General features: G+C 39.1%; 1 long non-coding RNA gene and 1 pseudogene across 1 annotated transcript; both read left to right on the plus strand.

The window, feature by feature from the left end:
• On the plus strand, positions 12,268-32,813 carry ENPEPP1 (ENPEP pseudogene 1; annotated as a pseudogene).
• LOC124902811 (uncharacterized) lies at positions 26,629-51,681 on the plus strand. Its single transcript, XR_007062972.1, has 2 exons — positions 26,629-27,009; positions 50,123-51,681. It is a non-coding gene; the product is annotated as an uncharacterized LOC124902811 (long non-coding RNA).
• The last annotated feature ends 20,408 nt before the right edge of the window (positions 51,682-72,089 follow it).

A 72,089-nucleotide genomic window follows, 5' to 3' on the forward strand; every position in this document is an offset into this window, starting at 1 on the left:
ATCTGTAACAAAAATGTTGCTCATTGAAAAAAAAATTAAAAATAAAAATAAAATGATGGAGATTGACACCTATTCACATTGGATATTTCCATGGCAGAAGGCTCCAGGGATGGATTTGTAGAAGGCAAAATACATGAAACTTGACAGCTAATGGCTAGTCTGAACAGTCTTACCTAGATGATATGCTGTATTTCAGGTATTTCTGGGCCTTTCATTGTTGGGAGATTCAGATCTCCAGTAGGCTTTGAGGGATGAAAAGGAGATAGTTTCCAGCTAAGAATACAGTAGACATTGAGTATAATTAAGGTGAAACAGAGATGAATGGTACTATACATATGGTAAAATCATCTCAGGATGAAATATGGTGAAACACTCAGAAGCAGAAAAATGAGCAGAAATGGACAAATTATTCAGTAACACAGTCAATAAGGACTTGGCCAACAGGCATCAAAATATTAGAGGATCAAAAAAAAACCTTAAGGAATTAGAATATGTGTTTTGGTAATATCTATTCCTTATATTTTAGGGATAGATACATGGGTGTGTATGTATTCCATTAAGTATATGGGAAGTTATGACTGACAACACAACTGCAGGAGTTTTCATGTAAAGATAGATTAGATTTGATAGCTTCAAATTCATTTTTAATAATTGTTTTATTCATTAGTAAATAGAAGGACCCAATTTAAACTCCTTATTTGTAGTATTACAAGGAAAAAAGTAGCCCTCTCTAATATGACAACAAGGGTTTAAAGATCATGTATAGTAGGGTCAGTTGTAGGGAAAGGAATTATAAGTAATTGAAAATATTGTGCTAGAAAGGGCCTTTGATATTACAATGATGTAAAGTCTTAAGAGTTAAACTGGAATGTAGCAGTCACACAGTCATGTTTGGATGGGTAGTTTGGATAGTGTAGTTGTCATCGAATCCAATCTAATAGTCATCAAATGAAGTCCAATTCAGATTGATGAATACACGTATGATGCTCACTGTGTACCATGTACTGTGTTAGTTGTGGTGAAGTCAAAAATGAATGTTAGAGCACCTGTTTCTAAGAAACTTATAGTCCACTGAAGGCACAGGGTAGACGTGGAAGATATTATAAGTAGTAAACTGTGGAAAGTGACAGGGTAGAATGTATGTAAGGAGACATATGCATTTGTAGAACATGTATGAGGTACAGAAATAACATCATAAGAGAACAGTAACATTGTCTTCTGAGTATGACTTTTCTTAGGTTGAGGGGTTAGGGAAAATGGGAAATTTTAGGAAAGAATTTCCACCTGAGCTTTTTAAAGATGAAAAGGAGCAAGTCGGAGACATTCTAGCATGGTGATATGGTTTGGCTGTGTCCCCACCCAAATCTCATCTTGAATTGTAGCTCCCATAATTCCCACATGTCATGGGAGGGACCCAGTGGCAGGTAATTGAATAATGGGGGCGGGTCTTTCCTGTATTGTTCTTATGATTGTGAATTAGTCTCATGAGATCTGATGGTTTTATAAAGAGATCCCCTGCACAAGCTCTCTTGCTTGCTGCCATGTAAGATGTGCCTATGCTCCTCCTTTGCCTTCTACCATGATCGTGAGTCCTCTCCAGCCATGTGGAACTGTAAGTCCATTAAATCCCTTTCCTTTATAAATTACCCAGTCTCAGGTATGTCTTTATTAGCAATGTATGGACTAATACAGAAGGACAGCAGGAAAATAACTGGAGAATATTGATTTAAACATTTGCTTTCCTCAAGGAATGAAAATAGAACCAGATCATCCATTCATCTCTCTTTCAGATCCAGTATTAAGAATCTAGAATTTCATGGGTCTGGTGACAATTTTGGTTTTGGATATTCATTTTGTTCATTTTCACCATTTTTGATAGAATTGAACTGAAAAATGCATCTGATGCTAAAAGTTTGAAAGAACTTTTGAGATCATCTTTGACTACTTTATATCATTTATTCATTTATTTTGAAAAACATTATTGAGAATCTACTCTGTGCCATGCTGTTGGGCACTATTTTAAACACTTAGAATACATCGAGAAAGAGAAAGATGTCTTTGCTCTCATGAAGCTCATGCTCTAAGAGGGAGTGACAGACAATAACTAAAACACATTAGAAATATGTGAATATTACAGTTTGTCAAAAGGCAATAAATGCCAAGGGAGAAAAATCAGAGCATGTTATATTTAGGTGGATATATGTCCCAGTTTGACCAAGGCAGCCTTAGTTTATTCCTGTTGTGCCAGCATAACAATTAGCACCATCCCCTTTAACTCTAAAACTTATGCTGGTTTACTTTAGATAATATATAAATTCATAACTGTAGTTAGTGGGAATCAGGTGTGTACGTGTGCACATTCTGGGCCACAGAACAATTGAACGTGCTGATCCAGCTAAGTCTCATTGAGTAGGGTCTTGAGCAAAGACCTGAAGAAAGTGAGAGATTGAGCCACACATGTATCTCAGTGAAGATTGCTCCAGGCAGAGAAACAGAAAATCAATTAGGGCAAGGTTCTAAAGTTTTAAGGAATGCAGGGCTGGGAGTGTGTGGTGGGGGGTTCATGAATTAACAAGGGGCAAGCTGTAGGAGATGAGGCCAGAGAAGGTAGGGGTAGGGAGCAGAGAGTGTAGAACACTAGGTCATCAGAGGAGAGTTGAGTTTTTCTCTGAGTGATGGGAAGGCATTGGGGGTTTCTATATGGGAAGTGTATAATCTGACTTTATTTTAAAAGTATCACTTTGTGGAGTCTGTTCTTCGTGAAATATACACTTTAATGTGTAAAAGTTAAGGCAAATTGTATAAGTAGGAGACCCCACAGTACACTAAGGAAGAGATTCTCGTGGCTTGGAACAGGGTTGTGGCACTGGAAGAGGTGAGAAGCAGTCAGATTCTGGAGATGTTATCAGCCAATAGAATTTCCTACTGGACAGGATATGAGGTGATGAGCTCCTCATATCTTGCAGCAATAACAAAAGATTGCTTCCAGGACTAGTTCAACAAATAATTTGGTGTTTTGTTTTAACTGAGCACTTTAAAAAGAAGCACTTCTCCCACCTTGTTTCAAAGCCATGCCTCCTGTATTAGTCCATTTTCATGCCGCTGATAAAGACATACCCAAGTCTGGGCAATTTACAAAAGAAAGAAGTTTATTGGATTTACAGTTCCACGTGGCTGGGGAGGCCTCACAATCCTGGCAAAGGTGAAAGGCACGTCTCGCGTGGTGGCAGGCAAGAGAAGAGACCTTGTGCAAGGAAACTCCCGTTTTTAAAACCATAAGATCTTGTGAGACTCATTCACTATCATGACATCAGCACAGGAAAGACCTGCCCCCATAATTTAACTACTTCCCACCAGGTTCCTCCCATGACTCATGGGAATTCAAGATGAGATTTGAGTGGGGACACAGCCAAACCATATCGCCTCACCTTTCAAAGCATCTGCAAAATGATGAACCCCATTAAAATTTAGTTGCATACATAGCTGCTTCTGTCTGGTAAATAGTGAAAATATTTCCAATGTGGATAGTTTTGGTGAATTGCAATGTGCTGTATGTAAGAAAGAGAGCATTTTGCTAAACAAAGGACTTTCCAAACAGTAGCAAATACGTAACGAATGTGTTTAATGATATGTTTACATTTTGAAATGTTGGAAAGTGTTGATGGTGGGACATCCACACAGTAAGTAGAGGCCAGAGTCTGCAGCTCTGCCCTTGTGGCTAACTGTGCAACTGTCATCACATTCTTTGACCCTCTGAGATGAATACCTTTCATTGTAAATGGGGCATTTTATTGCGATTACAGTTCTATGTTTTTGTGTTTACTGTGCTTTCAGCTCTGACATTCTGTGACTCTGAACAGCTTAGGGGCTGTTAAGAGATACAGACTGACATTTAGTATCCTGAGCTCTCATAGCACTTTGTGAGATTGTTATGGTTATCTTAGTCCTCTTATTTGAATACTTTTGCAAATTGCAGTCTAGGACTGATATCTTTTCTAACAATGCATTATTCCCATGGGCCATAATTTAGAGGTGCCCTTATCATGCTGATTAAGAAGATAGGCATGTTTTTAAATTGGATAAAATAGTGCCTACATCCCAGGAATGTTGTGTCATTGTATAAAAAATAAGAGTGATAATTAGTAACAATTATTATAAGCAATGTTTGAATATTTACTATGAGGTGTCTTACGTGGAATCTTTTATTTAATTCTAAGCACAAAACAAACAAGACTCTATGGGTAGGTACTCTTCATATTCATTTTAGAGAGGAGAAAGCAGAGCTAGAGAACTGAATAACTTGCCCAAAGTAAGAAAATTTGCAAGTGGCAGTATCAGGATTAGAACACAGGCAGCTGGCCTCCAGACCATGCACCATCCCAACCACCATACTTTACCCCTCTCAGTGCACAGATGGGTTTAGCCCATCATCTGACAATAGTGAGAACTCAATAAATGGAAACTATTGTGATGCCATATATTATTGCAGTGGGAATTCAATACCTGCTGGGTAATCAATGAATCTGTGAGTCATCTACACTGAGGCATTGAGGTGATAATTTGAAATCAGGAAGAAATGAGCTCATGCAGGGGAGAGGGCAGAGAAGGGTTGAGGACTGAAATTTGGAGGATGAATAACCATGTGCCCTAATGCACACTTGGATGGTGTTCAACCTTGAAATGACTATTCTTAAAACCTGCAGCAGAAACAAATGTTTCCTTCCAGGTCTGCTTGAGTGACTCTTGGATTTTGGTTCCAGCTCTTTAAAACTGTTTCTCCCACTCTGCTTCAAAGTCATGTCTTCCCTTTCAAAACATTTGCAATACAATAAATCCTACGTCCAAAGAGTCTATTGAAGTTTAGTTGCAAACATAACCACTTCTGTCCGGTGAAGATTAACAATGTTTCTGATATGGATAGTCCTGATTAATTGCTGTTGAAACTCCTGAGCTGAGTGTCAAAGCTGGAAAATGAACTCTTAAATGCACTCAAAAGACAAGAGCCCCCTGTATCCTTGAACAAAATCCAATTAAAGAGATTGCAAAGGAAAACACAAGAGACAGTATTAAATTCATGGTGATATGAAAGTTTCTTCTTCCGTTTTTGAAAAACCACCAGGTCATTGTTCACTAACAGACCTCTTTGATATTGACCTGCCTGATAAGTAAAAAAAAACATCTTTCTAAAACATTACTCTTGACTTCTCTTGTTAAACATACATTAGTCCTACAAAATTCTGGTTTGCAAATCCTGATGCTCAAAGTCATCCTAAAAGAACTAAGGGGAAAGGAAAACTCAGTCAAGAAAATAGAAGTGCTTAATTGTTTGTAATGTAGATTTTTAGATAAGGGGAGTATTAGTTGGTAATGTCCATTGGTGAACTGGCATCCTACTGTGTCCGGAATTGGTGGGTTATTGGTCTCACTGACTTCAAGAATGAAGCCGCGGATGCTTGTGATGAGTGTTACAGTTCCTAAAGGCAGCTTGTCTGGAGTTTGTTCCTTCTGATGTTCGGATGTGTTCAGAGTTTCTTCCTTCTGGTGGGTTCGTGGTCTCGCTGGCTCAGGAGTGAAGCTGCAGACCTTTGCGGTGAGTGTTACAGCCTTAAGGTGGTACGTCTGGAGTTGTTCATTCCTCCCAGTGGGTTCATGGTCTCAATGGCTTCAGGAGTGAAGCTGCAGACCTTCGTGGTGTTACAGCTCATAAAAGCAGTGTGGACCCAAAGAGTGAGCAGCAGCAAGATTTATTACAAAGAGCGAAAGAACAAAGCTTGCACAGCGTGGAAGGAGACCCGAGCGGGTTGCCACTGCTGGCTGGGGCAGCCTGCTTTTATTCACTTATCTAGCCCCACCCAGATCCTGCTGATTGGTCCATTTTACAGAAAGCTGATTGGTCCATTTTGACAGGGTGTTGTTTGGTGCCTTTACAATCCCTGAGCTAGACACAAAAGTTCTCCACGTCCCCACTAGATTAGCTAGATGCAGAGTGTTGACACAAAGGTTCTCCAAGTTCCCACCAGAGTAGCTATATACAGAGTGTCCATTGGTGCATTCACAAACCCTGAGCTAGACACAGGGTGCTGATTGGTGTGTTTACAAACCTTGAGCTAGATACAGAGTGCCGATTGGTGTATTTACAATCCCTTAGCTAGACATAAAGGTTCTCCAAGTCCCCACTAGAGTAGCTAGATACAGAGTGTCAATTGGTGCATTTACAAACAGTGAGCTAGACACAGGGTGCTGATTGGTGTGTCCACAAACCTTGAGCTGGATACAGAATGCCAGTTGGTGTATTTACAATCCCTGAGCTAGACATAAAGGTTCTCCACATCCTCACCAGACTCAGGAGCCCAGCTGGCTTCACCCAGTGGATCCCGTACTGGGGCTGCAGGTGGAGCTGCCTGCCAGTCCCGCGCTGTGCACTCACAATCCTCAGCTCTTGGGTGGTCAATGGGAGGGGGCAACATGGAGCAGGGGGCGGCACTCATCGGGGAGACTTGGGCCATTCAGGAGTCCACGGTGGGGGGAGGTTCAGGCATGGCAGGCTGTAAGTCTCAAGCCCTGCCACACCGGGAGGCAGCTAAGGCCCTGCGAGAAGTTGAGCACAGCAGCTGCTGGGCCAGGTGCTAAGCCACTCACTGCCCGGGGCTTGCAGGCTGGGCCGGCGGCTCCGAGAGAAGGGCCTGCTGAGGCCACACCCACCCAGAACTCGCGCTGGCCTGCAAGCACCGAATGCAGCCCTGGTTCCTGCTCACGCCTCTCCCTCCACACCTCCCTGCAAGCTGAGGGAGCTGCCTCCAGCCTTGGTCAGCCCAGAAAGGGGCTCCCACAGTGCAGCAGTGGGCTGGAAGGCTCCTCAAGTGCGGCCAGAGTGGGTGCCACAGCCAAGGAGGCACTGAGAGCAAGCGAGGGCTGCGTGGGCTGCCAGCACGCTGTCACCTCTCACTACCAAGGCCTGGTGTTTGACCTTTTCAGAGCTGTCTCCAAGGAATGACAGGGCACAGGGCATTTCTACCATATGAGTTTTATTGGATGGTAATATTATATCTAAAAAGCTGGATGACCTTGGACAAGTCACTTAATATTTCCATTTTGTTTCATTCTTGAATAACATGAGGATAACACCACCAGTCCTGCTCACAACGAAGTTGTGTTCAAGATGAAATGAGGTAGACATGTAACTGCTTTGTGAACTACAGAGCATGGCGTATGTGTAAGATACCATTATTATTGTTTTTATACAGCTTCTCCATTCTTCCTCATCTGGTCTGGCTAGCTCCTGATGCCATGGGTAGCAATTTTATGGGAAACTTGGGGCACAAAATTACAGAGGTGTTTGATGTCTTCACTCTGGAAGTCTGTTTTAAGCTCATGATTGTTGATTACTAAAAGGGATGCATCTGTGTTCAACACTTTCAATAAATGTCAGCTATAAATTTTTTCTTTATGATACAGTCCATGTTTTGTGTCTACTCTATTCATCAACTATGTGGAAAATAAGTTATATGATTTCAGGTGAGAACACCTCTGCTCTCACACAGTCATGATAAATAACAGTCATGATAAATAGCTCTTGTGAAAATGAGAAAAAATGTCTGCTTCATGTTTACTTGAGTAGAATTGATACATAAAATGGATATTTTATTTAAGTTATTATTTATTTTACAGATGAGGTTTCACTACGTTGCCCAGACTGGTCTCAAACTACTGAGCTCAAGTGGTCCTCCCACCTCTGCCTCTCAAAGTGTTAGGTTTACAGGTGTAAGCCACCATGCCTGGCCTAAAATTGATACTTTAAAATAATATTGATTGATAAACACATTTAGTTCAAATATATCCCTTAGGAAAAAATATATACATGAAAAACTATACACACACACACACACACACACACTCATATATGTATACATACATACATGTTATATACAAACATCAAGTTTAGAAAAGAACAGAAGAATCTATAAGGAAAAAAGGCAATGGGAAACAATGTCATGTTAGCCTCAGCCTTAGAGAAGAAGCATTTTAATCAGACAATCTCATATGAACTGAAATAATTTCTAAATAATAGTTGAATGACGACATAACAAAAATATAATTGTTAGGAGATACTGCATATGCGGTAGATCATAGCATTTATTCAAAATAGTCACTGATCCTCTCTTTCAGACCCATTCCTCTCAGGCCACCAACAATAGTACCAAGAGAAGTGGGGCACTTCTATAAGACACCTGAACATGTGAATGTAACTTTGGATGACAGGAAGAGGTTAGAATGCTTTGGAGAGCTCAGAAGAAGAAAGGAGGATGTGGGAAAGTTTGGAACTTCTTAGAGACCTGTTGAATGGTTTTGACCAAAATCCTGATAGAGATATGGACAATGAAATCCAGGTGAAGGTGGTCTCAGATGGAAATGAGGAACTTACTTGGAACTGGAGTAAAGGTCACTCTTCCTATGCTTTAGCAAAGAGACTTGTGGCATTTTGCTTCTTCCCCACAGATCCCTAGAGATCTGTGGAACTTTGAACTTGAGAGAGATGATTTAGGGTATCTGGTGGAAGAAATTTCTAAGCAGCAAAGCCTTTGAGATGTGACCTGTCGGTTTCCAAAAGCATATATTCATATGTGTTCACAAAGAGATGGTCTGAAATTGGAACTTCTGTTTAAAAGGGAAACAGAACATAAAAGCCTGGAAAATTTGCAGCCTGACTATATGGTAGGAAAGAAAAACCCATTTCTCCCATTTTCTGAGGAGAAATTCAAGCCAGCTGCAGAAATTTGCATAAGTAAAGAGAAGACAAATGTTAATGGCCAAGACAATAGGGAAAATGTCTCCAGGACATGTCAGAGATTTTCAAGGCAGCTCTCCCTGTCACAGGCTTGGAAGCCTAGGAGGGAAAAGGGTTTTGTGGGTCCTGCTGCTCTGTGCAACCTCAAGACATGGCACCCTGTGTCCCAGCTGCTCCAGTTCCAGCCATGGCTAAAAGGGGCCAAGGTACAGGTTGAGCCATTGCTTCAGAGGGTGTAAGCCCCAAGCCTTCAAGGCTTTCACGTGGTGTTGGGCCTGTGGGTGTGCAGAAGGCAAGGGTTGAGCTTTGGGAGCCTCCGCCTAGATTTCAGAGAATGTATGGAAATTTAGAAGTCTGCTACAGGGGCAGAGCCCTCATGGAGAACCTCTACCAGGGCAATGCAGAGGGGAAGTTTGGGGTTGGAGACCCCACACAGAATCCCCACTGGGGCACTGCCTAGCGGAGCTATGAGAAGTGGGCCACCATCCTCCAGACCCCAGAATGGTAGATTCACTGGCAGCTTGTGTCATGTGCTTGGAAAAACCACAGGCAATCAATGCCAACCCATGAAATCAGCCATGGGGGATGTACCCTGCACAGCCACAGGGGCAGATCTGCCCCAGGCCTTAGGAGCCCACCACTTGCATCAGCATGACCTGGATGTGAGACATGGTGTCAAATGAGATCATTTTGAACCTTTAAGATTTAATGACTGCCCTGCTGGGTTTTGGACTTGAATGGGGCCTGTAGCCCCTTTATTTTAGTCAATTTCTCCAATTTGGAATGGGAACATTTACCCAATGCCTGTACCCCCATTGTATCTTGGAAGTAACTAACTTGTTCTTTATTTTCCAGGATCATAGGCAGAAGGGACTTGCCTTGTCCAATGTAGATTCATTCAACGTAAGCTTACCCAATATCAACTATTTAATCTAGGAGGGTGCTTGTGATGGTGCACATGCTGGCTCTTCTGCCTCTGCTCATCTGGCTGTATTAGGTAACCCTAATATGCTGATCCTCACAAGATGTGGTGCCCTTCATTGGATGCAGTCAGCTCACACAGGTTGGTACTAATAAGATACTGTGGCTAGAACTGGGCCATGGACTCAAAACTTACACACACACACACACACACACACACACACACACACACCATATGTGGACTTAGGGTATTTTATTTCTTCCAGCAAAAAAAAAAGCATTTAAATAATATATTCCTTATGGTAGAATTTCAGGCAAAGTAGTAGAGCTATTTTATAGCAGGTGGCCATTCTTAATCTTCCTTAAGTGTACCTAACCCAAGGGTCTATTATCTTCTTGTACATAAGACTTGGTGATAAGATTGTCATCTTTCTAAATAAGGTCAAGTTTAAGAGATTTCATACACGTTTGCTACAAAGTCAAGTTTAAGATATTTCATATATGTTTGCCACATCTGAGATTTTTAAAAATACTTCTAGTTTAACATAATTTTATGTACATTCTTCCAAATACTTTTTGCTTTGCCCTTCACTATGTTGAGGTAAACCTGAGCCACATTTTTACCTTTCATTCCTAAGAAACACATCAAAATATTAGACCCATCAAACATTTATTGAAGTGTCAGACGATATTTTCAATAAAAAGGGGGTTTCAAGGGCTAAAATTCAGGAAGTTAATGTGCCAGACTTAAACATACTATGATCTCAAAAAGTTTAGGTTTGCTTCAGAATGTAAAATTAATCAATACAAGATGGGTCTACAATTTAGAAAAACATATCCCTCTTTCCTTTAATTCTTTTTCTGTCACTACTATTTGTGAGAAAACAACAGAAATGTTACAGAGTGAAATGGACCTGTTTGCTTTTAAAGTTTTGTTTGTTTGTTTGTTTGTTTGTTTAGTTTGTAATTTAGAACGGTTTGAAACAACGTTTCTCAGAGTGTGCTCTGTGGAACATAAGGCCCTCAAAAAGTACCTCACCAGAAAAAGCTCTCTTGTCAACTAAATGGGGAGAGTGCTCCATCGCGTTTCCTCTCTGGGAGGCTCATAATGTGTGTTACCATCTGGAGGCTCTGCAAGAATGGAGAGTAGTAAAAGAAGATTTTTCACTTTAACCCAGCATTGTTTGCTTGGCGAGTATATCTGTTAATATCCATGGATTACATTTGGGGAAATACCAAGTTTTTCATAGTTACTTAACCCTTGAATATTTATCCTCTTCAGAGCATGGAAGCAGTGGAATGAACCCGTTAGATATATGGACTTCATTTTTAAAAATTTTATTTATTTATTTTTTTGAGATGGAGTCTCGCTCTGTCCTCCAGGCTGGAGTGCAGTGGCCCGATCTCTCCCCACTGCAACCTCTGCCTCCCAGGTTCAAGAGATTCTCCTGCATCAGCCTCCTGAGTAGCTGGTACTACAGATGTGCACCACCACACCTGGCTAATTTTTTTTTCATATTTTTGTATTTTGTATTTTTAGTTTCACCATGTTAGCCAGGCTGGTCTCAAACTCCTGACCTCAGGTGATCCACCTGCCTCAGCCTCCCACAGTGTTGAGATCACAGGCATGAGCCACCACACCTGGCCAGATATATGGCCTTTAGACTCAGACAACCTGAGTTCAAACCCCAATTCTGCTATTTGCCAGGTGTGTGACCTTGAGCAATAACTTAACATCTCTAAATGTCAGTCCATAGCTAAGCTGCCAGTAAATATGAAGTTCATTGCAATTTTTCTTTCTGACCTTGTCATTCAGAAACAAAATGATAGATTTGCATGGATGATGGATTTCCCAACAGGTCAATTTTCGCATCTGGAATCGACTTTAAACGTGCTCTACCACATTAAAGTCTAAGGACGTCAGTCTCACTTGGAGGCACACTGCAGACACAAGCAGGGCTTCTTCCTAGTCCCTTTGTCCTTTCAGACTTCTCCCCTTCTTGCTCCCTCTCTTCTTCTTAAGCTTTCCAGCTCCACTACTGCTTTGGCTAACTTATTTGGGTTCCCCCTCTCTCATTCATCTAGCACCAGCTGAACTGATTTAGGGTTACCTGGCTATGTTTTCCTAATCTAATTCGACAAATATTTACTGAGTACCAAGGTGGTCCTTCAATCACCCTGAGCACCCAATTCCAGGTTATGACTTCTCTAAAGGACAGAATTTGAACGTTTACATAATATGAGGGGGAAAAAAGAAAACGTTTAGCTTCTTTGGCAAGCTATCGATAAAATAGCTGAAATTCAAGAAGCCTTTTAGTTAGGAGGGAGAGATTGTGAACACAACAGGAAGAAGCCCCAGGCTGAGTGGCAAAGGTTGAGATTTTCTATCGTAAGCCTCACCCAAACCCTTCCTCCCTGAAAGCTGCTGAAGGAGCTTTGGCATGGGCTCATCCTCCCGTTGGCTGATAAGCGAAGCCCTGTTTCATATTTAACTCGCTGCAGTGCAGGCGGGGTAGGGGTGGAGATGCGTCGTTTATAAGGGGAGCTGTGACAATCTTCTCGCCAGCCCTCTTCCTGTCACTTGGCTCCTCTTACGGAGTCCTCAAGCCACCCCCCTTGTTTCCGCATTCATCCTGAGTGGCTGGTGGCAAAGTGAAAAAGGACAGGAAAAGGCACGAGAAGCCAGAGACGGGTGTGGGAAAAGCGAAAACAGGCTGCCAAATCAGGGGATTCCTTCCAATTTAAAAAAGAAGTCTGCTGGCTTTAGTCAAATTCAACATCTTTTTATGTGTAACACTTGACTTGGGAAGCAAAACTGAACTTTGCGGAGAGAGGGCTCTAAGAGATACTACATTCAAATGAAACATGGCCATTCTCTGTGCGATGGTGGTGGGTGTAGGATTAATAGCCGGACTCGCCGTGGGCTTGACCAGATCGTGTGACTCCAGTGGGGACGGCGGGCTGGGCACTGTGCCAGCTCCTTCCCACCTGCCTTCTTCCACGGCCAGCCCGTCGGGTCCTCCTGCCCAGGACCAGGACATCTGCCCGTCCAGTGAGGATGAGAGCGGACAGTGGAAAAACTTTTGACTGCTGAACTTCGTCAACCCGGTCCACTAAGACCTGCACGTGAAGCCCCTGTTGGAGGAGGACACCTACACAGGCACCGTGAGCATCTCCATCAACCTGAGTACGCCCACCCGGCACCTGTGGTTGCACCTCGGGGAGAGCAGGATCACCTGGCTCCCTGACACCCGGCACCTGTGGCTGCACCTCCAGGAGACCAGGATCACCTGGCTCCCCGAGATGAAGAGGCCCTCGGGGGACCAGGTGCAAATCCGGAGGTGTTTTGAGTACAAAAAGCAGGAGTACGTGGTGGTCGAGGCGGAGGAAGAGCAGTGGAGATGGCCTCTATCTCCTGACCATGGAGTTCGCCGGCTGGCTGAACAGCTCCCTCCTGGGGTTCACCTACACAGAGAACGGACAAGTCAAGTAAATATTAATTTTTGCTTTACCTCCCTTAAGCTCACATATCTGCTTTCTGTTTCTTTTCCTTTCCTTTTCACTCTCCACTTTTAATTATTTTGTTGGTCTGATCTTGATTGGCTCTTGGTTTCAACTCTGGCTGTCCATCTGGGAAGCCAAAATTGTTGCCCTGTTGTATTTCCAAACCCTGTCATAAAATTTGAAAGTAGTGAACGAGCTTCGTGGAGTCAAAAGTCAGTGTAAGACTTTTATTTCACAAGGAGAAATCATAATATACTGCACCGTATCTTGAAGATTTCCATAAATATCTCAGTTTTAAAAACTGCCTTTGGTAAATTTCACTAGTGATATTCCCAGGCTATATAGCAATATATATGAGCTTTTAAAGTGGTATTACACTAAATTTACATGAAACATCAGTAAATGTCAGTTATTATTTTGTCCATTTTTTTGTCCAGTATCTCTTTTTTTGGAGAAGAGAGACATTGAAAAATCACATGTGATCCACAGAATTGTCTTTGTGTCTTCATCTGGAAAGGAAGACAGGACTGTGTCTTTTTTGTCTCCTATAGCCAGAACCGTGCTTTACACATAGGCTTTCAGGAAATACTCATTGAGTCCACACATCAGTGGCAGAGATAAATTTGGGGGCTTTTTTCTCATCATGCAATATGCAAACATAATACTAAGACTTTTACAACATAAAAGATATATTAAGTAGTTAAATACATACAAATATTTGTTCCCCCCTCAGCCCTCCAAGCAGAGATGTTTACATGTTACCTATATCTATATCTATCTATCTATCTAGATAGATATTTATTCTACTTACCCACATATTTATCTAGCCTTTGTATCGATCAGTGGCTACTACCAGAACTATACTAAAGGCATAAACTCTCTCACTGAACTCCAAAAACCTTCCTTCACACTGTGGATGTAGCCCTTGCATCAGGGAGGAAGGCTACACTACACCTTGTGTTGTCTCTGGACTGCTTTGACCTTTGCTGACTTAGATTCTGAAGAGGTAAATGATTAATAAAGCTTCATGTCACAGTTTAGAGATGTGAGTCTTGGGCCAGTCCAGCCACAAATATCCCTTTTTTCTGTGGTTTTAAGCATCTTACAGAGCAAGTAAATTTTTTGGTCAAAATTCTTTCTATTGTTTATCAGACAGACCCATGGACTAAAACAAAACATTTAAATCTTCCTATATTCCTGTGTGGTAAACTGATAAATTGAGTAGAAGTGATTGGTTTGAAGAAAATATCTGGAGGAGTCATGCTTATATAGATCCTATATCTTAATATTGCTAGCAATAAAACATTCTTACCATTTACATATTTTTTTCTGTTCATAAAAATTACATCATTGAAAGCATAAAAATTATTTAAAAAAGATAATCAAAATAATCTGTAAGTAATTTCACTGCCCAGTGGCAATCCTTGCTAGCATATTAATGTATACTCTAATGTTTTTCCAGGCAATCAAACCTTTAATTGAATTATATCTGTCTATATGCCTTTTTTACTTAATGTCTTGAGAAGTTCCCCTTATTCTTACATGTTTTCAAGAATCTGTTTTTTGTTTTTTATTGAGACAGGGTATTGCTGTGTTGCCCAGGCTGGTCTTGAACTCCTGGGCTCAAGCAATACTCCTGCCTCCACTTCTCAAAGTGCTTGGATTATAGGCATGAGCCACTGCACACAGCCAAGAATTTGATTTTAAAATGTGAAATACTGGCCGGGCACAGTGGCTAATGCCTGTAATCCCAGCACTTTGGGAGGCTGAGGCGGGCAGATCACGAGGTCGGGAGATCGAGACCATCCTGGCTAACAGGGTGAAACCCTGTCTCTGCTAAAAAATACAAAAATTTAGCCAGGCGTGGTGGCGGGTGCCTGTAGTCCCAGCTACTCGGGAGGATGAGGCAGGAGAATGGCTTGAACCCAGGAGGCGGAGCTTGCAGTGAGCCAAGATCATGCCACTGCACTCCAGCCTGGGCAACAGAGCAAGACTCCATCTCAAAAAAAAAGGATGTGAAATATTTCATTGTTTGAATACATTGTAATTTTTTAAAACAAATCTATTGTTCTATTGTTGAGCATTTGATTTGTTTCTAATATTTTATTATTATAAACAAATCACCAAAGAACATAGTTCTAAATATCTCTTTGTGTGTACATCTGTTTATTTCCTTAGGTTAGGATATAGTCCTAAAAATGGAATTGCTGGGTCAAAGTGTACAAATATACCAAGATATTGTAATAGTTATTTTGTTTATTGATAACATAAATAATATACATTTATTGAAGAAAACTCAGAAAACAGAAAATGATAAGAAAAAAATAAACTCATCCATAAATTCTTTACCCAAGTATAGCCATTGTTAACATTTAGGCAGAAACTGTTTTAGTACTTTTCTGGACATAGATAGCTATGGCATAATTATATTATACATACTATTGTGTAACATGCTTTTTCAATATAGCATCAATGTTTTAATATGCCATTTGGTGTTCTTCCACAAATGATTTGATGGATACATGGTAGGCCATTGCATGACTACAATGTAGTTGATTCACTTTTCCATTAAATGTGGGTATTTAAGTTGCTCCTATTTTTTCACCTATAAGGATCTCGAAGAAGGCACATGCTTATATTGACTGTCCTTGTAAATAACAATTTATGAACATTTTCTAATATTTCTTTAAGAAAGTTCCTAGAAGATGGGCCAAAACTACCTGTGTATAAATGCATGTATGTCTGTGTATATATATGTACATGCATATACATATATAACATATATATACATGAACATGTGTATGCATGTGTATGTGTCTCCAAACTGACTTTCAAAAAATAGTCCCAAACTCGGTTTCCACCCACAATGTATGAAAGCACCTATGTCTCTGAGCCTAACAATACAATGATTTTTTAAAAGTATTTGCCAATGGTTGAGGGAAGGGCAATATTCTGAAGAATATCCACCTTAAAGAGATTCTAAAAATTCATTAAAGTGAAAGTGAGTCAAGATTTTTAAAACATTATTGCTAAAACTTTAAAACTGCTTCTTAGGTCATAAATACAAGAGACATTTTATGTGAGTAAAATCATCAAAATATTTATAAAATAAATGAAATAAAATTTTACACATATTAGGAAGGCTAAAAATTGGAACTATGTAGTTTCCATTAATAAGTTTTTATTATGTACTTCGTAAGTCTAATAAAGCATTATGTACACAAATACTCTCACTCTTTGAGTCATTTTACTGTACCAGTTAATTTTGCCATAAAATATATACCAGAGAGCTGCCCTTCTGAAGCTCAGTTGATTTAATTTTCATTGGAGAATATGAAATGACGGCAAAATCAGTGATGAAGGCTGATGCTTAGTTCAGTTCTCACTGAGAATTGCTGTTCCCAAGTTTGTATGTTTCACTGGGAGCAGTTTAAGCTCTCACATTACACAAGATGCTACCAGTTCTGTACTGCACACATGTGGTTTTGGAACAGATCTGGCATCATCTCAATAACCTCATTTAGGCTAAGTGGAATACTTTATGTTTTCCTTGTCTGAAATATTTCAAGCATTATGGGAAAAGTGCATCATGCTTTTTTTTCAAGCCTGTGAGTAATATTTTGGCAATGCAGCCTGTAGGAGTTATGATCCACAGGCTTTATGTAAGAGCCACCAGAGGGAGTTCACTGGGGCAGAGCCATTCTTTCATACTACAGAGTGAGCTTCATCATATATGATGTTTGTATCATTTAAGATGTCATCGTAGTAGTACAGAGTCAAAATTATATTTTTGACCTTAACGTAAAATGTAACTCCAGATTGAGTATTACCATTTAGGGATATTAATGTGACAACCACAATGCAAACGAAACAGGATTGCACTCAGTAGTAACCAAAATTACTTAATTTCTGTAAATACAATCAGGACTTTGAGCTTCACAAACTTCACAGCTACCAAAGATGCTTTCTCTCAAGATTGAGATATGGGGAAGAAAGGGGACACAATTTAGAATTCCACATTGTCTTTCTAGGGACAGATTTGTAGTGGGGTATGGGAGGAGAAAGTTTGAGAAACATCCAGTCACTTTTCCTTTATTGATCTACCTCTTCCTACTCTAGTCTATTCGTTAGGGTCTGAGGAAAATCATTTGGAAGGATTGGAGTCTTTGGAATGTTTCTCTGACCACACCCTCCTTCTTCCCATTTTCTCACTGTATTATGCAGGATTTCCAGCTGTTCCCTTCCCTAAAAGAATTTCCCTCTACTCAAACTCCAAAGTATATGTTTTCTTCTCTCCAAGATTTGGCTTTTCCTTGTCAGCATTTGAATTATGCTTACTTAGCATTTCCCAAAGTATGTACTGCAGAATTCTAGTTGCGTGGGGATCTTAGTAGATATTACCAGAAAAATGGCAGGGGAGAGATTCTGTGGCTAAATCACTTTATGCAATAATACCAAATACAAAATGATCTGTTTTGGATTTTGTTTTTTAATTATGGAAGTTTTTAGAGACTTTTTTTTTAAGAGATGAAGTCCAGGCTGGGATAGAACTCCTGGCTCAAACTCATGAGTTCATGAGTTCAAGTGATCCAACCACCTCAGCTTTCTGAGTTGCTGGGATTACAGGGTTTACAGAGGCTTTTATATGATAATGTCCACTATGTAGTTTCCCAAGTATCTGTGACTATGGATTCTTCTGTGGGGTTCCTAAGAGTAGGGATATATGTCTCTCATTTACTGTTTGGCACACAGTGAGCACTGAAATATTGTTAAATTGAATATATTGAAATATTTTCATATAAGCTCTCACATGATTAGTATCCTCTGGCAAATGCTGGGACACATTGCATTACCACAGCTCCTTTCCCATAAACGAGGCTAACTTCCACCAATAACATCTCTACAATCCCACTTAGGGTGAAAGTTTCCTTTTCTCCCTACCCTGTGGAAGGGAAGAGTTTATATGTGTATGTGTGTGTGTATGTGTATATATATAAAATATATGTTATATATAATATATATAGTATATTTTTACATATAATATATATTTATTATGTATTGTATATAATATATATTGTATATAATAGTTTATATATTACATATATTATATAATAAATATATTATATACTATATATATTATATAATATATATAATATATAATGTATATAATATATAATATATAATAAATATATTATGTATAATTATATATACTATCAATATATAATAGATAGTATTAATACATAATAGATAGTATTAATATATAATAGTATTAATATATAATAGATAGTATTAATATATAATATATATTATTAATATATAATAGTATTAATATATAATATATAGTATTAATATATAATAGTATTAATATATAATATATATTATTAATATATAATATATAGTATTAATATATAATATATATTATTAATATATAATATATAGTATTAATATATAATATATATTATTAATACATAATATATTAATATATAATATATTATGAATATATAGTATATTAATAATATATAATATATATTCATAATATATAACATATTATTAATATATAATATATATTAATAATATATAATATATTATTATATAATATATATTATTAATATATAATATATTATTATATAATATATAGTATTAATATATAATATATTATTAATATATAATATATAGTACTAATATATAATATATATTATTCATATATAATATATATTATTAATATATAATATATATTATTAATATATAATATAAAGTATTGATATATAATATATCTTATTAATATATAACATATAGTATTGATATATAATATATAGTATTAATATATACTATATATTAATAATACATAATATATAGTATTAATATATAATATATATTATTAATATATAATATAAAGTATTGATATGTAATATATAGTATTAATATATAATATAAAGTATTGATATGTAATATATGATATTAATATATACTATATATTAATAATATATAATATATAGTATTGATATATTATATATTACTAATATATTAATATATCATATATATTCATATATTACATATTATTATGCATTATATATAATATATCATATATTATACATTATATATAATATATATCATGTATTATACGTTATATATAATATATATCATGTATTATACGTTATATATAATATATATCATGTATTATACGTTATATATTATATATCATGTATTATAAGTTATATATAATATATATCATATTGTACGTTATATATAATATATATCATGTATTATACGTTATATATAATATATATCATATATTGTACGTTATATATAATATATATCATATATTATACGTTATATATAATATAAATCATATATTGTACGTTATATATAATATATATCATATATTGTACGTTATATATAATATATATCATATATTATACGTTATATATAATATATATCATATATTATACGTTATATATAACATATATCATATATTATACGTTCTATATAATATATATCATATATATCATATATTATACGTTCTATATAATATATATCATATATATCATATATTATACGTTATATATAATATATATCATATATATCATATATTATACGTTATATATAATATATATCATATATATCATATATGTTATATGTAATATATCATATATTACACGTTATATATAATATATATTATACGTTATATACGTTATATATAATATATATCATATATTATACGTTATATATAACGTATAATATATAATGTATATCATATATTACATATAACGTATAATATATAATATATATTATATATTACATATAACGTATAATATATATAAAATATATAATATATATTATATATAATTTACAATATATAATATATTAATAATATATATAATATATATATTATATATAAAATATATATTATATATATTATATATAATATAAAATATATATTATATATATTATATATTATATATTATATAAAATATATTATATATAATATATATTATATATAATATATAATATAAAGGATATATTTTATATTATATATAATATATCTAATATATATATTAGATATATTATATATAATATACAATATATTGCATATATTATATATTATATAAAATATATATTATATATATTATATATTACATATATGTAATATAAAATATATATTACATATATTATATAATATAAAATATATATTACATATATTATATATAATATAAAATATGTATTATATATATTATATATATACATATATACATATACATATATGTATATGTATACATACATATACATATAATATATATTACATATATAATATATATAAAATATATTAATTATATATATAATTATATATATAATATATTTAATATATTATATATAAAAATACATATATAAATATATATATATTTGTATTTAGGAATGCAATCTCCATAGTTTAAAGGCAAAGAAACAGTGGAATTGACCGGAAGTACAACCGGAATTTTAAAGAGATCATCTCTAGTTTGGGCTTCCAAGGTGTTCTTTGTAGCACTAGTAGGATTTAAGCTGAATTTTGATGTTATGGTGGGAGTTCAGCAGCAGAGACAAATGGGGAAGTAAAAGCAGGCAAAAAGGAAAGGCACCAAGTTAGAAAAGCATAGTGGGGACAAGAAAATTAGTTTGTAGGGGAAGTTTATATGAAAAGGCTAGCTAGGTATCACTGAGGAAAACCCATATGGAGGAAAAGGAAAAATAGCCATGATAGGCATTATGAAGGAGAAATTACCTGGTGACTTTTTGTATACAGATGGTGAAAGAAAGAGTTAACTATACACTTGGGTATATGAAAGCTATTGCAACAAGCCAGGAAAGAGAAGATAAAGATCAGATAGGAAAAGTGATTTCAGGATAGAGAAGAGATGGCACAATGGAGAAAATAGTTTGGAGGTAAAGTAAAGATTTGCCAACTGATTGACTATGAGGAAGAGTGAGTTAATGTTATGCATCTAGGATACACCAGCTAGCCTTCACTTCAGTTGATATTGGAAATAGGAGGGAAGTGGCCAGGTTAGAAGGGAGGGTCATAAGTTCAGTGTCAGATGTTTTGATGGCTTGTCAGACATCTAGGAAGAGATGACTAGTAGGCACTTGCATAAGTAAGTCTGAAGCACAGGTTAGAGCTTGTAATAAAGATTTAGAAGTTGAGTGGAGACATCAGTGAGACAATCATCATTAAGAGTGTGTGTGTGTTTGTGTGTGTGTGTGTGTGTGTGTAATGTATTTTTATGTGCATGGATGTGTATTTATACTCAAGCAAATGTAGTTTTGATCTTGAAATTTTTGTTGTATGTCTGTTTATTCATTATATTCTTAGATTGGTATGCTGAGATATTATCCCACTGTCAATAAAAATGTCAATAAAGAATAGATTTTCGGTTGGGCAAGGTGGCTTATGCCTGTAATCCCAGCACTTTGAGTGGCCAAGGCAGGCGGATCACCTGAGGTCAGGAGTTCGAGACCAGCCTGGCCAACATGGTGAAACCCCATCTCTACTAAAAATACAAAAATTAGCTGGGGGTAGTGGCACATGCCTGTAATCCCAGCTACTCTGGAGGCAGAGGTGGGAGAATCACTTGAACCCAGGAGGTGGAGGTTGCAGTGAGGCAACATTGTTCCACTGCACTCTAGCCTGGGTGACAGAGTGAGACTCCATTTCAAAAACAAAAAAAGACTTTAATCCATCTTTAATTGATTTTTGTATAGGTGTAAGGAAGGGATCCAGTTTCAGCTTTCTACATATGGCTAACCAGTTTTCCCAGCACCATTTATTAAATAGGGAATCCTTTCCCCATTGCTTGTTTTTCTCAGATTTGTCAAACGTTAGACCTAAAACCATAAAAACCCTAGAAGAAAACCTAGGCATTACCATTCAGGACATAGGCATGGGCAAGTACTTCATGTCTAAAACACCAAAAGCAATGGCAACAAAAGACAAAATTGACAAATGGGATCTAATTAAACTAAGGAGCTTCTGCACAGCAAAAGAAACTACCATCAGAGTGAACAGACAACCTACGAAATGGGAGAAAAATTTTGCAACCTACTCATCTGACAAAGGGCTAATATCCAGAATCTACAATGAACTCAAACAAATTTACAAGAAAAAATCAAACAACCCCATCAAAAAGTGGGCAAAGGACATGAACAGACACTTCTCAAAAGAAGACATTTATGCAGCTAAAAAACTCATGAAAAAATGCTCATCATCACTGGCCATCAGAGAAATGCAAATCAAAACCACAATGAGATACCATCTCACACCAGTTAGAATGGCAATCATTAAAAAGTCAGGAAACAACAGGTGCTGGAGAGGATGTGGAGAAATAGGAACACTTTTACACTGTTGGTGGGACTGTAAACTAGTTCAACCATTGTGGAAGTCAGTGTGGCGATTCCTCAGGGATCTAGAACTAGAAATACCATTTGACCCAGCCATCCCATTACTGGGTATATACCCAAAGGACTATAAATCATGCTGCTATAAAGACACATGCACACTTATGTTTATTGTGGCATTATTCACAATAGCAAAGACTTGGAACCAACCCAAATGTCCAACAATGATAGACTGGATTAAGAAAATGTGGCACATATACACCATGGAATACTATGCAGCCATAAAAATGGTGAGTTCATGTCCTTTTTAGGGACATGGATGAAATTGGAAATCATCATTCTCAGTAAACTATCGCAAGAACAAAAAACCAAACACCGCATATTCTCACTCATAGGTGGGAATTGAACAATGAGATCACATGGACACAGGAAGGGGAATATCACACTCTGGGGACTGTTGTGGGGTGGGGGGAGGGGGGAGGGATACCATTGGTAGATATACCTAATGCTAGATGACGAGATAGTGGGTGCAGCGCACCAGCATGGCACATGTATACATATGTAACTAACCTGCACAATGTGCACATGTACCCTAAAACTTAAAGTATAATAATAAAAAATAAATAAATGAGTAAAAGAATACATTTTCTTTTTGGTCTTGTTTACTTGATGCAGGAGGCTAAGTAAATTTCTTTTTTTTTGGAAGCAAGGAAACAAAAAGAAATTTTACCTGACCTTGAATATCTTCTACAAAGAAAAACCGCAATTGGTAAATAAAGTTAAATAACTAACTGATTCATTCAAACCACCATAAAAATACATAGAGGTCTTAACAATCTAGAGGGGTTGTTTTTTACCAATCTCCCCTATGTAATTCTGGAACACTTCATTTAGTCTATATAGACCCCTAGCAAATGTGACTACCTGTCCTGAATCAGAAGCTCTATATTTAAGGATTTCATCCAAAACTTGCTGTTTATTTTGCTGGTTCAACTTATTTGCTCAACACAGTCAGAGTCTTCACTGGAAACAGTGTACCAAAAGATTTATGAGATAATTAGGTACCTTTTTTTTTTTTTGAGTCGATTCAGAGTGATCCAAACCATAGCTTGTGCCATCGCCCCTTCTCCTTCAGTTTTCTCTAAAGTCACCTTGATCTGATCCACTCAGGTGCCAGAGAAATGCTCTTCCCTTTTGGAAATGACTAAATTGCATAGACTATCATTTTATTGTGCTAAGTCTAGTAAGTGACCTATTAATGTGGCATAGGGAGGCCCTTGTGGGAAAGTGGTTTACTCCAACACATTTGCCTGGTGTGATAATTATTCAGGACATACCCACGAGTCACTCCTGAACATGTGGTACTATTAGTCAGCCTTTTTCTCTTAATTTGCAATGCAAGTCATCTGATTTTAATCACTGAATAAAACCTTCCCAAAGAAGTTGTGATCTAGAATTGTTTTGTATTGTTATCTCTTACTCCTTATTTTCAACTTTGCATACACTTAGAAAGTTTAGGGCCGACTGATGGAATTCAGGATATATAAAAGCAGCTTTTGAGTTATTCTGAAGTTCATGAGAAAAAGAACAGGCTACCATTTTAAAAATGCTTATATTGCCCATAGTGTATATACACCAAGTAATTTTGTTCCAGTATATGTTGCAGTCAAATGAAAGAATTTGAAATATTTCAGATTGTGAAAGTGCTATGCCAGAAAGCACAGTTAGCATTCTAGATTTATAAGATGTAGAATGATGTATATCCTAACTGGATTATGTAAATTTTAAGGAGGTTTCAAATGTATTACTACATGTAATCTACCCCTGCTCACTTCCCCATAATGCTGTGAAGAAGCCATGCATGCTCTCGTGACCAGGTTTTACAGATGAGGACACTAAAAGTCTTAGGTTTTGTGACTTGGTCAAGATCACACTTAAGTGGCTGAAGTAGGATTAGGATGTAAGAATTTTTGCTCTTAGGAAAGGGTTTTCCCCATAAAATCATATTGGTTCTGAACTTTAAAAAAAGAAAAAGAAAATAAACATTATATAGCTCTTCTGATTGATGAATATCACTGTATCTATATCTGGGTCACTGTGATTGAGTTAGACTTGCTGTGATTGACATTTGCTGAGAGGACCACAGAGCTGGACCAAACACACTCCACGGAGAAATCTCCCACACTGTTCTGTTCCATGTCCATTGGCAAGCTCAGGAATACACTAATTTAGGAAGGTAGTTTTTGCCTACAATCAAGCAGAATGTCTTTTAAAGAGAGAAGGTGAGAAAAGGATTGAAAAATCTTTTCTTTCCTGGGTTCTTAGGATTTTATACATATATGTATTTTCTAGCATCCAGCCAAGAGTAAAATAGAATATTTGAAAACATTCTCATGGCTATAGCTTAGGAAAGTGTGATTCCACTCCCTCCTTCCTCACACCTCCCACACATGAAGATGTGTGTGGTGCGCATGCATGCGCACTCATCTTCTCAAATTAGTTAGCTGGCCTATTTCTGAGTTGTGACTCAGCTGAGACCTTCTTCTGGTGAGTGACTTTTCCTTTTCCTCTGCCTCTGGAAAACATCAGAAGCCAGAAGAATTCAGAAGAAAAAGGCAGCTGACTAAACATGGGGTTGGAGCTTGATGGAACTTATTATAAAACTTTCATACTCTGGGAAAGTGTACAGACTTTTTTAGAGTCTGATATATTTACCATTAACTACAATCTGCAAGATGTTTAGAAGCTTCAATTGACTAAAGTGTTAATGTCACAAAACTAATCAGTGAATGTTCTACTGCAGAATGAATTCTTAACTGAGGCTTTTCTTGGGTAACTTTATTGTGACATAATTTCAAACTCATAGGAGAGTTATAAGAATGGTACTAGTGAGAGGTGACAGCGTGCTGGCAGTCCTCACAGCCCTCGCTGGCTCTCCACACCTCCTCTGCCTGGGCTCCCACTTTGGAGGCACATGAGGAGCCCTTCAGCCCACCGCTGTACTGTGGGAGCCCCTTTCTGGGCTGGCCAAGGCCGGAGCCGGCTCCCTCAGCTTGCAGGGAGGTGTGTAGGGAGAGGAGCAAGCGGGAACCGGGGCTGCGTGCCACGCTTGCGGGCCAGCTGGAGTTCCGGGTGGGCATGGGCTTGGTGGGCCCCACACTCGGAGCAGCCAGCCGGCCCTGCCGGCCCTGGGCAATGAGGGGCTTAGCACCCAGGCCAGCGGCTGCAGAGGGTGTACAGGGTCCACCAGCAGTGCCGGCCCACTGGCACTGCACTTGATTTCTCGCCGGGCCTTAGCTGCCTTCCCACGGGGCAGGGCTCCGGACCTGCAGCCCACCATGCCTAAGCCTCCCCACCCACTCCGTGGGCTCCTGTGGGGCCCAAGCCTCCCCAACGAGCGCTGCACCCTGCTCCATGGCACCCAGTCCCATCGACCACCCAAGGGCTGAGGAGTGCGGGCACACTGCGCTGGACTGGCAGGCAGCTCCACCTGCAGCCCCAGGGCGGGATCCACTGGGTGAAGCCAGCTGGGCTCCTGAGTCTGGTGAGGATGTGGAGAACCTTTATGTCTAGCTCAGGGATTGTAAATACACCAATCGGCATTCTGTATCTAGCTCAAGGTTTGTAAACACACCAATCAGCATCCTGTGTCTAGCTCAGGGTTTGTGAATGCACCAATGGACACTCTGTATCTAGCTACTCTGGTGGGGCCTTGGAGAACCTTTATGTCTAGCTCAGGGATTGTAAATACACCAATTGGCACTCTGTATCTAGCTCAAGGTTTGTAAACACACCAATCAGCACCCTGTGTGTAGCTCAGGGTTTGTGAATGCACCAATCGACACTGTATCTGGCTACTCTGGTGGGGACTTGGAGACACTCTGTATCTAGCTAATCTAGTGGGGACTTGGAGAACCTTTGTGTCTAGCTCAGGGATTGTAAACGCACCAATCAGCACCCTGTCAAAACAGACCACTGGGCTGTACCAATCAGCAGGATGTGGGTGGGGCCAGATAAGAGAATAAAAGCAGACTGCCCCAGCCAGCAGTGCCAAGCCGCTGGCATCCCCTTCCACACTGTGGAAGCTTTGTTCTTTTTTGCTCTTTGCAATAAATCTTGCTGCTGCTCACTCTTTGGGTCCACACTGCTTTTACGAGCTGTAACACTTACCGCGAAGGTTTGCAGCTTCACTCCTTAAGCCAGCGAGACCAGGAGCCCACTGGGAGGAAGAACAACTCCAGACGCGCCTCCTTAAGAGCTGTAACACTCACCATGAAGGTCTGCAGCTTCACTCCTGAGCCAGGGAGACCACGAACCCACCGGAAGGAAGAAACTCCGAACACATCCGAACATCAGAAGGAACAAACTCCAGAGGCGCCACCTTAAGAGCTGTAACACTCACCGCAAGTGTCACCGGCTTCATTCTTGATGTAAGTGAGACCAAGAACCCACCAATTCCAGACACACTAGGAATTCCTAGAAATACTTAAACTAGATAAACCAGTTGTTTACATTTTAGCCTGTACCCCTTCCCCTTCCTTTCCAGAGCACATGGAAACATCCTCTCCCTTTACCCGTTAACATAAGAGCATATTTCTTAAGTATGGGGTCATTCTCTAAAATAACCATAGTACGGTCATCAAAATCATGAAATTTAACATTGATACAATTATCCAATTCACAGTCTGTAACAGAATTTTATCAACTAACCTAATGATGTCTTTTTGAATGATTTTTTTTTCCCAGTCCAGTACCCAGTCTGGAATTTAGCGTCATGCACTTTTAGACTCTTTTAAACTGAAACCAGTCCTTTAGTCCTTCTTCGTCTTTCTAAAGTTAATATTTTTTGAAGAATACAGGCAAGCTATTTTGAGAATGTCCCTCAGTTTTAATTTGTCTGATTTTCCTCATGATTTAAAAATGCAAGTTAAGCTTTTTGTTGTTGTTGTTGTTGCTGTCAGGACTATCACAGAAGTGATGTGTCTCTCTCAGGAAATCACATTAGAGACACACTGTGCTGATTTGAACTATTGTTAGTGATGCTTGCTTTGATAGCTTGCTTAAGGTAGTGTCCAACAAGTGTCTCCATTGTAAAGTTACGATGTTTCTCTTTAGGTAACTTTCAGGGAGTTGTTTTTGAAACCTTGCAAATATCCCTTCCTTACCAAAGTTTCATCCCCTTGTTTTGGCATCCACTGATGATTTTTTAAATATCAATTTTTTCTTCAAATATTATTAGTAGACAATCTACTGGAAGGAAGAAATTTCCCTTCTCACCCATTTATTTCTTCATTTAAAAAATCAGAGTAAGGACTCAAAGATTATTAATTTATTCAATGAGTTGTAATCCCATTGTTTATTTTGATGTTCCAATACTCCCATATTTGGCCAACGGCAGTCAAATCTTTGACTGTAATAAATCCTTGAACCAAAATAAAATGCATGCTCTTCTCATGATTGCTGATATTTTCCTGATCTGGCCTCTGCCGACCTCATGTCAAACTCATCTCTGGCTCCAGTCCCTCTGGTTCAGTGTTCTTTAGCCACACTGGACACCTTTCAATTCTTCAACCACATCAGGTTCTTTTTCATCTTAGGGACTTTGCACTTATGGTTCCTTCTGCTTGAACATATTTTCCTGAATCTCCACTTGCCTGGCTTTTTCTCATTATTCAGATCTCGGCAAACCAAGAGATTGTGACTACTCTACTTAATGTTGCTTACCACTTTTCCTAGTCATTCTCTATCTCTTCCAATGTTTTATTTTCTATATAGCTATCATCACTGTCCTAAATTATTTATTTGTGTGTCTCTTGTCTAACACCCTGTAAGCAGTACGGAATCTTATCTATACATGTAACTGCCCAATGGGTTCACCTTGCCCACTGCCTAGACAGAGCCGATTTATCAAGATGGGGGGAATTGAAATGGAGAAGGAGTAATTCACACAGAGCCAGCTGTGCAGGAGACCAGAATTTTATTATTACTCAACTTTGTCTCCCCCAGTATTTGGGGATCAGAGTTTTTAAGATAATTTGGCAGGTAGGGGCTTGGGAAGTGGGGACTGCTGACTGGTCAAGTTGGAGATGGAGTCATAGAGGGTCAAAGTGAGTTTTTCTTGCTGTTTTCTCTTCCTGGGTGGCATGGCAGAACTGGTTGAGCCAGATTACTGGCCTGGGTGGTGTTAGCTGATCCATCAAGTACGGAGTCTGCAAAATATCTCAAGGGCTAATCTTAGGTTTTACAGCAGTAATGTTATCCCCATGAGGAATTTGAGGAGGTTGAGACTCTTACAGCCAGAGGCTGCATGACCCCTAAACTGTAATTTCTAATCTTGTACCTAATTTGTTAGTTCTGCAAAGGCAGACTGGTCCCTAGGGAAGAAGGAGGTCTTTTCAGGAAAGGGCTATTATCAATTTAGTTTCAGAGTGAAACCATGAACCAAATTCCTTCCCAAAATTAGTTCAGCCTGTGCTCAGGACTGAACAAGTACAGCTTGAAGGTTAAAAGCAAGATGGAGTCGGTTAGGTCTGACTTTTTTCACTCTCATAATTTCCTCTGTTATAATTTTGCAAAGGCAGTTTCATACAGCAGCTAGACAAATGTCTGCACATGTGTGCATGCATGCATAGGTGCTTGTGTGTGCATGTGCGTGTGTGGAAGGGGATCAATTAATATTTCTTGGATGAATGGATGATGTAATAACTTAGCCTGATATTGTTTATGATATGTCTTCCTTAGTTTCAAGAATCCTGAAAGACAAAATTTTTCCTTACACAAATTATTAATGAATAGAAATTACCATTTCTTTTTTATACTTTTTACTTTGCTTCATTTTCTAATAAGCAAATATATAATATTCTCTTACTGTAATACATTTACATGTAAAAAGTGTATGTTTATTGTTTTTTTGAGCAATTACTCAGAAAATAATATTTTCACCTTGAAATTATGAAAATACTAAACATTAACATTTTAGTTTACACAAGTATAAGCCTAGTTAGAGCCATAAAAATAAAATGCTGTTTTCTCTTTTTAAGAGTGAGCTTTAAACTAAGACAAAGGTTACTTCATCTAAGAGATTACTCAGCACTGCCTTTACATGGAAATGAAACTAGGGTTTTGTCCCTGGTGTAACATAAATAACAAAGAATGTGTCATTAGGGACAGGGACTGGGGACTCTGGAATAAACATCACTCTGTGACAGAAGACAGCTGTTCACTTCCCATAAGGGCAGTTAGACACAAGCTTTTGAGTTTGGCTTTGTGTTTATCTACTTGTTGCTCAATGGCTTTGGGGTGGAGAGAGTACTAGCTCATAATTGGATTTATTTTTGCTTCTCCACAGATTTTTAGTTGTGGCACCAAAATAGCTGTTAGGTTGGTGCAAAAGTAACTGCGGTTTTTGACAAATAAATATGTGAATGAAATATCTGAAGCAATCTGTCTCAGGATTTTTTAAAAATTTGTTAACCTAAAAATTCCAGGAAAACCTTTGACAAATATTTGATCATTTTCTAGATGGTACCTCATTTTTAGAACTGTAATAGTTATAATTGCATAGCTGATTTATTTTTCCCTAGGAATAGAGACATAGGGGTTGTCAGAAGAGGCAGCATGCATTTTGTTTGTGTGTTTGTTTCTAAGGAGCATAGCGGCCACTGATCATGAACCAACAGATGCCAGGAAATTCTTTCCTTGTTTTGATAAGCCCAACAAAAAGGCAACTTATACAATATCTGTCACCCATCCCAAAGAATATGAAGCACTTTCACATATGCCAGTGGCAGTAAGTATTTTTTAAATGTTTTGTTTATGCAGAGAGTCTGTTGACAACATTAGGTCAATTACCTGATTTTTGGTGAAAGAAAACCCATTGAATTCTAAAACTAAATGTGCACTAATAGTTTATTTAGCCGAGTGAAATACATTTTGGCAATCTTTTTCTTTGAGTCCTGGAAGTTTTTAAGATATCACAGTCCAGTAAGAAAGCCACATTGGTGTTTCTACACAAGAGACAATGCCATAGACACATACATCAGCTTGAGCTCTGCTTAGCTGCCAGAATCCCTGAGTGAGTCATGATAAATTACAGTAATGGCAAACTAATGGAATTACAGACTTGAAAATATTTGAGGGCTACTCAGTACTTAGTTTTCAGGTGACTATAAACCCAGTTTTTTTCTTTTTAAAGATAAAGCTACTATAAAAAAATCACTTAAATACTGGGTTGTGGAAGCAAACTCCAGGAAATACTCTGCCCATAGACTCCTTTGGTGATAGGAAGTGCTTATTAAATGTCTGGAGAAAAAAATAACAGGCTGTAAAAAAGGATGAGTTCATGTCCTTTGCAAGGACATGAATGAAGCTGGAAACCATCATTCTCAGCAAACTAACACAGGAATAGAAAACCAAACACTGCATGTTCTCACTCATAAGTGGGAGTTGAACAATAAGAACACATGGACACAGGGAGGGGAACATCACACACCAAGTCCTATCAAGGGCTGGGGGGCTAGAGGAGGGGTAGCTTTAGGAGAAATACCTAATATAGATGACGGGTTGATGGGTGCAGCAAACCTCCATGTCATGTGTATACCTATGCAACAAACATGCACGTTCTGCACCTGTATCCCAGTATAATAAACAAATAAATTAATTTAATTAAATTTAAAAAAGAGAAAAAATAACAGGCTGATAATTTCTGCCTGTATTAATTATTCATTAACATAAAACACTTTTTTCTGCTATTGCCTCTTATCTCCATAATGGATAATGTTGTTACCTAGGGTACCTCAAAGTTGAGGTTTACATACTTTATAAATTTGACATGTAAAAGGGTCAGGCTCATCTTTAGGTATAATAATGAGAAGGACACCAGCCCCAAATTATGTCTCCCATCTTTCTGATCCACTATTTGAAATATTATCATTAAAATTTGTCTTTTTAAATGATAAAGTATTCCTTGAAAAAGCAACAACAAAATAAAGCAAATAAAAGCTTCAGAGGATTAAAATGTACTCTTAGCAGCCATCCCTGCCTCAATGAGAATTAATTATCAATGTGTTTTCTTCTAAGGTTTGATTGGAGAAGAAAGAGGAAAGGATAAACTTAAAGTATGACACACCAATCTAGATGAAGGTGGGGGGAAAAATGGCAAATTCACCCACTTCTGTTTAAGATCTTCCCTTATGGCCGTTTCACTGTGCAGAGTTACACTTCACCTTCTACTAGATCCAGATAGTAGTCCTGGAAGAAGGGGAATATTCTGGGTTCTTAGGAGATCAAAACTAACACTACTAGGTTTTTATGGTAGAGTAATGTAGCCTGGAGCCCCACCACAATTATACACCGGCACGCACACACATGCTTGAAGCATCAGCAGCACCCATTCTAGTCCAGCCTCCCTCACTTAATCTCTTTTGAAGCCATCTCAAATAGAGTGACTGCAGGAGATGTGGCAATGATTAAGTAATGGAAGCAGGAATTGGGCAAGTATTCATGGTAGAAGTCTTAGGATAGGTGATCGACAGTGAGGACAGCAGAGCAGACATGGACAAAACAAGCCAGATAGGTCAGTAGTTGTGTCAAGCAATAGAATTCGTCTCTCTGTCCATGGAGACCGAGGCACGGACTTTGGTGGCCATACCTTTAGTCTTTGATGTAGACAATGAAAGATGGAAAAGAGAAGCCAATGTTCCACGACACCGGGTACAGCAATTGCCCTCTGCACAGTCGAATCAGAAAATACTTGAGCACGAGCCTGTTTTTCATTAGGAGATCGCAGTATTCTCAAATATTATAGTCAGCATGATGTGTTTACTGTAGACAGATAAACTCCTATTCAACTGATAGTCCAGTCAAAATTTTATTTCTCCCTGAAAAACCTAATACAGTGTGTAATTCAGTCAGTTTTTCACAGTTCTAAAAACAAAGTTAATTTTCCTGTAGTCTTTTCAACATCACCACAAACAATGTGACCTCTAAGCTTTGACAAAGGACTTCTGACTAGAAAGCAAGGTTTGGGGCAATCGTTTATTTGTTTGTCTTGCATGTATATGATTGATCTTTTGATAGATAAAAGTTGATCTTTTCAATAGAAAGAAGAGTCAGTGGATGATAAATGGAATCAAACAACTTTCAAGAAGTCTGTCCCCATGAGCATGTACCTGGTGTGCTTTGCTGTACATCAATTTCATACTGTAAAGACAATATCAGATATTGGAAAACCTGTGAGTCTCATTATATTTTAAAAATTTACCACCAATGCATTTGTAATTAATTTTCTACTTTTTTTTTTTTTTTGAGACAGAGTCTTGCTCTGTCACCCAGGCTGGAGTGCAGTGGCACAATCTCGGCTCACTGCAAGCTCCGCCTACCAGATTCAGGCCATTCTCCTGCCTCAGCCTCCAGAGTAACTGGGACTACAGGCGCCCACCACTGCGCCTGGCTAATTTTTTGTGTTTTTAGTAGAGACAGGGTTTCACTGTGTTAGACAGGATGGTCTCAATCTCTTGTCCTCGTGATCCACACTCCTCGACCTCCCAAAGTGCTGGGATTACAGGCATGAGCCACTGCACCTGGCCAATTTTCTACTTTTTTTGAGTCGTGTTTTTGTTGTTTTTTTGTTTTTTTTTTCAAACAACATGCCAGAAAAGCCCAAAAGTCCTCAGGGTCTGTGAACTTGATAATACATAGAACAATATAGAAAAATGGCTGAAAGGACACAGATAAAAAATAAACCAACACAACAGACATAGATACTTATGGCCTTAAATTATTTCAAGGGAAAAATTTGCTATAAGTCAAAAGCTAGCTCCTACGTATATCAGCACAAATATATTAAAATGTTTGGGTATGCCCAATGTAATAAAATGGTTGAGTATATGTGTACCTCTCCCAGATATAGACTAGAGAGAGAAGAGGAAACCTGAGGTAAAGGAATATCCTTCGAATGATGAGGCAGTGAGAAGTTTATGGCTCCATTCCTATATGTAATCAAAATAGGATAGCAACAAAGTATCCAAAAGCATTTTTTAAAAGCATGATAAAATATAAATAAGCATTTTTTAAAATATTAAGATGACTAGTTCAATAGTTTTCTTTGTTTCTTTTTGTTGTTGTTGTTTGTTTGTTTGTCTGTTTTTTCAGACAGTCTCGCTCTGTCACCCAGGCTGGAGTGCAGTGGTGCGATCTCAGCTCACTGCAACCTCTGCCTCATAGGTTCAAGTGATTCTCTTGCCTCAGCCTCCTGAGTAGCTGGGATTAAAGGCACCTGCCACTGAGCCTGGCTAATTTTTCTATTTTTAGTAGAGACGGGGTTTCTCCATGTTGACTAGGCTGGTCTTGAACTCCTGACCTCAGGTGATCCACCTACCTTGGCCTCCCAAAGTGCTAGGATTACAGGCATCAGCCACCATGCCCAGCCTCATTAGGGGCTTCTTCTTAAAGTTGTCTTCTGTGCTTTTTTTTCCCCTGTGGTAATGGGAAAATTTTTTTTTTTGTATTTTGGGTAGAGAGAGGGTTTCACCATGTTGTCCAGCCTGGTCTCAAACTCCTGACCTCAAGTGATCCACCCACCTCAGCTTCCCAAAGTGCTCAGATCACAGGAGTAAACCACTGTGCCAGGCCTTAATCAGCAATTTTTATTTTATTTATTTTACTTTTTTTTTAAGAAGCAGAGTCTCATTTTGTTGCCCAGGCTTGAGTGCAGTGGCACAATGTTAGCTCATGCAGCCTCTAACTCCTGGGCTCAAGTGATGCTCCCACCTTAGCCTCTGGAGTAGCTGGGACTACAGATGCATGCCACCATTCTTGACTAATTTTTTAAAGTTTTCATACAGACAGGGTCTCCCTATGTTTCCCAGGCTGGTCTTGAATTCCTGGCTTCAAGTGATCCTCTTGCCTCAACCTCCCAAAGTGCTGGCATTACAGGCAGTGCGCCTAGCCTTTTGTACTCTGTTGAGGTGCTCTCTCATTCTACATTTTCTTGAACATTGCCTTACTTTCTGCCATCATAAAATGTTCCGGGCTCATATTATTACTTTTCTTGCCCCAGTCCTGGAATCAACCATTTTCCCAAGAAGCACTGGGTTTGTTTTGTTTTTGTTTTTGTTTTTGTTTTTTGGACAATGGCACATAGAAAACAAGATCTGAATGCTAGGTATATAAAAAGCATTTTGTAACACATTGTGGAAAATAGAGAAAAAAATCAGATGAGGGCAGTGTGTGCTCTAAGTTGAGCACAGTGTACTCACTAGACACCCAGTAAGTGTTTGATGTTAGTGTGGCTACACTTGTAACCAGATATAGTCAATGACAAAAATGCTTCGTCTAGACAGTATGGGTAAGGTGACCCACTAGCTCTGCTTACCAGGTATTGAGGAGTTTCTCGGGACACTGGACTTTCAGTATGAAAACCAGGAAAGTCCCAGGCAACCTGGGATGAGCTGGTCACCCTAATATGGAATAGGGTCGGCGAGGAAGGGAAGGAATCAATGTTGGCTGCAATCAGCAGAGGAGCCTTCTGGAGGGTGGGAAGCATAGCTTGTGTGGCTCTCTGAGACATCAGGAGTTGCTAAGAATCCCTTTCTCTGCTCCTTAGGCATCTCAGATGCTGTCATCCTCCATGAGTAGCATTTGCAGCATGGATCTCATCCATAGTTTCTGATTCTCTGCCCTATCCTCACTGAGCTGTAAATAATAACTTTGGACCATTCAACACTGCTCAGATAAGCTGTGATGGGAAACATGGTCTGTGTCAATGGAGCACGTGGTTCTGCCAGTGACTGCCTGTTGGAGCAGGCCGTGGGAAGTCCAGATGTACAATTACTACTGGGCTTCCAACAGCATCCCATCCGGGGTTTACAGAAATGCAACTAAATCAACAAAGGTTTTGTTTCAAGCATTACTGTCCACAGCTGCTGTGGCATCTCAGTTTTTTCTATCAAATATTTTCCACAAGGGCTGAGTGGGAGGCTGAAGGATCAGAGGAAGAAAGGTTTAGAGATGAATGCACCTTAGGCTTGAGCAGAAAGTCAGTCAAACACCTTGTTAAATCCCCTGCCTTTATACACAATTATATTATGGCCCCATTCTGAAGATTCAGAAACTGAGGCTTCAGAACCATTCATGGTTATGCCCAAGCTGCAGCATGATACGTGCTAGGGAAGAGAGGAGAGAACTATTTCCTCTAAGACTAGCGCTCATTTTCCAACACTAACGCTTCCTCAATTATGTTCCTAAAACTCACATAATGTGCATAATGAGAAAGTACTCATTAAAAAAATAGTTTACTGAATCTAGATTTCCCCATCTTATTTGCACATGAAGCTCTTTCTTCACCAAATTCCTATTATGAGACCACAGAGAGCTGAGTCTAAGAAAATCATCACGGGTGGGGAACTTGAGGTTTTTTTTAAAAAAAGAAGTGAAAAATCATGGACGTTGTAGAAGTACTATAATACTGTAACTGCTAATGAGGGGATTGTTTGGGTTGATAACTCTACTGGACTGATACAACGTAAAGGCATTTTGGTTTTTTTTTTCTTTTTTTATTATACTTTAAGTTTTAGGGTACTTGTTCACAACGTGTAGGTTAGTTACATATGTATACATGTGCCATGCTGGTGTGCTGCACAAAGTAACTCCTCATTTAACATTAGGTATATCTCCTAATGCTATCCCTCCCCCCTCCCCCAACCCCACAACAGACCCCAGAGTGTGATGTTCCCCTTCCTGTGTCCATGTGGTCTCATTTTTCAATTCCCACCTATGAGTGAGAACATGCGTTGTTTGGTTTTTTGTCCTTGGATAGTTTGCTGAGAATGATGGTTTCCAGCTTCATCCATGTCCCTACAAACGACATGAACTCATCATTTTTTATGGCTGCATAGTATTCCATGGTGTATATGTGCCACATTTTCTTAATCCAGTCTATCGTGGTTGGACATTTGGGTTGGTTCCAAGCCTTTGCTATTGTGAATAATGCCGCAATAAACATACGTGTGCATGTGTCTTTATAGCAGCATGATTTATAATCCTTTGGGTATATACCCAGTAATGAGATTGCTGGATCAAATGATATTTCTAGTTCTAGATCCCTGAGGAGTCACCACACTGACTTCCACAATGGTTGAACTAGTTTACAGTCCCACCAACAGTGTAAAAGTGTTCCCATTTCTCCACATCCTCTCCAGCACCGGTTGTTTCCTGACTTTTTAATGATTGCCACTCTAACTGGTGTGAGAAGGTATTTCACTGTGGTTTTGTATTGCATTTCTCTGATGGCCAGTGATGGTGAGCATTTTTTCATGTGTCTTTGGGCTGCATAAATGTCTTCTTTTGAGGAGTGTCTGTTCCTATCCTTCACCCACTTTTTGATGGGGTTGTTGGTTTTTTTCTTGTAAATTTGTTTGAGTTCATTGTAGATTCTGGATATTAGCCCTTTGTCAGATGGGTAGATTGCAAAAATTTTCTCCCATTCTGCAGGTTGCCTATTCACTCTGATGGTAGTTTCGTTTGCTGTGCAGAAGCTCTTTAGTTTAATTAGATCCCATTTGTCAATTTTGGCTTTGGTTGCTATTGCTTTTGGTGATTTAGACATGAAGTCCTTGCCTATGCCTATGTCCTGAATGGTATTGCCTAGGTTTTCTTCTAGGGTTTTTATGGTTTTAAATCTAACATGTAAGTCTTTAATCCATCTTAAATTAATTTTTGTATAAGGTGTAAGGAAGGGATCCAGTTTCAGCTTTCTACATATGGCTAGCCAGTTTTCCCAGCACCATTTATTAAATAGGGAATCCTTTCCCCATTTCTTGTTTTTGTCAGGTTTGTCAAAGTTCAGATGGTTGTAGATATGCAGCATTATTTCTGCGGTCTCTATTCTGTTCCATTGGTCTATATCTCTGTTTTGTTACCAGTACCATGCTGTTTTGGTTACTGTAGCCTTGTAGTATAGTTTGAAGTCAGGTAGCGTGATGTCTCCAGCTTTGTTCTTTTGGCTTAGGATTGACTTGGCAATGTGGGCTCTTTTTTGGTTCCATATGAACTTTAAAGTAGTTTTTCTCCAATTCTGTGAAGAAAGTCATTGGTAGCTTGATGGGGATGGCATTGAACCTATAAATTACCTTAGGCAGTATGGCCATTTTCATGATATTGATTCTTCCTACCCATGAGCATGGAATGATCTTCCAGTTGTTTCTATCCTCTTTTACTTCATTGAGCAGTGATTTGTGGTTCTCCTTGAAGAGGTCCTTCACGTCCCTTGTAAGTTGGATTCCTTGGTATTTTATTCTCTTTGAAGCAATTGTGAATGGGAGTTCACTCATGATTTGGCTCTCTGTCTGTTATTGGTGTATAAGAATGCTTGTGATTTTTGCACATTGATTTTGTATCTTGAGACTTTGCTGAAATTGCCTATCAGCTTAAGGAGATTTTGGGCTGTGATGATGGGGTTTTCTAGATATACAATCATGTCATCTGCAAACAGGAACAATTTGACTTCCTCTTTTCCTAATTGAATACCATTTATTTCCTTCTCCTTCCTGATTGCCCTGGCCAGAATTTCCAACACTCTGTTGAATAGGAGTGGAGAGAGAGGGCATCCCTGTCTTGTGCCAGTTTTCAAAGGGAATGCTTCCAGTTTTTGCCCATTCAGTATGATATTGGCTGTGGGTTTTTTATAGATAGCTCTTATTATTTTGAGATACGTCCCATCAATACTTAATTTATTGAGAGTTTTTAGCATGAAGTGTTGTTGAATTTTGTCAAAGGCCTTTTCTGCATCTATTGAGATAATCATGTGGTTTTTGTCATTGGTTCTGTTTATATGCTGGAGTACGTTTATTGATTTGGGTATGTTGAGCCAGCCTTGCATCTGAGGGATGAAGCCCACTTGATCATGCTGGATAAGCTGGATTCAGCTTATGTGCTGCTGAATTCAGTTTGCCAGTATTTTATTGAGGATTATTACATCGATCTTCATCAGGGATATTGGTCTAAAATTCTCTTTTTTTGTTGTGTCTCTGCTAGGCTTTGGTATCAGGATGATGCTGGCATCATAAAATGAGTTAGGGAGGATTCCCTCTTTTTCTATTGATTGGAATCATTTCAGAAGGAATGATACCAGCTCCTCCTTGTACTTCTGGTAGAATTTGGCTGTGAATCCAACTGGTCCTGGATGTTTTTTGGTTGGTAAGCTATTAATTATTGCCTCAATTTCAGAGCCTGTTATTGGTCTATTCAGAGATTCAACTTCTTCCTGGTTTAGTCTTGGGAGGGTGTATGCGTCCAGGAATTTATCCATTTCTTCTAGATTTTCTAGTTTATTTGCATAGAGGTGTTTATAGTATTCTCTGACGGTAGTTTGTATTTCTGTGGGATTGGTGGTGATATCCCTTTTATCATTTTTTATTGCATCTATTTGATTCTTCTCTCTCTTCTTCTTTATTAGTCATGCTGGTGGTCTATCGATTTTGTTGATCTTTTCAAAAAACCAGCTCCTGGATTCATTGATTTTTTGAAGGGTTTTTGTGTTGCTATTTCCTTCAGTTCTGCTCTGATCTTACTTATTTCTTGCCTTCTGCTAGCTTTTGAATGTGTTTGCTCTTGCTCCTCTAGTTCTTTTAATTGTGATGTTAGGGTGTCAATTTTTTATCTTTCCTGCTTTCTCTTGTGGGCCTTTAGTGCTATAAATTTTCCTCTACACACTGCTTTAAATGTGTCCCCCACATTTAAATATGTCCCAGAGATTCTGGTATGTTGTATCTTTGTTCTCGTTGGTGTCAAAGAACATCTTTATTTCTGCCTTCATTTCATTATGTATCCAGTAGTCATTCAGGAGCAGGTTGTTCAGTTTCCATGTACTTGAGTGGTTTTGAGTGAGTTTCTTAATCCTGAGTTCTAGTTTGATTCCACTATGGTCTGAGAGACAGTTTGTTATAATTTCTGTTCTTTCACATTTGCTGAGGAGTGCTTTACTTCCAACCATGTGGTCAATTTTGGAATAAGTGCGATGTGGTGCTGAGAAGAATGTCTATTCTGTTGATTTGCGGTGAAGAGTTCTGTAGATGTCTACTAGGTCCACTTGGTGCAGAGCTGAGTTCAATTCCTGGATTTCCTTGTTAACTTTCTGTTTCGTGGATCTGTCTAATGTTGACAGTGGGGTGTTATAGTCTCCCATTAATATTGTGTCAGAGTCTAAGTCTCTTTCTAGGTCTCTAAGGACTTGCTTTATGAATCTGGGTGCTCCTGTATTGGGTGCATATATATTTAGATAGTTACCTCTTCTTGTTGAATTGATTCCTTTGCCATTATGTAATGGCCTTCTTTGTCTCTTTTGATATTTGTTGGTTTAAAGTCTGTTTTATCAGAGACTAGGATTGCAACACCTGCCTTTTTTAGATTTCCATTTGCTTGGTAGATCTTCTTCCATCCCTTTATTTTGAGCCTATGTGTGTCTCTACATGTGAGATGGGTTTCCTGAATACAGCAGACTGATGGGTCTTGACTCTTTATCTAATTTGCCAGCCTGTGTCTTTTAATAGGAGCATCTAGCCCATTTACATTTAAGGTTAATATTGTTATGTGTGAATTTCATCCTGTCATTATGATGTTAGCTGGTTATTTTGCTCATTAGTTCATGCAGTTTCTTCCTAGCCTTGATGGTCTTTACAATTTGGCATGTTCTTGCAGTGGCTGGTACTGGTTGTTCCTTTCCATGTTTAGTACTTCCTTTAGGAGCTCTTTTAGGGCGGGCCTGGTAGTGACAAAATCTCTCAGCATTTGCTTGTCTGTAAAGGATTTTATTTCTCCTTCACTTATGAAGCTTATTTTGGCTGGATATGAAATTCTGGGTTGAAAATTCTTTTCTTTAAGAATGTTGAATATTGGTCCCCACTCTCTTCTGGCTTGTAGGGTTTCTGCCAAGAGATCAGCTCTTAGTCTGATGGGCTTCCCTTTGTGGGTAACCCGACCTTTCTCTCTGGCTGCCCTTAACATTTTTTCCTCCATTTCAACTTTGGTGAATCTGATAATTACATGTCTTGGAGTTGCTCTTCTTGAGGAATATCTCTGTGGTATTCTCTGTATTTCCTGCATTTGAATGTTGGCCTGCCTTGATAGATTGGGGAAGTTCTCCTGGATAATTTCCTGCAGAGTGTTTTCCAACTTGGTTCCATTCTCCCTGTCACTTTCAGATACACCAATCAGACGTAGATTTGGTCTTTTCACATAGTCCCATATTTCTTGGAGGCTTTGTTCATTTCTTTTTATTCTTTTTTCTCTAAACTTCTCTTCTCACTTCATTTCATTCATTTTATCTTCCATCATTGATACCCTTTCTTCCAGTTGATCCAATCGGCTACTGAGGCTTGTGCATTCATCACGTAGTTCTTTTGCCTTGGTTTTCAGCTCCACCACATCCTTTAAGGACTTCTCTGCATTGGTTATTCTAGTTAGCCATTAGTCTAATTTTTTTCCAAGGTTTTTTACTTCTTTGCCTTTGGTTCAATCTTCCTCCTTTAGCTCGGAGTAGTTTGTTCATCTGAAGCCTTCTCTCAATTCGTCATAGTTGTTCTCCGTCCAGCTTTGTTCTGTTGCTGATGAGGAGCTGCATTCCTTTGGAGGAGGAGAGGTGTTCTGATTCTTAGTTTCCAGTTTTTCTGCTCTGTTTTTTCCCCATCTTTGTGGTTTTATCTACCTTTGGTCTTTGATGATGGTGACGTACAGATGGGTTTTTTATGTGGATGTCCTTTCTGTTTGTTAGTTTTCCTTCTAACAGACAGGACCCTCAGCTGCAGGTATGTTGGAGTTTGCTGGTGGTCCACTGCAGACCCTGTTTGCCTAGGTATCAGTAGCAGAGGCTGCAGAACAGCAGATACTGGTGAGTAGCAAATGTTGCTGCCTGAGCATTCCTCTGGAAGTTTTGTGTTAGAGGAGTACCTGGCCATGTGAGGTGTCCGTCTGCCCCTACTGGGGGGTGCCTCCCAGTTAGGCTACTCAGGGGTCAGGGACCCACTTGTGGAGGCATTCTGTCTGTTCTCAGATCTCCAGCTGCATCCTGGGAAAACCACTACTCTCTTCAAAGCTGTCAAACAAGGACATTTAAGTCTTCAGAGGATTCTGCTGCCTTTTGTTTGGCTATTCCCTGCCCCCAGAGGTGGAGTCTACAGAGGCAGGCAGGCCTCCTTGAGCTGCAGTGGGCTCCACCCAGTTCGAGCTTCCCAGCTGCTTTGTTTACCTACTCAAGCCTTGGAAATTGTGGGTGCCCCACCCCCATCCTCACTGCCACCTTGCAGTTTGATCTCAGACTGCTGTGCTAGCCATGAGTGAGGCTTCACGGGCATAGGACCCTCCGAGCCATGCACGGGATATAATCTTCTGGTGTGCCGTTTGCTAAGACCATTGGAAAAGTGCAGTATTAGGGTGGGAGTGACCCGATTTTCCAGGTGCCATCTGTCAGCCCTTTCTTTGACTAGGAAAGGGAATTTGCTGACCCCTTGCACTTCCTGGGTGAGGTGATGCCTCGCCCTGCTTTGACTAACACTGGGTGCACTGAACCCACTGTCCTGCACCCACTTTCTGACACTCCCCAGTGAGATGAACCCGGTACCTCATTTGGAAATGAAGAAATTACCCGTCTTCTGTGTCGCTCATGCTGGGAGCTGTAGACTGGAGCTGTTACTATTTGGCCATCTTGGCTCCATACCCATAATGGCATTTTGATTGGCTGAGACATGGTTTACTTTAGACTACAAAGTACTGTCCCTTTCTTTCAATGTGGCTGTTTCAGTGGTATTTGTTTCAATCCTATTTTTTCAGCCAGTGGGTGAAGGACAGCACAGAAGTCATATAAAGGCTTTCATTAAGAGATTTTGGGCTTGGTGCATTGTAATCCCAGGACTTTGGGAGGCCTAGGTAGGTGGATTGCTTGATCTCAGACGTTTGAGACCAGACTGGGCAACATGGTGAAAACCTGTCTCTACAAAAAAAAAAAAATGCAGAAATGAACCAGGCATGGTGGTGTGTGCCTGTATTCCCTGCTACTCAGGAGGTTAAGGTGGGAGGGTAGCTTGAGTCTGGGAGGTTGAGGCTGCAGTGAGCCATCATCATGCCACTGCACTCCAGCGTGGGCAACATAGCGAGACCCTGTCTCAAAAAAAGAGAGATTTTTAGAGACTCTGAGCACACACAGTGTTACTTTGGGGTCCAGGTGATCCCAAAGTGTGTGAAGCAGAGTCACTCAGAGAGCCAATCTCCTCATCCTGACACAGTCTTTAGTGCAGGGCTGACACTTTGAGAACTTGTAGTTGTGGAAGCATTAGGAGATAGCACCTCTGACAAATACCTTGACGCTTCTGTACAAGGAGCTCCTGCCTATAAGTGATAAAAAGAGAGCAACCCCATTTTTTAAAAAAGAGAAGATTTGCTATGAAAAGGATGTTTGTAGAATGGGAAGCCACCAAGATTTTGACCACAAAATGAGAGCCCAAGGTTCCTGGTAATTAGAAATAAGACAAATGCAAATTCAAACCACAGTGAGCTACTTCTTCATGCCTACTGGACTAGGTGACAATTAGATAGCTGGTGGGGCTGTGGGAGGCCACATGCTCTGTTGGTGGGTGGGTGGACTGGTACAGACATTGTGATGTTACTCATGCAAATTATATATATGCATATACATGCCTCAGAAATTCCTTGACTGGTATCTATCTCAGGGTCCATAATGGGACTTGTACAAGGAAGTTTTTTGCATTATGGTTTATGGTGGGGAAGTTGGAGGATTCCTGGGAATTCATTACTAGAAGTGGAGAGGTCAGGATAGGCAGGGGTCATATAGTTTGGATACTTGTCCCTTCCAAATCTCCTGTTGAAATATGATCCCCAATGTTAGAGGCGGGGCCTGGTGGGAGGTGATTGGATCATGTATAAGTTCATTCTCACACTGCCATAAAGATACTAGCCGAGACTGGGTAATTTGTAAATAAAAGAGGTTTAATTGGCTCACAGTTCAGCATGGCTGGGGATGCCTCAGGAAACGTACAATCATGGCAGAAGGGGAAGCATGCTCCTTCTTCACAAGGTGGCAGAAAAGAGTGTGAGCGTAAGAGAAACTTGCCAAACACTTATAAAACCATCAGATCTCATGAAAACTCACTCACTGTCATGAGAACAGCATGGGGAAAACCACCCTGATGATCTTATCACCTCCCACAAGGTCTCTTTCCTCAACATCTGGGGATTACAATTCAAGAGGAGATTTGGGTGGGGACACAAAGCCTAACCATATCAGATCATGAGTGTGGATCCCTCATGAATGGCTTAGCGCCATTCTTTGGTGATAAGTGAGCTCTCACTCAGTTAGTTCATGTGAGACCTGATCGTTTAACAGAGTTTGGAAACTCCCTCTTCTCCCTCACTTGCTCTCTCTCTTGCCACGTGTTATGCCAGCTCTCTCTATATCTTCTGCCATGTTTGGTATCTTCTTGATGCCTCTCCAGGAGCAGATGCTGGTGCCATGCTTCTTGTATGGTCCATAGAACCATGAGACAAATAAACCTATTTTCTTTTTAAATTATCCAGCCCCAGGTATTTCTTTAAACAACACAATAAAAGACTAACACAAGGGGTAATATTCAGCTGATAGGCATGATACAGCCACACGGGTTGTTGAAATAGTGAAACAGTGTCCTCATGTCATGTGGGTTGATAACTAGCTGCTTCCCAGCCTACTAAATGCCTCTCCATCTTCCCTGCAAACCTACCCTAACCTTTCCTGCTGCAGCAATTTAAGATTAAATTCTGAATTTCAGGAGCCTGTGGGATCCAGCTCCAGCCCAGCATTGAGGCAACCTCCTCATTAGGTCATGCCTATGTTGTTCAAGGGTTAAATATTTTGTACATTAAAAGTGTGGAGGGGTCAGCCACAATAAATTTATACCATGGGCTACTAGGCAGTAGTTAGGAGCAATGGCTGTAGATACAAGCTTATATCTTAAAAAAAAACTAGTTCTTATGCAAGTGAATTGTTCTATATCAATGTCATTTACAGAAATTAAAAATTGCATGCACACAAAACTAAAATGTGCATTTTGTAAGAACACATTCAAAAGGTGAGACACACAAATGATACATTAAATGATTGTTTAGGGAAGAAAAGAGAACTGGAGTGAGTTGTGGCAATTAAAGGTGCACAACAATGTAATGTGCACCTTCATAGCCCCTTTCTCTGTTTTCAAATCCAGGAACATTGCATCTCTCTCACCATTCTCCCATAATCACCCCTCCCTCTCTGACTTTTTTTTTTTCAGATGGGGTCTTGCTCTGTTGCCCAAGCTGGAGTGCAGTGATGCCCAAATCCTAATCCCCAGAACGTGTGAATATGTTATCTTACATGGACAAAATGATTTTTCAGATGTGATCAAGGTTAAAGACTTTGAGATGAGGGTATCATCTCAGATTATCCAGGTGGGATATTATCCATAGCTCACTGTAGCCTCAACCCCTGTGCTCAAGTGATCCTCCCTTTTCAGCCTCCCAAGTAGCTAGGAACTACAGACATGCACCATGATGCCTGGTGAATTTTTAAATTTTTCTTTCGTAGAGACAGTCTTGCTATGTTGCCCAGGCTGCTTTCAATCTCTTAGGCTGAAGCGATCCTCCTGCCTCAGCTTCTCAAAGTTCTGGGATTACAAGCATGAGTCACTGTGCCCAGCCTCTCTCTCTGACTCTGACCTCAGCTGGAAAAGTTTCTTTTAAGGACTCATGTGATTAGGTTGAGCCCACCTGGATAATCTGAGATGATACCCTCATCTCAAAGTCCTTAACCTTAATCACATCTGCAAAATACTTTTGTCCATGTAAGATAACATATTCACATGTTCTGGGGATTAGGATTTGGGCATCTTTAGGGGACCATTATTCTGCCCACCAAAGAGATGAACAGAAATATTTTGGGGTGAAATGATGCCAAAGGAGAAACCAGGGTAGAAAAGAAGGGAATTTGCCACTGATTTGGTGTCCATGTGATGTCTAGTCCAAACATTGATGAAGTCTGCCAATATTTGAGCTGCACTTAGAATAGAGTCATTTGCAGAAGATCAAAAAAGATCTTCTTAACCGGGTATGGTGGCAGATGCCTGTAATCCCAGCTAGGGAGGTTGGAGTGAGCTGAGATCACACCACTGCACTCCAGCCTGGGCAACGGAGTATGACTCTGTCTCAGACACAGACACACACACGCACACACACACACACACACACACAAATAACCCCTGCCACCAAAACCACTATACAAACATATATTCAGTCATATGCCACATAATGACACTTGGATCAGTGATGAACTCTATGACAGTGCTCCCATGAAATTATAATAATGCATTTTTGCTGTTTCTTTTCTATGTTTAGATACACAAACGCCATTGTGTTACAGTTGCCTACAGAATTCAGTACAGTCATATGCCAAATAGATTTGTAGCCAAGGAGCAGTGGGCTCTACCATATGGCCTAGGTGTGTGGTCGGCCCTACCATCTAGCCTTGTGTAAGCTCACTCTATGATGTTCACACAATGATGGAATTGCTGAACAAAGCATTTGTCAGAAAATATCTCTATTTTTAAGTGATGAATGACTGCAGTGTGATTAAAGCAAGACTCCAAAATAAATTCTTAGCTTTGAATATTTTGTAATAAAATAAAAAGGTGAAAATAAACAAAATGAAGCATTCTAACTAAAATTTAAAAATAAAGAAAATAATTATAGTGTCTACTTAAACAACATGAAACCATGAAACCTAGCAATAAATGTATTTTAGAAGAGATTAATAGCATAACTAAAATACTAGCTATTTAGTATAAAATATTATACTAAATATAAAATTAAATAATATTATTAATATTAATTAGTAAATAAATAGTAATATTAAATAAAATACTAAAATACCTGGGGCTGGGGGTGGTGGCTCACACCTGTAATCTCAGCACTTCAGGAGGCAGAGGTGGGTGGATCACTTGAAGTCAAGAGTTTGAGACCAGCCTGGCCAACATGGTGAAATCTCTACTAAAAATACAAAAGTTAGCCTAGCCTGGTGGTGCACACCTGTAATCCCAGCTACTTGGGTGGCTGAGGCAGGAGAATTGCTTGAACTCGGGAGGCAGAGGTTGCAGTAAGCAGAGATCATGCCACTGCACTCCAGCCTGGGCAACAGAGTGAGAATCCATCTAAAAAAAAAAAAAAGAAGAAGAACTAAAACACTAGCAAGATTCAAAACATGAGAGAAAAAAGGAGGTGTAACAATAGAAAATAATAATGCACTTTTAATGCATTATTATAAATGCAATTATGAGGTATACATAATTATATTATTAATGAAATATCTTAATGAGATGTATTATTTTTACATAACATAAATCGACAATGGCAAATTGATGTAAGATCAAATAAGAATTTGAAATTATACTAAGGAATGAAACAAATGAGAAATATTTAATGTGGGTGTTTTCTGCTCCCTGTCTTTACAAAAAGACAGAAAGCTATAAGATTTATCCTATAAGGTAGATGCTCCTGTTCCCAATACCCTGACCAAGATAATCAAAAGTGTTTTAGAATAATCTCACTTGTGAATACAAAACTATGTGATTAATAACAATGTCAGTAAGTAGAATTTAATGATACATTAAAATAATATAAAAGCACAAAGGGTTTGTCCCAAGTATGGAAGTGATCAATATTAAGAAAAACATTAATATATTACTATAGCTTATATTACATCTCTGAAAAATGAGTCTATAAATCAATAAATGAGTAGATATTAAAGGGTGTTTTATCAAGTCAATCCATTATTATTTTAAAGTCTTATAAAGACATATAAGAATTAGAGACTACTTCCTTAATATTATCAAGAGTATATTCTAAGCTATTAATAATAATTGACATTATGCTCCAAGGAGAAATAAACCCTCTAAGGATTTCTCTTCCAACAAATCACCTAACAAAATTCCCTTGTCTGCCTTTTCAGTTAATTCACTTTTGAAAGTTATGAGAACCGGTTTTGCGTATCTTGGCTATCAAGGAGGTTAGAGACTCAACTTTCATCTGAAAGAACACTAAGTATCTGATATAATTTGAAAGTTTGTCCCCTCCAAATCTCATGTCAAAATATGATCCCCAATGTTAGAGGTGTGTGGTCATGGAGTGGATCCTTCATGAATGGCTTGGTGCTTGCCCCAAGGTAATCAGTGAGTTCTTGCTCTGTTACTTCACTGAAGAGCAGGTTGGTTATTTATTTATTTATTTATTTATTTATTTATTTATTTATATTTCTATTTATTTATTTTGAGACAGAGTCTCACTCTGTCACCCAGGCAGGAGTGCAGTGGTGCGATCTCTGCTCCCTCCAACCTCCACTTCCTGGGTTCAAGCAATTCACCTGCCTCGACCTTATGAGTAGCTGGGGTTACAGGCGCTTGCCACCATGCCTGGCTATTTTTTTATATTTTTAGTAGAGATGGGATTTCACTGTGTTAGCCAGGATGGTCTCAATCTCCTGACCTTGTGATCCATGCACCTCGGCCCCCCAGAGTGTAGGAATTACAGGCATGAAGAGCTGGTTGTTTAAAGGAGCCTGGAACCTCCTCCTCTCTCTCTTGCTTCCTCTCTCTCCATGTGATACATTGGCTCCCCATTCACCTTCTGCCATGATTGGAAGCTTCCTGAAGTCCTCACCAGAAGCAGACACTGGCACCATTCTTCTTGTACAGCCTGGAGAACCATGAGCCAAATAAACCTCTTTTCTCTCTAAATTACCCAGTCTTGGGTATTTCTTTATAGCAATGCAAAATGGACTAACACAGTAACCTTGAGACACTAGTTCTCTTCCTGCTGCCAGGTGGGGTAGTGATTGCTTTCTCACCAGGTGCTGCTTTGGAAACACAGCACAATGAAAAGCAGAAAGCTCACTTTTACTTCTTAGGGGTTGTCTGGTCTGAACCCCACACTTTGCACGTGAGAACACTGATCTTCGGAAAGGAAAAGTGAGTTATGTAAGAGCAAACACTTACTGGCAGAGCTAGGGATGAATAATCACAATTTACAGAACACCCACCACTCACCCCTTGAACAGCCTTAGGAAAAATGTTGCACTTCCTATTACATTCTTTTTGTTGTTGTTGTTTATTTTTGAGATGGAGTCTCACTCTGTCACCCCAGCTGGAGTGCAGTGGTGTGATCTCGGTTCACTGCAAACTCTGCCTACTTGTTTCAAGCAATTCTCCTGTGTCAGCCTCCCAAGTAGCTGGGATTACAGGCACCCACCACCACACCGGGCTAATTTTTATATTTTTAGTAGAGATGGGGTTTCACCATGTTGGTCAGGCTGGTCTCGAACTCCTGACCTCAAGTGATTCACCTGCCTCACTTCCCAAAGTGCTGGGATTACGGGACCTATTACATTCTTGCAGATGAGAAGAGTGAGACTTGGAGGCATTAAACAACTGTCCTAAGATCACCCAGTAAGAAGAAGCAGAGCAGAGCAGGCAGAACACCCAGGATACGTTTGTAATTTTTATTTTTTATGACATTTCATAAAATAATGTTAAAATGTTTATGTCTCTCTTTTTTTTTTCTGAGGCAGAGTCTTGCTCTGTCACCCAGGCTGGAGTGCAGTGGCATGATCATACCTCACTGTAGCCTCGACCTCCCCTGCTCAAGCAATCCTCCCACCTCAGCCTTATGAGTAGGTGGGACTACAGGTGGGCACCACCACACCTGGCTAATTTTTTTTTTATTTTGCAGAGATAGTGGTCTCGATATGTTGCTTGGCTGGTCTCAAACTGGGTTGAAGCAATCCTCCTGCCTCGGCCTCCCAAAGTGTTGGGATTACTGGTGTGAGCCACCCATACCCAGCCTTGTATCTGTTTTAAATATTTGTTCACTATTTATTCAATGAGGCCAGGATCAGCATATCACCTGCCATGTCAAGGGCAAACCACCAAAGCAGAAGTCCAGAGCAGAGACCACATTTCTGATTTAGTATGACAGGTTGACATGGCCTGGGACCCTGTCTCAATCTGGTTCAGAGACAGAGTTTTGGATTGGAGCTCAAATTTGCTGTTTCCATAGCCTGTGTACTGGGCTATGGCACTCAGACCTCCCAATTCCTGGACAAATGTACTTTTCTTGCAAACCCCTTTCTGAAAATTGAAATGAAGATGGCATTGTTTTCCTCTCCCAGGTCATTCCAGGGGTATTTCTTGTCCACCTACATTGTGCAGAGTAATAAGCATGAGACCAGGCAGGCAGGGTCTAACCTCACCTAGAGGATAAGACCAGGCTGAAACATGCGACTGCATTTTCAGGCTGTGGTTTAACATTTGTCTCTAGAAATTCCAGCCAGGTGGGGTTAGTCTCGACTTCTCTGGCTTCTTTAGGAAGCTTTCTTTTCTGGTTCCTGATGTTTGGCTTTCTGCGGGGAGGTGCCTGTAAATTTTCTCACTGTGGATTTTGCTTTGGTTTCTGATCTTTGCTTTGGTTTCTTTCTTGCAGGAGAAGGCTTCCACTGCACTACTGGAAGAAACCATTGCTTTGGGAATTTTCTATCCTGCAGCCCTCAGCAACCCTCTGCTGGAATGCTGCCACTATGACTGCTAGAGACACTTCATGGAAGCCCACAGGACATGTCACCTTTTCTCATGGGCTCATTTCATGGGCCAGGCACGAGCTTCTGTTCATTCCACCTATGGGTTTGAAGGTCAACTCTGCAGCACCTGTTTAATCTCTAGAAAAGATGCTGATAAAACTTGGAAATGTTGTAGCTCAGGTATCTTCATTATAATTGAAGCCACCTTTGCAAAAAGTATGACAGTGAGAGAAACGTGACATAGAAAAATTATGATAGGGAAAGAAATATCACCTAACTGATTCCATCTTGCTTCTGACCTCCAAGCTGCCTTTGTTCATTCCTGGGCATAGGCCAACCTAACCATGGAGAAATTTAATTTATAGTTTGACTTTCAATCAAGGATGATAAGAGTCCCTTTCTAAAACTGACCTCCTCCTTGTCCCAGTACTGACACCACCTTTGTAAGACCCATGAAAGGCCACGGAGATTGGGATTATAGGAGGGGTCTGAATTCTGCTAAGATGTAGGCATAGTTAAATAATAACCCACCATTGTTCCATAGCTTGCTTGCTTATAATCCCTAATCACTCAGGATTCTTGAAGCCAGAGGTCACAAGATTTATGACTTCTCCAATTGCTCATATAGATAACATCACTATTGTAGAACCTAAGGGGGGCCTTTTGAGATGTTTTCCAGACTTTTGCATTCTTACAACTAACTCCATTTGGACCCATGACTCATGACTCAACCAGTCGTGTGGTCCCCACCTAAGGGCTGACTCAGCTCATGAGGACTGTTTTCCACACCCCTATGATTTTATCTCCAACCAATAAGCAGCAACCACTGCTTAGCCCCTCCCAGGCAAATTATCCATGAAAACCCTAGCTTCCAAGCTTTCAGGGAGACTGATCTGAGTAATAAACTCCTATCTCCTGCTTAGCTAGCTGTGTTTATTAAACTCTCTGTTACAATACTGCTATCTTGGTATATTGGCTGTATCTGTGCAGTAGGGGAGAAGAATCCATCAGGCAATTACATGATAACTCCTTAATATTTAATTAACAGCCATACTCATGAAACACTATTTCTAAATATTTATTCAACACAGTCCCCAGAGGACCAGTGGCATGAAACATGACACTCAAGTTCTTCAAACTGATACCTTAAACTGTCTGGGCTTTATTCACTTCCCAGATATGATGGAAATAAGTTTCATTGCTTCCTTTTAAGAAGTTGAACTTATTTCTGATTCATGCCCTAACTGCATCCAGTTTTCTCTCCTGCAGTATTTTTTGCTCAAGCCAAATGGAGCTTGTTGCATTTTATCCTCATTCACACCATGTATTTCTACACTGTCACCCCTTTGTCCAGGCCATTCCTTTTGCCTGAAATGCCCTTCTCACGGATGGATCTCTGCCTTCCCACAGTCCACTCATGCTTCAAAGTGCCTCTAAAAATAAAGATATCAAAAAGACACCTGCACTTGTATGTTTATCATAGCATTATTCACAATAGAAAAGATGTGGAATCCACCTAAGTGCCCATCAAGGGAAGATTGGATTTTAAAAATGTGTTATATAGACATCATGAAATACTACTCAGCCATTACAAAGAATGAAATAAAATCATGTCTTTTGTAGAAACACAAATGGAACTGGAGGCCATAATCCTAGGTGAAATAACTAAGGAACAGTAAGCCAAATACCACACAGTCTCACTTGTAAGTGGAGGCTAAACAATGGGTAGACATGGACATACAGAGGGAATAATAGACATTGGAGACTATGAAAGGTGGGAGGCTGGGAGGGGGTGAGGACTGAAAAAGTACCTATTGGGTACGATGTTCACTATTTGGGTGATGGGCACAGGAAAAGCCCAGACTTCACCACTCCACAATATATTCTCTAAGAAACCTGCACTTGCACCCCCTAAACACATAGAACTACAAACAAAATTTTACCCAAAACAAACAGAAAAGTACAAAATGCTTCCAAATGCCAAATGTTTTATGCTGTGCTATGGATCTGTGTGGTGTGGGGAACACATTCAAAATTCATAGTTTTCATGTCTCCCTCAGCAGGTACTTTCTGCTGGGCTCCCTCTTGTCTCTGACAACCCAGGATGCATGGAGAGTTCACACACACACATGTGTACAAATACATATATACATATTTATTGCTACATGTATACATATTTATAACTTCACATATACATATATATGTATTTTTCACATCTGTCTATATCTGTCTGCTTATCATCTATCCATCTCTGTATCCATCTATTTCTATCTATTTATCTATCTATCTCTATCCATCTATCTATCCATCTGTTTCTCTCTCCATCTATACATATTTATCTATCATCTATGTGTCCATCCATTGATCTATATCTATGTATCTATCCCTATCCATCTATCCATATATCTATCCGTACATTTTTCTTTCTCTCCATTTATACTTATCTATCTCTATCTATCTATCTATCTATCTATCATCTATCATCTATGTATCCATCTATTCATCACTGTCTGTCTATGTATCTATCATCTATCTGTCTATTCCTATTCATCTGTTTCTCTCTCCATCTATACATATCTATCTATCAACCAATCTATCTATCTATCATCTGTCTATCTAATCTGGCTATCTATCTATTCCTATCCATCTGTTTCTCTCTCTCCATCTATACATACCTATCTATCTACCTATCTATCATCTATATCTATCATCTACCTATCTATTTATCTATCTATCTCATTTACTCTTCACAGCATGGCTTTGTGTCTTTTATCTTTTATTGCTTCCAACAACACTCTGGGGTATAAACTAGTATCATCCTCATTTTCAGAAGCAGAAACTGAGATGCAGAGAGATGAAGCAACTTGTCCATTTTTTTCTTTGAGTTTATCCTATTGGAACTTTGGGACAGGATCTCTTATATTCTCCAGAGCATCTAGCACCATGCTTGCTTATTAAACAAATGAACACACATGTTAAGTAAATAAGAGAATGTCTCAGGATGCTACTGTCAGATTTTCTTCCAGGCCTATTGCCTGGTTGGGCTCATGCATGTAATGTCAGGGTTGGATATCTTGGCTGCTACGACATATTCCATTTGAGGAATAATTTAGGAGGGTGGCTGAAAGATAAAAATGTCAGTCTGGCTCCTGGTTAACGCGTGTTTCTAATTAAGCCATGATATACAGTGCTCACAGACAAATGCAGTGTGGCTCTAGTGATAACTCACCAAATACTGTGTTGTCTTCATTATCTCATTCCCTGACACTTCCCTGATGAGCTTATAAATCCCTGTGAAATCATGGCCTCCATCTCTTTAATGAGGCCTTTAAAAACTGGGAGAAAAGTATAGCAGCAGATAAGATTGGCTCGACTGTAGACCTACTTCATAAAGGTTTCTCCTCCCCCTAGTGAAACAAACACCATTTGATAGACCCAGGAGTTTAATTCCATGTGAATTGGCCAGGGCATATGATTGAGTTAATTCTTCAAGCAGCAAAAGAATATTAAAAGTAATTTCTGTCTTCTCTGACCTAGTGGGTAACAGAAATAGAAATACTCCTTTGCTCTAGTAAAGAGAAGTGTAGAGGCCAGTGGCTCATGCCTGTAATCTCAGCACTTTGGGAGGCTGAGGAAGGTGGGTCACCTGAGGTGAGGTTCGAGACCAGCCTGGCCAACATGGTGAAACCCCATCTCTACTAAAAATACAAAAATTAGCTGGGCATGGTGGCAGGTGCCTGTAATCCCAGCTACTCAGGAGGCTGAGGCAGGAGAATCACTTGAGAGCCTTGAGACCCTTTTACCAGCCAGTTACCAATGAGCCAAGTTTCCACAGGCATCTTCCAAACAGATCCTCTTACCCTGTGCCTAACATGTTCCTGTTCTGACGCCTCATGCTTGGCATCTTCCTCTGTTTATACTTCTCTTCATGTCCCTTAAACCTAAATTAACCTTTAGTGTTTCATATCCCTAACTTTACTCAAATGACTCTGCAAGAAATTAGGTAAGATTCACACTAGATCTCCTCCTCTTCCTCTGTCTCCTTTTCTTCCTTGTATGCAATCAGGGGATTTTACTATAATTAATCCTCTGGGAACAAATTCCTAACTCCAATCCACTCTATATGATAAACCTACCCAAGCTCCTGTCATGGAAGTGATCAGACAGTTGAATTTTGTACTTCTGATGGTAAACAGTGCATAGTGTATTACTCTGTTTTCATGCTGCTGATAAAGACACACCCGAGACTGGGTACTTTATAAAGAAAAAGAGGTTTATTAGAGTCACAGTTCCATGTGTCTGGGGAAGCCTTACAATCATGGTGCAAGGCCAAAGGCATGTCTTACATGGTGGCATACAAGAGAGAATGAGAGCCAAACAAAAGGGGAAACCCCTTATAAAACCATCAGATCTCATGACACTTATTCACTACCACAAGAACAGTATGGGGGAAGCCAACCCATGATTCAATTATCTCCACCAGGCCCCTCCCACAACATGTGGGAATTATGGGAGCTACAATTCAAGATGAGATTTAGGTGGGGACACAGCAAAACTATTTCACGTGGCCAACAAATGCTTTATATTATAATTATTCTTGTTTGAGTACTGGTATGATATGAGGCTGGAAACCAGATGGAAATCAAACATTTTAGAAATTCATCCCAAAAATCATTTAGTGGAAGGGAGGTGTAGTCATGACTCCAGAGGCACAGTCAGGCAAAAAGCCACATCCCAAGTATTAAAAGCCTGCAAAAATTGCAAGGTGTTGATTAGAGGTCAAAACAAAAAATCTGCAAACATATCAAGAACAACAGAAACCATAATATAGTTGTCCAAGCAAGGGCAGGTTCTGGAAGAAATAATCCTGAATGTGAACCACAGGTCAGGAACAAAGAAACCCAGGGAAGGTGGTAGAAGCAGGAAAGTGGGAGTGACATGGAGATACCAACTAAAGACAACTGCTTTGGTCTGGACTGCTTTCAAGAAGCTCTCCATGTCAGCTCCTATTCCCTGATGTCCTAAAATAACATCTGACATGCAACAAGTAGAAAGGATTCATCAAAAGGGTACAAGTTGGAGCAGGCTTATTGGACATTTACTCAAGACAAAAGCTCATCTTGGAGATTTCCAAGAGCCACTTTCTTTTTTCTTTTCTTTTCTTTTTTTTTTTTTTTTTTTTTTGAGATGGAGTCTCACTCTATTACCCAGGCTGTAGTGCAATGGCATGATGTCAGCTTACTGCAACCTCCACCTCCCAGGTTCAACCAATTCTCCTGTCTCAGCCTCCCAAGTAGCTGGGATTACAGGCACGAGCCACCACACCTGGCTAATTTTTGCATTTTTAGTAGAGTTAAAGTTTCACTATGTTGGCCAGGCTGGTCTTGAAAGCTTGGCTTCAGGTGATCCACCTGCCTAGGCCTCCCAAAGTGCTGGGATTACAGATATGAGCCACGACGACCAGACAAAGAGGTCAAAAGTGTCTATGAAAGTATAAACACTTTGCTTATTGATAAATGAAGTTCCTTCCACAAAATAGCCTTATCTTTTCACGTTAGAGTTCTGCAGGTGTCATCACCTCACAACACATAAAATAACACCAACCATTGTCTATTGATTGTGACAATGCTTGTTCCTGTCTCCTGGGACACATATGTGAGCACTTTAAGTTGAACTTTGCAAATGGCTTTCTGAGACTGAGCTTGACCAGAGCTGACCTTAGTTGGATCAAAGCAGAAAAAAGCAATAGATCAGTTCACTGCAAGGCCAAGAGGAGAGGAGGTTTTTACTTCCCCAAGTGGAGGTGAGTCAGAGGAACAAATTCTAGTCCCACTTCTAACACTATCTAGCCAGGTCAGCATACGCAACTCACTTCAATTCTCTGAACTTCACCCAATCTCAAAGGGATGCTGTTGTAACTCAGACAATGGTGACATCAATGATCCTTCCCCTTAAACTCTAGATTTTAACATTGTTTTGCAACCTCATTCCCTTAATTGTGGATAGCCCATTGTCTCTCCCAAAGACTTGTGAAGATTATGGGCAGGCTTCCATTTCCTTGCCACCTTTGGCTTAAAGCTTTGTCATTTACTCTTGTCATGATATATTATCAGTACAAAATGATGTTGCTTCCCATTATCCAGACACAGAAACCATCTCTTCCCCTTGATTTCCCTCAAACCCACTAACACAAGACCTTTGTATTTGTAGCAGACTTCTGGATATTCAAATACAAACAATTAAAAATAGGATCTTTAACTTCTTTCTTCTCAAAGTTCATTATTGAACATCTCCTAAGACAGATCCTCTTTCTCTTCTCTGTTCTCCTCTGAATTTGTATTCTTTCTGTTGTAGAATAGCTTACTCATATCTTTTTAGCACCATCTCCTTCCAACCTCAACTTGCATTCTACACTGAGTGGCTCATTGTGGGGGTTCAGTCAGGCTGGTGGGAAAAGTTTTAGTTATAATAACCACAAACCCTCTTGGAAGGCCTGAGAGTTTGCATAACTTTGGTAATAGATCTGGCTGAAGGCAGCCAGAGTCCCTTTGCAGGAGCCAGAGAGCTTAGGGTGCAAATACAAAGGAATGTAGAGTAGTTTATCTAACTAACTTGTTTACTCATGTGGTCCTAAGACTAACCTTTGATTTACCGCGGGTGCTTAATTGCTTTTTACTCTGAAAGTCCACAATGTCAATTACCCTCTAGTGGTGTTGACTCGAGCCTTTGTCAATTAAACTTCACTGAATAAACGCGAGTCTCACTGGCTGGTCAGGGCTGTGGTTACAACTAAGTGGCATGGATGCTCAGTAGAACTGGCAAAGCAGAATATCTGTGTATCAGTGTATTTTATTCGTCCATTATTGGGTCAGTGTCTGCAGGACAGACCCCCCCCCAGATCATAAATGTCATTCCCTAAGCAGAGATACCCTCCTCTCTAAAAACACTTCTGGGCTGGGTGTAGTGGTGCAGTCTTGTATTCCCAGCACTTTGGGAGGCTGAGGTGGGAAGCCCACTTGAGCCCAAGAGTTCAAGGCTGCAGTGAGCTATGATCTTCTGACTCTTGTCTTTAGATATTAACTGTTTATATCTTTATTTAAAGAACTTACAGTAACAGTAGACATAACTACTGGCCAAATTCTCAGGGACTTCTGAGCATTCATAATGCTCAGCACTTATAATGCACTAGGAATTGTGCTGAGAATTTTCACATCAGTCAATTCACACATTGCCTTCAAAGCTCCCAAACGTGGGGTCGACATCCTAAACTGAGTTCAACCTGAGGAATCCATCAACCTGACTCATTCTAAGGTCACATCATATAGAGTGGTTTGGAGTTTGGAATTTGTTCCCACAGGATTAACTGTAGTGAAAATATCCCGATGTTATAGAAGAATGAACAAGAAGAGAAGGAGGAAGAGGAAGATGAGATCTAATGTGAATCTGACTCAATTTCTTGCAGAACTATTTGAGTAAAACTAGCAGTGGAAATGTCCACAGATAAATCAAGATGTTTCTGACATAGGAATAAGAAACTGCAGTTTTCGTTCAAGGGCAATGTGTCTATGCTGGAGAGGAAGGCTGGAGATCGAGCATAGAAAGGTCTCTGTTCCTGGGGCCTAGTGCAGTATCCATGATTCCTACTGAAGACACAAGGCAAAGGGGTTGCAGAAAAGAACTGTATAAATACCTGCTGCAGTAGCTTTAGTGGGAAGATCAGTGGGTACCACTGCAGAGGCTCCTCTGGTGGGCTGCAGTGGCAGTGCCTTTGCAAACATTGATGGAAGTGTTGCCATTTGGGAAGAACATTTCAGCAGGAAACATCGCCATAGGCAACTCTGGGAAGAAGCTTTGAGAAGAGAGGGGAAAAGGGGACATTACAAGTGCCTCTTGGAAATTCCCAGAACATTCTGTGGGCTGTTTGAGGGGGCTACATTTTTGCAGATCATGTGAAAGTTGATCCAGAAGAATACTTTTCGTAAGAATATTGTCTTTAAAAAATTATTTTACAAGAGTTTTGTATTCACACAAAAAATGAGAAGGTAGTGAAAGTAACCATATAACTCACTCCTATTTTTCCTATTATTAACACTTTACATGACTAGATAATTTATTATAATTAATGAACTAACACTGATACATTATTAACTAAAGTCCATACTTGGTTTAGATTTCCATAATTTTTTTTTAGATGAAGTTTTGCTCTTATCACCCAGGCTGGAGTACAATGGTGCGATTTCAGCTCACTGCAACCTCCACCTCCCATGTTCAAGTGATTCTCCTGCCTCAGCCCCCCAGGTAGCTGGGATTACAGGCATGTGCCACCATACCCAGCTAATTTTTGTATTTTTAGTAGAGACGGGGTTTCGCCATGTTGCCCAGGCTGGTCTCGAACTCCCGACCACAGGTGATCCACCCACCTCGGCCTCCCAAAGTTCTGGGATTACAGGCATGAGCCGCTGTGCCTGGCCGATTTCCATAATTTTTACCTAACGCCCAAGAGGTAGTAAATTTATTGTAATTAATGAACCAATGTTGATATATTATTAACTAATGTCCATACTTTGTCTAGATTTTCTTCATCTTTACCTAATGTTCAAGATTTCATCCACGATGCCACATTTAGTTGTCAAGTCTTTTTAGACTCCTTTTGGCTGTGGTGGTTTCAGAGGCTTTCCCTGTCTTTGATGACCTTGACAGTTTGGAGTATTGGTCAAATATACAGTAGAATGCCTCTTTCTTGGAATTTGTCTGATATTCTTTTCATAATTAGACTGAGGTTATGGGTTTTTGAGAAGAAGATTACAGAGGTAGAGTGCTATTATTATCACATTATATGAAGGGTTCATACTTTCAACATGATTTATGATTGTTGATGTTGACCTTGATCGCCTGGCTGGGTAAATTTCTCAGGTTTCTCCTCGGGAAAGTTACTTTTTTACCCCCTTTACATACTGTAGTCTTTGGAAGGAAGTCACTATGTGTAGCCCACACTTAAGAAAAGCTTTATTCTTTTACGCTTTATCTCCTTGAGGCTGGAGTAGCTACATAGAATTACTTAGAATTCTGTATCAGACAGTTGACTATTTTCCATTTATTTATTTATAGACATGTATTTATATATTTATTAACATATATTTATTAAAATATTTATGATATATTTATATATAAATAAGTGTATGTATATTTATATAAGTATATATTTTTATATAAAAAGTGTATATATTTATATATGTATATATATTTTATAGAAATAAGTATATATAAATCATGCTGCTATAAAGACACATGCACACATATGTTTATTGCGGCACTATTCACAATAGCAAAGACTTGGAACCAACCCAAATGTCCAACAATGATAGACTGGATTAAGAAAATGTGGCACATATACACCATGGAATACTATGCAGCCATAAAAAATGATGAGTTCATGTCCTTTGTAGGGACATGGATGAAGCTGGAAACCATTATTCTCAGCAAACTATCGCAAGGACAAAAAACCAAACACTGCATGTTCTCACTCATAGGTGGGAACTGAACAATGAGAACCCTTGGACACAGGAAGGGGAACATCACACACCAGGGCCTGTTGTGGGGTGGGGGAAGGGAGAGCATTAGGAGACATACCTAATGTTAAATGACGAGTTAGTGGGTGCAGCACACCAACATGGCACATGTATACATATGTAACTAACCTACACGTTGTACACATGTACCCTAAAAATTAAAGTATAATAAATAAAAATAAAAGTAAAAAATATATAAAATATTACTTCCTTGAACACACAGTCTGATCATCCATACTAACAAAACCTCAAAAAAAAAAAGAAATAAGTATATATAAGTATTGTATATATAAAATACTTTTTTTTTTTTGAGATGGAGTTCCACTCTTATAGCCCAGGCTGGGGTACAATAGCATGATCTGGGCTCACCACAACCTCCACCTCCTGGGTTCAAGCAATTCTCCTGCCTCAGCCTCCTGAGTAGCTGGGATTACAGGCATGCACCACCCCGCCTGGCTAATTTTTTCTATTTTCAGTAGAGACAGGGTTTCTCCATGTTGGTCAGGCTGGTCTCAAACTCCTGACCTCAGGTGATCTGCCTGCCTTAGCCTCCCAAAGTGCTGGGATTACAGGGCATGAGCCACCGCACCCAGTCAATACTTTTATATGTAAATAAGTATATAAAATAAGTATTATATATATAAAATACTTTCTACACATATAGAAAGTATTTTATACTTTGAATTATAATTGAATATTATTATATTTTTGTTCAAATTCTTCCAGCTCCAGCCATTGGAAGCTCTTAGTGTTGGGCCCTAAGTTCTTTTTAAAAATCCTCAACAAAAATACCCATGTTTGTACATGTGCACCCATGTGCTGTCTTATTTTTTTCCTAGCAAGGAGCACTTCCTTACTTTCTGGCTCTCCAAGATGCTCTGGGTTCATCTTCTATATTTCCTGCTGCAGTCCTAGAATCAGCCATTTCTCCAAGGAGCTCGGTTCTTTTTATGGTAGTTTGCATGGTCTTAAAATCCAAAATGTAGATACTACACGTGTTCCTTGCTACTGGGCTAAGGTTGATTCATGGCCCTCGTGGTTGATAGGGAAAAGAAATGTATGTGTGTATATTAACAAGTGCACATACACACATTGTTCTATTTTTCTATATTTAACCCATCTTTATCTATTAATATATTGAGGCAATAATGAGTTCTTGCTGATGTCTTCAACTCTAATTCATTATCACATCAATATTCAAGCCTCCTCACCTATAGATCTACACATTTCCACTCCAACAATGAGAAATCTGACTCTCACCATCTGCCATCCGTTTACTTCATTGTACATTTCCAGTGTAAATGTAGAGCAGTATCGGGATTTTAGCGTGTACCCCTGTGCTATAGAACTTTATCAACTAGAGTACAATGCTTATGTACTGTTCCTTTTGCCTTTAGTTTTACAGACTGCATTCATTTCCAAAGTTATTTTGGTCAGCAAATTTTTCCCCAATCCTCTTCAGCAAGGTTGTTTCATACATTTTTAATATAATGTAGATTATTTTGTCATATGCTGCATTTTATTCTGGCACCTTTTGAACTCTTAAATGATTTTTTAAAAATCTATATACATTAAGGTTTATTCTTTGTGTGTAAAGTTCTATAACTTGACAAAAGCCTAGTGTCTTGTATCCACCATGGCAGTATCATACTGAATGATTTCACCACCCTAAATGTCCCTCTGTGGGCCAGGCACAGTGGCTCATGCCTGTAATCCCACCACTTTGGGAGGCTGAGGCAGGCAGATCACTTGAGGTCAGGAATTCAAGACCAACCTGGCCAACATGGTGAAACCTCGTCTCTACTAAAAATACAAAAATTAGCTGGGTGTGGTGGCAGGCCCCTGTAATTCCAGCTATTTGGGAGGCTAAGACAGGTGAGTTGCTTGAGCACAGGAGGCAGAGGTTGCAGTGAGCCAAGATTGTGCCACTGCACTCCAGCCTGGGCAACAGAGCAAGACTCTGTCTCAAAAAAAATATCCTCTGTGCATTACTGATTCAACCCTCCTCTCTCCCCCAGAACTCCTGGCCCTAGGGACCAGGGATCTGTTTATCATCTCTATAGTTTATCTTTTCTAGGATGTCAGGTAACTGGAATCAAGCATTACACAGCCTGAACAGGCTACATTCTTTTACTTAGCAATGTGAATTTAATATTCATGCATGTCTCCTCATGGCTTGGTAGCTCATTTTTTTAATCAATGAAAAGTATTGCATTCTATGGGTGAACTTCAGTTTGTTTATCCATTTGCTTACTGAAGGACACATCCATCTACCTTATAAATATTTTGTTGGATTTATATTTATTATGTTACATAAATATTTCACTTTTGGGGTTCAGCTGTAAATAGTATTTTTTAAATCACAAATTCCAATTGTTCATTCTGGAAAACAGAGAAGAAATTGACATTTATATATTAACTTTGGATATTGCAATCTTGCTATACTCACTTACTAGTTCCAGGAGATTTTTATGGATCCTTTTGTATTTTCTACACAAACAACTATATCATCTGTGGAGAAAGCCAGTTTTATTTCCTCCTTTCTAATCTGTTCTTGTCTGATTGCCCTAGCTAGAACTTCCACTAAATATTGGTTGATACAACTTGATATAGATATTTTAACTCATAAAATTCTGCAAGATAATGGCATTATTCCTATTTTACAGATAAAGAACCTGAGGTTTAAGACATTTAATTGGTTGGGCACGGTGGCTGTTGCCTGGAATTTCAGTAGTTTGAGAGGCCAAGGCAGACAGTACACTGAGGTCAGGAGTTCGAGACCAGCCTGGCAAACATGGTGAAACCCCATCTCTACTAAAAATACAAAAATTAGCCGGGCATAGTGGCAGGTGCCTGTAATCCCAGCTACTCAGGATGCTGAGGCAGGAGAATCACTTAAACCCGGGAGGTGGAGGTTGCAGTGAGCTGAGACTGTGCCACTGCACTCCAGCCTAGGTGACAGAGCAAGGCTCAATCTCAAAAAAAAAAAAAAAGACATCTAATTAAGTCAGAAAAAGGATAAAAACCTAGGTATTCTATCTTTAACTAGGCAGCACTTAGCATGGTGTACCTGTCTTTGCCACTTGCTATCTGTGAGAGACTGAGCAAGTTGTTTAAACTGTTTTAAGTGTCAGGTTCCTCAAATGTAAAATGAGGATGCTAATAACAGGCCCATCTTGTTAAATTAAATTAAATTAAATTAAATTAAATTAAATTAAATTAAATTAAATGTGTTAAAAGTTTTAAGTACCTAGAAGAGTATGTTGCACTACTATAAAAAACAGAAACCACAAAAAGCCCGAAGCTTTTCCTATTTCAGCATCTGCCTTTGAACCTGTCTTTTTCTGAGACTGAAAGATATTAATAGAATCAATTTCCTGAGTTTATTTTTTGTGAAATATGAACTACAGAAACAAGCACCAGGTAAGTACTCAACAAATATTGTCTGTAGTTATTAAAATATTTGCTAACTTGGGTGTTCTCCCATATTTCACTAGTACGGATATTCCTAAAATGAGTATTCTTACACACATACTTTTGCATAAGAATGATTTTTATGCAGACTGAAATCCGAGAAGTGGAATTGCTGGGTCCAGGATATGGATGTTGTAAATTTCAATACGTATCATACGATTTTCCTTTTAGAATCGACTGCTTTAAATCCTTCACAGTGTTTTATTCACAACTCCACCAAGTTTTTTTTTTTGTTGTTCTTTCTGTTGTTTTAGACTAGGGTCTTATTCTGTCACCCAGGATGGAGTGCAGTGACGCAATTATAGTTCACTATAGCCTCCAGCTTCTGGGCTCAAGTGATCCTCCCACCTCAGCTTCCTGAGTAGCTGGGGATACAGGTGTGCACTACCATGCCTGGCTAATTTTTTTAAAAATTTTTTTGTAAAGACAAGGGTCTCTCTATGTTCCCCAGGCTGGTCCCAAACTCCTGGCCTCAAGTTTGCTTCAGCCTCCCAAAGTACTGGGACTGCAGGCATGAGCCACCTCACCTGGTCTCAATTCCAGATATTACCAGCCATTTTCCATTTTCATCAATATAAAATCTGAAAAGTTGCATTTTATTTATTTCATTATAATTTACATTTATTTCTTAGTGAGATTAAGCATGCTTATGTGTCCATTGGCTTATTCATGTTTTTTAATCCATTTTTAAAAATTTAATTTAATATTCATTTCTTAAACTTATTTACTTATTTATTTATTTATTTATTGAGACCAAGACTTGCTCTGTTGCCCAGGCTGGAGTGCAATGGCACAGTCTCAGCTCACTGCAACCTCTGCCTCCCGGGTTCAAGTGATTCTCCTGCTTCAGTCTCTGAGTAGCTGGGATTACAGGCATGCGCCACCACACCCGGCTAATTTTGTATTTTTAGTAGAGACAGGGTTTCACCATATTGTCCAGGCTGGTCTCGAACTCCAGATCTCAAGTGATCCACCCGCCTCGAACTTCTGGGCTCAAGCAAACCTTTCACCTCAGCCTCCCAAAGTACTGGGATTATAGGCATGAGCCACCGTGCCTGGCAAACTTAATATTTTTTAGATTTTTTTTTTTTTTTTTTGAGACGGAGTCTCGCTCTGTCGCCCAGGCTGAAGTTCAGTGGCACGATCTCGGCTCACTGCAAGCTCCGCCTCCCGGGTTCACTCTATTCTCCCACCTCAGCCTCCCGAGTACCTGGGACTACAGGCGCCTGCCTCCACGCCCAGCTAATTTTTTGTATTTTTTAGTACAGACGGGGTTTCACCATGTTAGCCAGGATGGTCTAGAACTCCTGACCTCGTGATCCGCCCACCTTGGCCTCCCAAAGTGGTGAGATTACAGGCACGCCCAGCCCACTTAGATTTTTTTTTTTAGAGCGCCTGTTATATGCCAGCATGGTTTCTGGGCACTGGGAAGATAGTAGCTAACAAAATAGACGACATTTCTGCTATGGCTGGTCTGAGCTTGGGCACTGACGTTTCTGCTTATCATCTGTAAAGGCTCACTGTCAATTTTGGAAATTCATCCTTTGTCTATGATGCTCTACAATTTGTGGAGGGGGAGGAAATGGAATTATGAAGGCAGAGACAGATAAGGTACATCTTACAGATATAGTACACACCATCTTTACAATATAAATCAGTAACTGCCATAAGTGTGATAAAGTCTTAATTCTTACTAGGAGCAGAGGTGGCTTTTCCAAACTGGAAATGTAATCATGATTGAGTGTTAATGATGTTCTTGATTTACCAGGAAGAATCAGATGCTGAGGCCCTGACAGCATGCTTGATCACAGCTGAAGCATGGTAGGAACAGCAGCATCAAGGTAATATCACAATCTGGAATGCCCTGATTTACAGCAATTCTTTTTTTATTCTATACTAATTAAACAACACTGAGTGTTACGGCCTGACAACGAAATCTCAGGCCCAAATCCAAAAGTCAAAACTGAAGCAAAGTACCCAATGTGTCCTGATGATAGAGTCCTTTTGGGTAGTAGATTGGAAATCAATAGTTTTAATCTGAGTATAGAGTGCTCTTATTCAAGGGGATAATTTGTATCTAATCCGTGCTAATGACTTAGCTTCGAACATGCAGGGTGCTGAGACCTGATGTAGATAAACAACAGCAATGTTTCATTACCATTTGTGTCAGAGAAGACTGGGGTGGGCACCAAGTCTACTGACTAGGACAGTTCCTGGCAGTTTGCCTGAAAAGGTGAAATTAGGCTGCTCTCCTGGGGACAGCTATAAACACTTCTTCTGTCTCTTCTGTCAAGTGTTTTCTTACGAGGCAAACGCATCCACCATGAGAAATCAGATCAGGATCTGAAAATCTGTGTTCTCTGAGAAAAAACAGAGCATGGTCCATACGACCTGGAGGGAAATAATATTAAGGAAAGTTCTCAAGACTCATGCCTGTAATCTCAGCACTTTGGGAGGTGGAGGCTGGAAGATCCTTAAGTATGATAGCTCGAGACCTGCCTGGGCAACATAGAGAGACCCCATCTCTACAAAAAAATTAGCCAGGTATAGTGGTGCATGCCTGTAGTCCCAGCTACTTGGGAGGCTGGGGTGGGATGATTGCTTGAGCCCAGGAGTTCGAGGCTTCATTGAGCTATGATTGCATCACTGCACTCCAGGCTGAGCAACAGAGCAAGACACCGTCTTTAAAAAATATATAATATATAAATTAATTAAGGAAAGGGAAACTTTCCGCAACACACACACACACACACACACACACACACCCTGAATCATCTTTGAAATAGCCTTCTTTAACCTGAAAATATCCTTAGAGAAGTGATCCTTTACTTGTTTGTTTATTATAAGGTAACACCTTAAAAGGAATAATCTCCAAGCTGACTCTTGCTGCCTCAAGGGCCAAACTGTGACTTTTGCGACAAGCCCGTGTGATTTGTATGTTGGACATTCAGGGATATGGAATATGATGTTGAAATGAAGTGTTTGTTTTTCTCATTGAGGTTGTAAATAAGCATTATTAGTCCAGAATTATGTTAACGAGGCGGGTGGATCACCTGAGGTCAGGAGTTTGAGACCAGCCTGGCCAACATTGTGAAACCCCAACTCTATTAAAAATACAAAAAGTAGCCAAGCATGGTGGTGCACACCTGTAGTCCCAGCTACTCGGGAGGCTGAGGCAGGAGAATTGCTTGAACTGAGGAGGTGGAGGTTGCAGTGAGCCATGATCACACCACTGTACTCCAGCCTGGGTGACAGAGTGAGACTCCATCTCAAAAAAAAAAAAAAAAAAAAAAGTCTGTTCATTGGAAAACACTACAGAACACAAATGAGATGTTGCAACAGACTAGTGACCCCCAAATGTTCTCTCTGTGTGAGCGTCTCAGGTTTATAATGAATTCTTCTGATTTTAAATTTAATAACAGATATTGTTCATTTAGCTTATGCTATGTCCATTTATAATTTATGTATGTTGCTTATACTATGCATGTATATGTTATATATTTTGTTTATAATATGTATGTTATTTGTAGGTAAACATATAGACACTATATATGTATAATATATATGGCTTATATTATATTATTTTTATGTTATATTATTTTAATTATTATATTAAATTATATATAGTAAGCCATATGTAATGCCCAATTATATATTTGAAAATTCCCAATTATATATTAAATAATATATGTATACTATGTATATTTTATATGTATGTATTGTATGTAATCCTTAATCTTCACAAGAAGCACAAAATACACATTATTATACTCATTTTATAAATAAAAAATTGAATTTCAACAAGAATTGATAGCCTGTTAAATGTCACACAGCTGATATGTACCCAACTTTGATTGAAACTCCTATCATTCTCCATCAATCTCAATGTTAATATTAATATTAATAACAATGATAATCCCACTATGTTCTAGACTCTGTTCCAAGCACTATATATATAAATATTCATTTTAACTCCATGAGATAGGTATTATCACCTCTCCATTGTACAGGTGAGAAAACCGAGACACAGAGAGGAAATTGCTGGAAATCACATATTTAATAAGGGTGGAAATGGTATTTAGATCTAAGAAGTTCAACTACAAAGACCAGTGATATTTCTATTATATCTTTAGAATCGATGTCTTCCTTTTTTTTGAGACAGAGTTTCCTCTGTTGCCCAGGCTGGAGTGCAGTGGCACGATCTCAGCACACTGCAATCTCCACTTCTCAGGTTCAAGCAATTCTCCTGCCTCAGCCTCCCGAGTAGCTGGGATTACAGGCACCTGCCACCGTGCCCAGCTAATTTTTGTGTTTTTAGTAGAGATGGGATTTCACCATCTTGGCCAGGCTAGGGATCTATTTCTTGAGGTAGAATTTAAAGGTGGAAGGAAATCACATTGAACCTTTTATGAACATTGCCAAATTGCTGTCTCAGCAGATTATTCATATTTCCTCACCCAGCAGCAATGTACATGACTGCCCACTTCAGCACACTCCTATCAAACATATATTTTCTCAAAAAAAAAAAGAAAAAAAAAAAACACCCAAGCATCTTAGCTACTTTAAAAGGTACAGCATATCGTTAATGTTTAGTGACTTTGCAAGTTTGTCATGTATTTTAGTAGATATTTATAATCCCTCCCTGGAAGATAGTTCTCCTCCCTTAGAATAATCGTCTTGAGTGATCATTTGATCGCCCTGAGGACTGGAGTCACTGAGAGCGGTGGCATTTCCCTCACCTGGTCCTGTTGACCCTGGATGCTTCCAGCTTCCTTGCTGACTCCATATGTCCCTGACAAAACACTGAGCCTCATTCTGGATCCACATTTAGTTCATGCCTTACCATTTTCCCAGGTTGATCTTGTCATAGTGAATGTATTTGATCCTGAAGGAAGAAAAGGAAAAATCTTTCTTGGGGTCACAGGAAATTCTATGATCAATCAATTCTAGCTATGATCATTATTATTATTAGATTTAGGAGATTTATATTATGGGTATATGGGAAGAAATAGTCAAGAGAAGAGAAATGTTGAGAGGAAACAGGAGAGAGAGTCATTCCTTAGGAGAAGTAATGTCCCAACTTTACAATTTTTCCAAGGAGCAAAATATACCCCCATCTCCAATTTTAGTTATTTAGGCTCTTAGCCATGTCCTCCTTCTTCTGATTATAATTTACAACAAAATGATGTGGCTTCCGTTTTTGAACAAATGATGCAATGGACAAAAACCTCAAATATACCCTTGACTAATTAGGCCACTCATCAATTGGGCTTTAGCTTATCTATTCAGTCAGAAGACACAGTCAGATGACATCAGACTTATTACCATGGGCAAAGAGATTACTAAGGGATTAGAAGATTGGAAAAGCTGAATGGTATATCCTGGTAAGATTTTTGTGAGAACTTCATTTTCTAAACCTGCCTCTCTATGTCCCAAAGATTTATACAAATGATTTAATGCTTTGATGTGAATATGCCTGTGGCTTCAGAAATGTCAAAAATATTGCGTGAAAATGAAAATTTCAGGCTGCCAACTTTATGGTCTCCATGGAGTCATAGAAACTGTTTGGTTAATTCTTGCCATTGCATTATTTCCAGAAGTTCCCTACTCCACTTCCCACATACAAACAAAATAGCTGAACCTTTCTTTACACACATCCATGTTTATTTATTCAATGACCTTCTGTATTGGCACCCTCAATCAGCTTAGTCATACAACTAACTGGTTAACACAGTGATAAAGCTTGGCTTCCTCCACCTCTACCTCTCTCATATCTGCCTCTTCTATCCCAACCTCACTGCTCTTGTAGTTTTGTGAAATCTTGTGTAGTTTTGCATGCTATTTTTCCTTATTTTTCCCCCAATTATCCTCCTGCCAAAGCTATTTTTCTAAAGTACAAATAGTCACAAAGCATTTTCCCACTTATGTCAATTCCAAGACTCCCAAACATCCATGGTAGTGCTGACAATAGACAATGATGATGGGAATGTTCTGTATCAGAGTTATTCAGTATGGTAGCCACCAGCCACATGTGGCTATTGAGGATGTCAAGACTGGTTGGCTAGAATTAGAAATTGAATGTTTAAAATTTTTAATTAATTTAAATGTAAATAACCATATGTGGCTAAGGTGGTCCATATTGGATGCTGCAGATCTGTGGGATAAAGTCCAAGTTAAGTAGGGTACAGGGATGCCATGCTAATGGAAAATGATGGAGTGCCTCCAAGATTTAGCTCCTGACTGCCTTTTTAGTCTCAGCTACCACTCTTCTCTGCCTTGTATTTTTGCCAGCAATACAAATACCTTGTAGCTCTTGAACATACTTTTCCAGGCAACGCTACAATGTCTTTGTACAACCCATTCCTTTGGCCTTGTATATCTGCCTTTCCTGACTTTTTAAAACTGCCATACCCTGTAGGATCCTTTAAAATAGATGTGAGAAAGAAATCACTGTATCAAAAAGACCTTCACCTGTATGTTTATCATGGCACTATTCAAAATAGCAAAGATATGAATCAACCTACATGTCCATCAAGGGAGGACTGAATAAAGATGTGGCATATATCTACCATGGAATACTACTGAGCCATAAAAAAGAATGAAAATTTGTCTTTTTCAGCAACATGGATGAAATCGGGGGCCAATGTCTTAAGTGAAATAAGTCAGAAATGGAAAGTCAAATGCAACATATTCTCACTTATAAATGAGAGCTGAACAATGGAGGTGGGAGGCTGGGAGGAGGGTGAGTGTTGAAAAATTACCTATTGGGTATCTCCTACAATATTTAGATGACAGGCACACTAAAAGACCAGACTTCACCACTACATGATATTTGCATGGAAGAAACCTGCACCTGTACCCCCTAAATATATAAAAATTTTAAAAAAACAAATAAATTAAATACACCTGAGACTTATTCCTCCAGAGATTCTTCCTTATCTAACCCAGAAAATCAATTTTTTTATTTTTACCTCTGTAGGACATTCTATTATTGCACTGATAACATTAAATTATAATTACTTACCAAACTATCATTTTCTTAAGAACAAGTTCATGACTTCAGTTGTTTGTTTTTCTAGCATCTGCCACATTACCCAGGATAGAGTGGTCACTTAATAAATGTATGTTCAGTTAGATGTCACTGAATTATTTCATTGACCCGACACAGAAAAAAAAAATATTTAACTGATTTTTTTTCTGGTTTAGTGAATATCCTTTAGACTCAGCTTTAAGTAAAGCACCAAGAAATCTCATTTCCTTAGCAATAGAAAAAGAGTTGGGGATAGAGTGAGGTTACTGAATAGAAAATTGACTGCAAATGTCAAATATCAGGTTTCATCTGTTCATTCAGCCCAGACAGTTTGAGAATCAAAAAACATTCAAAGTACAAAGGGCTTTTCAAAAACTACTTTCTGTTATTGTAAAATTGTTTCTCCTACAACCTCTTGCCAGATTTTGGTTGTGTTTAAAATATACATAGTGCCAGTGTTTTCAGGAAACATATATAAATTAGATCTCTCCTTTGCATGGTTTAAAATATTATAGTTATTTCTCAAGGTAGAGGGAATCAATTTTTCTTGTAGTGAGTTCATTCCTTTCACAGATGTCCATACAATTAATAGACTCCATGTGGGTATCTATGAATCTGACCTGGAAAGGCCATGAATGGCTGTCTCATTTTTCCCCAGCTGTTCTTAAATCTAAAACATAATACTACCCAGCAGAGTTTAGATGCACATCGAGGCTTTATTTGTAGGGAACTAAAATAATATTTGGTTCTCAAATCCAAATGATCTAGCAGACTCTGAAAGGCAGAACTGAAAAGTCATACATGAGACTGAACCCTCACATCTGTACAGCATTTCACAATTTACCAAGCATATTTAACCCTATTATCTCCTTGGATTGTTACAAGAAACTCTTGAAATAAACAGAGTAAAAGCCCATTGTCTGCATTAATGAAAGAAAGAAAGAAAGAAAGAAGAAAGAAAGAAAGAAAGAAAGAAAGAAAGAAAGAAAGAAAGAAAGAGAGAAAGAAAAGAAAGAAAGAAAAGAAACTGATGGCTCTGTGGCTGATCCAACATGTCCAAGTTCTGACAGCCAGCAGGGCAGGGATAGAAATCTTGGAGTCAGAGACAGAGATCTGAGATAGAGACAGAGTCTCGCTCTGTCACCCAGGCTGGAGTGCAGTGGTGCGATCTCGGCTCACTGCAACCTCCACCTCCCGGGTTCAAACGATTCTCCTGCCTCAGCGTCCCGAGTAGAGGGAGACTGTCTCAAATAATAATAATAATAACCTTACTGAAATGTATAATCTTCTTTTACTCAACTAAGTTACTTCATGAATAGGTAAAATGTGGCCAGTTACTGAGGGTTTACAAAGTAACATTTAGCAACATCTCTAGCAGAGAGACCTCCCTTGTAAGCTACTGGTTTGTAGCATTGCCAAATGACATCATTGTAAAAAGCACTGTATCTCTAATGGGTATGAACACACTTGTTCTATTTTTTCCCCAACATGCTCTTTCTCTTACATTACATGTTTGGCTCAGTGACATAACACATGATCACCCAAAATAGAATATTCAGTATCCTCACTTCCTTCGATCATTCATCTAAATTCTCTTGTTCTACAAGATCTGAGTGCTACTATCTCTCCATTTTCTTGGCCACTGCTATAGTGAGGCCTTTATTTCTTATCAGGATAATTTCAGTGCTATCTTTATTATCAACAGGTATTTATTGCACTTCTCCTAGGCTATGCACTGCAAATATAATCATGAGCATTCTAGCCACCAGGGAAATCAGGAAGTTGAATAACAAGCTCTCC

This window comes from Homo sapiens, chromosome 11 (genome assembly GCF_000001405.40).
Source record: "Homo sapiens chromosome 11, GRCh38.p14 Primary Assembly".
Taxonomy (NCBI): domain Eukaryota; kingdom Metazoa; phylum Chordata; class Mammalia; order Primates; family Hominidae; genus Homo; species Homo sapiens.